This window comes from Cryptomeria japonica, chromosome 5 (genome assembly GCF_030272615.1).
Source record: "Cryptomeria japonica chromosome 5, Sugi_1.0, whole genome shotgun sequence".
NCBI lineage: Eukaryota > Viridiplantae > Streptophyta > Pinopsida > Cupressales > Cupressaceae > Cryptomeria > Cryptomeria japonica.
This window is the reverse complement of record NC_081409.1, coordinates 550,286,696-550,358,784: the sequence shown is the minus strand read 5'-3', so window position 1 is coordinate 550,358,784 and position 72,089 is coordinate 550,286,696. Positions and strand designations below refer to the sequence as shown.

At 35.5% G+C, this 72,089-nt stretch overlaps 2 protein-coding genes across 2 annotated transcripts; both read left to right on the top strand.

Moving 5' to 3' along the window:
• Positions 1 to 37,859: 37,859 nt before the first annotated feature.
• Positions 37,860 to 38,369, top strand: LOC131875967 (SKP1-like protein 11). The gene has a single exon (XM_059220713.1). The coding sequence runs from the start codon at positions 37,860 to 37,862 to the stop codon at positions 38,367 to 38,369; it is 510 nt and encodes a 169-aa protein (XP_059076696.1).
• Positions 38,370 to 64,373: 26,004 nt separating this feature from the next.
• On the top strand, positions 64,374 to 64,877 carry LOC131875966 (SKP1-like protein 11). The gene has a single exon (XM_059220712.1). The coding sequence runs from the start codon at positions 64,374 to 64,376 to the stop codon at positions 64,875 to 64,877; it is 504 nt and encodes a 167-aa protein (XP_059076695.1).
• Positions 64,878 to 72,089: the final 7,212 nt, after the last annotated feature.

The window sequence follows — 72,089 nt, the reverse complement described above, 5'->3', positions numbered from 1 at the left end:
CTAACAGTTCCTAGAGCTATCTTTTGAAAGGATATTCCAAGGCTTGATGGAACAAATTACATAGTATGGAAGATTAGGATGGAGACTCATCTGATATGTCTTGGGAAGGAGATTAGGGAAATCACACAGAATGGTGTCACACCCTATAATCTAGGATCTGGCTATCCTCCTCCGACAAACCTAGACAAGGAGCTTGAGAATGATTGTAGAGCAAGAGAAGCCCTCTTGTGTGCACTTTATGATCAACAAATAATGGGATAAACTGACAAATCATCTAGAAAGGATATATGGGATAAGTTGGAGACTCTTAATGAAGGTGACCTTATAGTGAAGATTGCTAAACTTGATGGTTACCAGGTGAGATATGAAAAGCTGAAGATGGAAGAAGATGAAAGGATTACTACATTCATAGAAAGGGTAAATGAGATTATTATTATGGGAATTCAATGTTGTGGTGGAGTTTTGAGTGAAGCTAAAATTGTTTCTAAAGTCCTGAGAGCCCTACCACCAGCTTACAAAATGAAGGCTACAACTATTAATGAGTTAAGAACAACGGATAATACATCTATCAACATAGATACTTTGGTTGGGAAACTATTTACTTTTGAGCTTGAAGAATTTGGACCTTCTAGAGCTATGAAGTTTGAACCTGTTTTTGATGCATCTACATCTAAAATCGGTAAACAAGACTAGAAATATTTGTATGCAAAGGAATTAGAAGATATGAATAGAGAAGATGATGATTTTGAGCAACTTGAAGCACTATTTTCTAGAAGAGTACCTAAAGGATCGGTAGGAAGTAAGTATGAAGGAAAAGTACCTTTTAAATGTTTTGCATGTAGTAAGATTGGTCATTTTGCATCTAGATGTCCTGAAACAAATTCAAGATTTGAAGAAAGAGTTAGAAGATCATTTAAACCTAACCCTAGATATCAGAACAAGTATAAATACAAGAAAAACAAAGACAAATCATGCTACATAGCGGATGAGGAAGGCATTACTGATTCTAATGATGAACTGACAGAAGAATCTGCTAGTGCATCTGACAATGGGAAGGAATAGGTGTTCCTGACTATCGGGGAAGATGATATGATACTGAAAGAGAATGTACCTTAAGAGAAGGCACTTGCTGCTAAAATTGAAGACAAGGATGAATGGGTAATTGACAATGGTTGTCCACATCACATGACTGGAGGTAAAGGGAAGTTTTTGTCTTTGCAAGAATTTGATGGTGGTCTAGTTAGATTTGGAGATGACAAGGCATGTATGATCAAAGGAAAAATAACTATATCATTGGATGTGTTGGTTCCCAAAACCACACATTGGAAATCTTAGAGCTTTGCCAAATCTCGTACTAATTCTCAATTAGCCTTGGCCAACGAATAGGAATGGTCAAAGACCAAATTCCTCTGCACTTTAGGCTCCACTAGACCTAGGTGGGTATACCTTAATCTCAAAAGCACAAAGAGACTTCTTTATCTAGAACTTAATCTTGTCAAATTAGTTGTTTGCAAGGATGGAAACATGTTTCTTGCAACTATGCTTTATTATGTGCTTTTAACTTGCTTTAATCTAAAAAAACTTGAATGTAATTAATAGTGAATGAATCCTTATAAAAGAATGCTATTGTAACCTTAAGTAATTATTAAAGAACAATACTGATAGAAATAAGAAGTATGTTTCCCTGATGAGGACCTTATGCACACCAAATTTACTTACAGAAAACTAACAATAGACTAGTACCTTATCTAACAATTTATATGTTACTTAGTGGATGAATATTTGTAATCAACTTTGGAGACAGTTTGAAAAACTTACAAATATGCAAGACTATCAATGCAATGGTTTCATTATGTGTTACAAGAATAACAAAAACAATTTTGTTTCCTACACAATAACATGTGATGGCACACTGTAGCAAATCTTAATTAGATTTATCCAAAGAACTTGATTCATCAACACCATGTAGCATAAAATGATTTGAAGATAAAGACAAGAAATCTTACATATTAATTTTGGAATAAAGAGGTATACAAAAGCTAGAGTCTCACAGGTACTTCATGATATTCTTGCTTGCACAAAATGACTTTTCATTTCTACAGACCTGGTTTACATAACACTACTAGTCCCAACAAATAATCTGAAAGATAGGAATTTTTTTAATTATGTCCCCCCTTTTTCTTTGTATACAAAATGACTCCCTATACATATGCAACTCAAAAGACACAAATGAAAGGACACACCCTTTCATGAATACAAACTAAAATTGACAAAACCTAACTAATAACTCCCTAACTGCTAGAACAACTAATAATATTACCAAACATATCACAATCAACATAAATTAACTTTAGCCTTCCAGGACCAAGCCACATTTCTAAATATGCCACAAGTAGGCCTCATCCTTGAAAGTGCTAGAGTTGAAAATGATATCCCACTCTACCATCTCTATAGTCACAAAGCTTTCCAACTGGTCTACTGTCTCTGCCGTGTCCAAGGTGTCAGCTCGTGTAATACCTAGGGAAGCATTAAGTAATGATTGACATTCTGTAATCCACACATTATTGTCCTTAATCTGCCCTGTTTCATCTATCCCTTTTGGAATACCATGCTACACAATCTCCTAACAATCATCATATTCAACCTTCAAGGATGCATCAAACTTCTCATGCTTTTTCATCAGTCTCTAGATTTTTTCAATAATTGCACTATCTATCTGACTAGCCATCTTATCCTATAGGAGCGTATGTAATCTGTCAGAGATTCTTTTATGTGACAAATTGTTATCCATATTATTCTAGTAAATTGTAAATCCATTTAACTTTTCAAATCTCTTTGACAGTAGGACACATGCCATGTCTTCCCTTATGTTTTGCATTTTCTCTTTAAACTTTGTGTTTTCTTTATGCAATTCCTCGCACTTCTTCTTCAATTTTGATTCATCTTTTATCTAAGGTATAGGCTGACCTCTACTTCTCAAGAGAACTTCATATAGTGACTTGTATTTCCCTGTTTCTCTTGCCAACATCTTCATCTGTGCCTTATTTAATTTGGAAATATCAATTCCCATATCCGCTATGACCATGGGATCCACTTCATCATGTGACTGAAGGCCTTGTCCACATCTATAACCTTTGGCCTCTTATTCGGAGGATAAAGGGCCCATAAAAGTATGGCCTCATCATCTGGATCATATCTTGATCCAATAAAAATATCACTCACTCCCTGAATATCGAACTTGAAATCCTTCTTATCTGAATGCAATAGGCTATCAAAAATAAAGGATGCACTAAGATCCCAGCCTGGAAAAATAATGATTCTTGCCTCTACAAGAAGTCGCCTTCCCCTTTGAGGGGTCATGCCTTGTAGCTCTGAATTAATCTCCACCTTTAGCTTTTTAAGCATTTATGCCTCATTCTCTAGTGTCACATTTGGTATTGCTTCTCTTAACCTCTTTCCTTTGAAATGATACAAGAAGGACTTAAACTCCTTTGACCTAATAAATTCATCATCTAACACAAAAGATGTATGCTCTTCTAGCCTAACATCTAAATCAACATTCATCCTTGCAACAATTTGGTCTTGTGCTTCAAGTTCGTCTTCCTTATCAGGCATTTTAAACCTTGAGATAGCCTCATTTTCACCTGATTCACTTTCAACTTCTTCTTGTTCCTCCATCTCTTGTAGTCTCTGCCTTTTTTCTTCCAATTTATGATTTAAAGTCTGAAAAATTTACATGAATTCTTTAGACTCCTTATTTCTAAAGATATCCAAGGCTTCAATATGCTCATGAAAGTAATCACCAAGATTCTTCTTTTTTCTGCTCTAGTGTATATAGCCCTTTGGGTCATAATTTTTCCTGCTTGTGTGCTCATACAGGTTATAATCTTCTATTAACCTTTTGTCAATAACTTCATAAGCCTTTGTGGATACGATGGTGAAATCACCAAAATACAGAGTTCCAGGTAAGAAGACTTTCTTGTGGGCACCCCCAAAATGATAAGCATTAGAGACACTCATCTGTCTCACAATCTCCAGGTAAGAAATTCGGTCTGGCACAGGCTTTGGCATGACATAAGGAGCGCCTTCGAATCCAAAAACCCTAACATATGAGAAGTCTTGGCATACATACCAATCACCCCAATTATGATTCAGCCTTGTTTCTCCATGCTCACGGGGTCTAAGAAATCTTTTAATTTCTTCTGAAAAATGATCCATCATAAGAAACCCCAAAAGCTCTGTATAATGGTTGAACAAAAAAATCTTCAAATTTGACATAATGGGATCTCATGAACTGAGAATCCCACAGTGATACCCACAATTGTACTGGGTGCTCATGCCCATCTTTACCATGAATACTTAATTTCAACTCTCCAGGTCACAACCCTCTGGGTCATCCATAAAACAAGATAATATGCATCAATAACAAATAAAACTTAAAAGACTTATCAGGGTTATTCTGAAGATTTAGGAAACCCGAATGCATTTTTTTGACAACATAGGCAGCATAATCAAATTGCCTTGGTTCATGCATCCTTGTATCTGCAACAAGTACTAAAGGTCCTACTCGAGCCACATCTGGAACCTCAAATCCTCCCACTTGACCACATGCCATGTATGTATATTGCAAATACTATCTGAAAATGATTATGTCAAATGGGGGCCCGTCCTCATCTATCAACTTCCCTTTCTTAGCCTTATGTATGGACAAATTCCACCCATTGTATACAGTATCCATCTTTGTATATTCTTCTTCTAGCTTCTCAAAAGATAGAGGCACATCAAATTCAAAAAAAAGACCCAAAAACTCATGAATGGTAGCTACTGAAAGATGGATGAATGCATCACCATTTGGTAATTGGATACATCTTTTGGTGAAATTATAAGCCCTAGCCTGAGTTTTCAACAATTGAATATTTATAAAGACATTAGGGACCATTAGCTTACCCAATCCAGTTGTCCATGGGTTTGACATTGGGTTCGGCTTACTCCTTCATGATTAATGATAAAAGAGCAATTTGTGTCCTCTAACCCTGGTCCGGACATCACCAATCTCCTTGAAATCATCTTCTAGATGGTCATGGATAGGCAAATTAACCTTAGACTTTCGGGACTTAGCTCCTGGTGAGCTCATTTGGTCAATCATGTTTTCATTTAACTTATGCTTCTGTGCACTTTCTCTACCTTTAGACTTCTTTGAGGAACTCTCAAAAACCTTAGTGACCTTCCTCTTGCCTTTGGAACTAGAACCCTCCATATTTGAATCTTTCAAGCTTTTTGAAATTCAATTTTTTGCAGTTTAATTTTACTTCAATCTCTCTGTTCGCTACAATCTGTTATGTAAATTCCTTATACAAACCTCCATATATAGATTTAATACATAAGGAGAATTTACTCAATTGAAATGGTTCTATGATTTGCCTCATGCAAGCACATAACTATCCGTTGCCTGTATTTAATAATGGCGGGTGGATTCGTTAAAATCAAATTTTGCAATGGCTAGTCAGCATAACTCCTCTTGATGATTCAATCACTCGGCATTGTTGTTCACCAAAAGTGATAAACCCAAGTACACCTGCAATTGATCTATGAAGTAGCCAATTCAATCTATGAAGAACCTCAAGGCTTGGACAACATAACAAGGATATGAATCCTTCTACTCTTCAGGCTCTGCAAAACCTACGTGGGTGTACCTTTGATGCTTAAGATTAAACCCATTACACACCTATGACAACATCAATAAAGAAGATAGATCTCATAAATAGTTCAAAAACAAGGAGGGTACTATAGATAGGCTAAATCTACTTTGACAACTCAACAATGTTTGACTCATGAGATGGAAGGACACTACCATAGAACAGAAAACAAAAGATATTTTTTATTTGATTTTAAATTTCTTGTGCAAATAACTTCTAATTGTGACAGATCAGTGCCTTCATCTGGGCATAGAGTCAACACAAATGGCCCCAAATGGAATCCAAGCTGCAGATCAAATTCACTGAAAATATATCCCTGTATTAATGCCTGGCACTAATACATTATGAACTTCAAATCAAAAGATCATACAAATCCAAACATTAATTCAAAATTCCCAATTTCTGCTCATTGAATTTAAATCCTTTATGTAAAGGATGCCTAAGAAAAGGAAATACACTCTCCCTTGGAGAAGATAAATTCAAAATCCCTTGAAAACTGAATTTATTGAAATTCAAAAAATCCCTGAAGACAATCCAATGGAAATCTATATATGCCTTGCATATATATGGCCTACAACTAAGAATTTGTAGCTAAACGTATCTATTCCATGACAGAAAGAAAGAGAACATCAACAATTACAACTCATAAAATTAATATGCACCAGACTGGAACCCCTCTTGGAAATCTCCCTTAGAGAATTTCTCAAAAATTGGAACCCCTACAATTGAAAATAATTGGGAATAAGAAGGAGAGGGAAAAATATTAGAATCCATCAGAACATGCCATGTGTCCCCTTTCTCCAACTGAAATTCATTATCCTCTTCTTTCCCGTGGAAATTGCTTCCAAAATATCCCACATTTGTTGAAACTAACTCCATAACTGAATTCCTCATCTAGAGAGCTTTCAGGCAATATATAATACTTCTACATTTGGCCAAAAATTAAACCCTGGGTGAATTAATCTTGAACAACAGGCCATCATTTAAATTTTTTGAATTTTCAATATAGTTTCAACTATATAATAATCTGCATTTAACTTTGATTTTTGCTCTGATTGTGCCCTGATGCCTTGCCATGTGGCAACCTTTGATTGGTTCGCAGGGTCTACTAGGCACCACCTCAACTGACACCTCATCACTGCCACATGTTCGCTTTATTGTCTGTCCACCTATATGCCACGTGTGTGCCACATCACCGCCACTAGAACGGGGCCCGCCTAATGGACCTCTGACTGGACCTGCGACTTGAGCGCCACCTGGCTTTCGCCATTTCGTAGACGATATGTTCTATGCATCTTCAAGCTCCGAAATCGCACAGACAGTCGGATCATCTTGGACTTGCACGATCTTTAACCTTCAATTTTCACTCTAGGCTTTCCACCATTTCGCAGCCCTTATTGTTAATGCATCTCACCTTCATGAAGTCATGCCATCTATCAATCCTTTCCAAACTAGCTTGCTGGTTAAGTCAGCCTTTCTCTGCAAAATTTCACTTGTTTGCCTCAGGAAGCGTGCCTATGTGGGGTCCACCTATCACCACATGTCATCCTCCTTGATCGCCTCAAGATGCACGCCGACGCGCATGGGGTCTACTTTAGGTGCCCAATGGGCACCATTCGTCAAAAGCCTTGATGGCTTTGACATATTAGATGTGTGTGAATTTGCATATAAATATCAAAAAGGTCCACTCCACAATCAATGTGGGACTAAAGCTTATGCCTGGGACTGCGATTTTGAAGGTTTCCTGAGACTTGCCAAATGCATTGCTTGGGGGTTTCACATGCTCACTTCACTAACCATGTAGGAGATTGTCTTGGATTGGAGACTTTCATAGCCCACGAAATCTGCCCCATTCTACTTGATGTTGGTGTTCTATGCTATGTTTTTAAAAAAAAAAACTTTCTGCCTTCTATAAACACCAATGCCCAACCACCAGGGAGGAGAAAAGAGGATGCTGGCACTACCATTGTATTTGTTGATTTCCATTTTAATATGCTGCTGCCCCTTTAACCCCCACGTGAGGCTTGATGTTTCATTTTCTACTCTTAAGAGAGGAAAATGGCTGACTGCCAATATATTTGCTTGGAAATTTCTGAGCGTTCAATAACCATTGCACAGGAGGGTTTATGTTGCTTGTAAATGCCATTTGCATTTATTTGAAAGTTATTTGTTGTTGCTGAACATTGCCCTCTCCATACTTCAACGCTTTTCCACCATTTCACATGCCTCCTGACTGCATTTATTTTTTTAAAAAAATATATGACTCTTCAACACGCCCACGTAAGGATGATTTTGACATTTACATCCGAGTTTATTAAAGCTTCTATCCACACACCATGTGCCATGCAAAGGGGAGGATGCTGAAAGTTTTCTATTGTTAAAGTGCCACCACCAGTAGGGAAATGGGGAATTTGGCATTATACTTCATTCACAATTTCATAAACTTCAATGTTGCCCCTCTCCATTTTCCACTCCACCAAGCAGAACATTGGCTTTAAACATTTCTGTTGTTCCAATTTGTATTTACTAAAAGTTTCCTTCAATGTCCCCTCCAACATACCATGTGAAGGGAGGATTCTTGCCAATGTACATTTGCTGGGAGTTCATTTCCTCTTTTAAATGCTGCACCAGTCGCCAAAACACATTTGGCTGAATGTTTCAAAAGGCCTTCTCAAAACACATTCCATTTACTTTGCACTCACATGCCAATTGCATTATAAGATATACTTGGCTTAATAAAACTGAACATTCTTGCCTTCAAATACAAATAGCTTACACATTGGCATGAATTTAAGACCATTTCGCCATAAACTTTAACGCATAGACATTTATCCAGGTCGGGCCCCAAAGTGGCTCCGGCTAAAAAAAAATTCATTTTCATGCAACTGACCTCTGAAATACCTTAGGAACCTTAGACTTACCTCTAGAAATGATCGGCACCATTTTCAGATCACCAGACTGAGTTTTACAACTTTCAGACACTTATGCCACATTTTCGCATTTAATCGCGAAGACATAATTTTCAAAGTGGTCAAAACACCTTTCTGGACCTTGCCATCTGACAGACGTGTACTCTGATATACAAGGATGAACTCTACCAAATGGTTTTTCAAGAAAAGTCTCGAGTGAAGACATATTAATTTTCAAAAATGCCCAACTGGCTTTGTCGACACTGTGGACCTGATGAAGTCAATGTTCTGGCAACACATGATGCCTTTCTCAAAAATACCAAACAACCTCCATAGACCGTCAAATTTGAAACATGGGTACCTTGAAGTACATATTAAATCTTTGAATTCTCAATTCGACCAAAAGTCTGACTAGGTGCAAATGGCGTGCTCATGAAAATGGCTACTTTAACTGATACAGCAAGAAAAGTATGGAAGATTGAAAAAGATGCCCAAAGAACCCTTTTGAAAATCGACTAAACGGATTGGCAGAGGCTTGAAACTTGAAACATAGCTTGATTTTTACATCAACAATAGCCCGAAATAAACATTTTGATATGAAATTCACCAAGGCATTTTTACACGTGTAAACCACACAAACTACAAACAGTTTGAGCTTGGTAAACTGAGCAAATGGATTCATGAAGACTTGAAATTTTGCACGGAGGCACACTTTTATGCATATAATTCAATCCATTTTGAATTTCTTCATGATGATCAACAAGGCAAAATATATAAATGCTCAAAGTAGGCTACTCAATAAAATCTGCATTTGTGCCTAAAATGCACTTTCAGCTCACCCCTCAAAATGGGTACCTCATAAACTTATCCAAACTAAATTCTGAAAGTTGCACATCATTGAATAGCCCAAATGAAAGGTGTAGGACACATTTCCCGAGCCTTACCCTTTGAAAATCAACCGGCTCCATTTTGCCCTCTCTCTAACCAGGCCATTCAAACTAATTGATTGTGAAATGCAAAGCAAAAATTTTAATTGAGCCTCAAAACTTGACTCAATTTTAATTAGTCCCAACAGTGGCTCTGACTGGGGACGGTTCATTACAAGATCAACACAAGAATTCAGAATCTTTGGTTAAGAAACCATCCAAAAACAGATCATTCTTCTCTTCTCAAAAATAGGGCTTCCTTATTCTACCCAAGCAGCAGGGCACTGTAATGAAAACCACACAACTGAAAGCAAAGTGACTGTACAAAATTTATAAATTATAAATGGCCCTGGGCCATCAAAACTGAAATCAATTCTTACCTCTGTCAAACTCTTGATTTTCGTTTCCACTAACCAAAGGTAAGCTGAAATCATCATTCACATCTGCCTGATAAAAAACGCTTCCATTTCTAATCAACTGATCACATAAAAAATAATCAACAGCATGTTCATAATCATGATATCTCTGAAAATCAAACACATGCTGAGAGGGTTGGTCACTAGGTGAGCAAAGAGTGCCATATTTTTTACCATTACTTCTCTGCTGAAATGAGAAGTAATCTGACTCCCTCTGAAAGTTGGGAATATCAGACAGATTCTTATTGCTAGTTTGCTGAAATAATAAACACTCTTTCACAATAATATCCTGCAAACTAGAGAGGAAAACTTCCTCATAACATGATTGCACTTCAACTTGTTGATCACAAAAACTATCAACATTTTGCACACATGAAAATACATGATTTTTACTTGCCAATGGTTCATTTCCTCCTTGCAAATATGAGAAAAACACCTCAGATCTGTCATGTCTTTTAAAAGGTAGATCCACATAATGCATATCAAAGCCAGAGTTCATATCAACATATGAATCTACATCATCATACCTATCAACCATATATGCATTATCATTTTGTCTATCAAACATAGGAAGAGAACCAACATCATATGTATCATTTTTTACACCCTCAAAAACATCATCAGAATCAAAACATATAATGAGTGGGTATGAAAGATTGGGCACATTTTTGAATCCATATCTCTAAAAATCAGCAGCTAAGAGTTCTGAAATTTGCTCACTACTTAGTGAACCTTCCTTTTCATTTTGATTTTCCTTGGCTTCATCCTCTGAGTTGTAAACATTGTCCCAATCTGATAAAGGTATTGGATCTACAGTGCTCATGTCTCTATGCACATTTATTTCATCATCACAACAACTTGCATCTGCATCATATCCTTTATCATGTTGCTCATTATGTGTTGCTACATGTTGCAACATAGTTTCATAACTAGGGTTCCAAACATCTTGTGGATTGAAATCAACAACAAGGTGATATACATCATTAGCATCTGAAACCTCAATGGGCTCATGATTAGTTGAACAATCACTGTTCGCACAAATTTCTTCTCGCTCTGAATACACATCTAAACTGTCATACTAAGAATAATCACATTCAGCATCATAGGAGGTACATCCACTCAGGGGCTCATCTCCTTCATTATTTTTAATCTTGTGCATATTTTCAGATTGAATTCTTTCAATCATATCTATCCATTTTTTAATACATTCGACACATTCTTCTCTGAAGGCAGTAGACCAATTAACTGAGTCAGGCTCATAAAGCTCTAAGAATAACTCAATCAAATTAGACTCATGGGGTCTAGCATTAGCTGAAAGCTCATTTGATGCAGCTAAAAATCTTCCATAGAAAACATATGATGATTTTTCTTTTTTTCTTATCCCTACTTTCCTTTTTAACAACCAGACAAATCTCTCTTGGATCATTTGAAGACATATTATAATTTCTCTATTGATCTCTTTCAGATTTGACAAAGGATTCTTAGATCTAGGAACTACATCTAGATCCATCAGTTTTATAGCATTCACTGAACCATTATCATGCATCTTACTATTTTATAAATTCTTTTAAAACCTTGCAGTCATTAACTTCAGAACTACATACTTCTTTGATCATTTAACTGAAATTTATTTCAAAAACATGAAGTATGCATACTGTAAATTTCTTTTCCTTTTAACGGTGACTTTTTCACCTTATAAGGAACATATAATTTCATAGATACATTGAGGAATACCTGGTAAAAAAATTGCTGCTGTTCACTTTACTTCTGACTAGAAATTTAAAGAACTCGTCCAAATCTCAGGTTCGTTCTTACAGAGTCGCCACCTCCTTGAAGAGGAATAAAATCTAACCACTGATCTTCACTCTGAACACTTTCAGATTTCTGGGTCTCACCACATAGTAGAGTCATACAATATTTTTGAATTTCTTAGCAACAAAAGTTTTTAAGGTATACACTTCCAAATCTGAAAATGACTTTCAAATCTATACACTTGTAAGACTCTTCCCCAAATGACTTTGGCAAGACTCATGGGTTTGACTACAATCAACAAGATGACTACAATTTTTCTCAACATTACTGAATACTACAATTACAAAACACTATTACTTCCCCAACAGAGTCGCCATTTTTGTTGTTCACCAAAAGTGATAAACCCAAGTACACCTGCAATTGATCTATGAAGTAGCCAATTCAATCTATGAAGAACCTCAGGGCTTGGACAACATAACAAGGATATGAATCCTTCTACTCTTCAGGCTCTGCAAAACCTAGGTAGGTGTACCTTTGATTCTTAAGATTAAACCCATTACACACCTATGACAACATCAATAAAGCAGATAGATCTCATAAACGGTTCAAAAACAAGGAGGGTATTGTAGATAGGCTAAATCTACATTGACAACTCAACAATGTTTGAATCATGAGATGGAAGGACACTACCATAGAATAGAAAACAAAAGATATTTTGATCTGATTTTAAATTTCTTGTGCAAATAACTTCTAATTGTAACAGATCAGTGCCTTCATCTAGGCATAGAGTCAACACAAAAGGCCACAAATGGAATCCAAGCAGCAGATCAAATTGACTGAAAATATATCCCTGTATTAATGCCCAACATTAATACATTCTAAACTTCAAATCAAAAGATCATACAAATCCAAACATTAATTCAGAATTTCCATTTTTTTCTCATTGAATTTAAATCCATTATGTAAAGGATGCCTAAGAACAGGAAATATACTCTCCCTTGGAGAAGATAAATTCAAAATCCCTTGAAAACTGAATTTATTGAAATTGAAAAAATGTCTGAAGACAATCCAATGGAAATGTATATATGCCTTGCATATATATGGCCTGCAACTAAGAATTTGCAGCTAAACGTATCTTTTCCATGACAGAAAGAAAGAGAACATCATAAATTACAACTCATAAAATTAAAATGCACCAGAATAGAACCCCTCTTCGAAATATCCCTTTGAGAATTTCTCAAAAATTGGAACCCCAACAATTGAGAAGAATTGGGAATAAGAAGGAGAGGGAAAAATATCAGAATGCATCAAAACATGCCATGTGTCCCCTTTCTCCAACTGAAATTCATTATCTTCTTCTTTCCCATGGAAACTGCTTCCAAAATATCCCACATTTATTGAAACTAACCCCATAACTGAATTCCTCATCTTGAGAGCTTTCCGGAAACATATAATACTTCTTAATTTGGCCAAAAATTAAACCCTGGGTGAATTAATCTTGAACAACAGGCCATCATTTAAATTTTTTGAATTTTCAATATAGTTTCAACTATATAATAATCTGCATTTAACTTTTATTTTTACTCTGATTGTGCCTTGATGCCTTGCCATGTGGCAGCCTCCGATTGGTTCGCAGGGTCTACTAGGTGTATCTTCAAGCTCCGACATTGAGCATATCGTTGGATCATTCTGGACTTGCACGATCTTTAACCTTGCATTTTCGCCCTGGGCTTTTCGCCATTTCGTAGCCCTTATCCTTCGTGCATCTCGCCTTCGTGAAGTCAAACCATCCATCGATCCTTTCCAAACCTGCTCACTGGTTAAGTCGACCTTTCTCTGCAAAATTTCACCTATCTGCCTCGGGAAGCGTGCATGGGGTGGAGTCCACCTGTCGCCACATGTCATCCTCCTCGGTCACCTTGAGATGCACACCCACGCGCGTGGGGTCTACTTTGGGCACCCAACGGGCATCGTCCATGAAAAGCCTTGATGGCTTTGACATATTAGATGTATGTGAATTTGCATATAAATTTCAAAATGGTCCATTGCACAGTCAATGTGGGACTAAAGCTTATGCCTAGGACTGTGATTTTGAAGGTTTCCTGAGACTTGCCAAATGCATTGCTTGGGGGTTTCACATGCTCACTTCACTAACCATGTAGGAGATTACCTTGGATTGGAGACTTTCATAGCCCACAAAATCTGCCCCATTCTACTTGATGTTGGTGTTCTATGCTATGTTTTTTTTTTAAAACTTTCTGCCTTCTATAAACTCCAACGCCCAACCAGTAGCGAGGAGAAAAGAGGATGTTGGCACTACCATTGTATTTGTTGATTTCCATTTTAATATGTTGCTGCCCCTTTAACCCCCACGTGAGGCTTGATGTTTCATTTTCTGCTCTTAAGAGAGGAAAATGGCTTTGACTGCCAATATATTTGCTTGGAAATTTCTGAGTGTTCAATAACCATTGCACAGGAGGGTTTATGTTGCTTGTAAATGCCATTTGCATTTATTTGAAAGTTATTTGCTATTGTTGAACATTGCCCTCTCCATACTTCAACACTTTTCCACCATTTCACATGCCTGCTGACTGCATTTTTTTTTTTTTTTTAAATATATGACTCTTCAACAGGCCTACGTAGGGATGATTCTTACATTTACATATGAGTTTATTAAAGCTTCTATCCACACACCATGTGCCATGCAAAGGGGAGGATGCTACTGGTTTAATTGGAAGTTTTTATTTGCTGAAGGTTTTCTATTGTTAAAGTGCCACCACCAGCAAGGAGATGGGGAATTTGGCATTTTACTTTATTTGCAATTTCATAAACTTCAATGCTGCCCCTCTCCATTTTCCACTCCACCAAGCAGAACATTGGCTTTAAACATTTCTGCTGTTCCAATTTTTATTTACTAAAAGTTTCCTTCAATGTCCCCTCTAACATACCACGTGAAGGGAGGATGCTTGCCAATGCACATTCATTGGGAGTTCATTTCCTCTTTTAAACGTTGCACCAGTCACCAAAACACATTTGGCTGAATGTTTCAAAAGGCCTTCTCAAAACACATTCCATTTACTTTGCACTCACATGCCAATTGCATTATAAGATATACTTGGCTTAATAAAAATGAACATTCTTGCCTCCAACTACAAATAGCTTACACATTAGCATGAATTTAAGACCATTTCGCCATAAAATTTAATGCATAGACATTTATCCAGGTCGGCCCCCAAAGTGGGTTTGGCTAAATTTTTTTTCATTTTCATGCAACTGACCTTTGAAATACCTCAGGAATGTTAGAATTACCTCTGGAAACGATTGGCACCATTTTTGAATCACCAGATTGAGTTTCACAACTTTCAAGCACTTACGCCATATTTTCGCATTTAATCGCGAAAACATAATTTTCAAAGTGGTCAAAACACCTTTCTAGACCTCGCCATCTGACAGGAGTGTACTCTGATATACAAGGATGAACTCTACCAAACGGTTTTTCAAGAAAAGTCCCGAGTGAAGACATATTAATTTTCAAAAATGCATAACTAGCTTTGTCGACACTGCGGACCTAATGAAGTCAATGTTCTGGCAACACATGATGCCTTTCTCAAAAATACCAAACGACCTTCGTAGACCATCAAATTTGAAACACAGGTACCTTGAAGTACATATTAAATCTTTGAATTCTCAATTCGACCAAAATTCTGACTGGGTGCAAATGGCGTGCTCATTAAAATGGCTACTTTAACTGATACAGCAACAAAAGTACGGAAGATTGAAAAAGATTCCCAAAGAACCCTTTTGAAAACCAACTAAACGGATTGGAAAAGGCTTGAAACTTGAAACATAGCTTGATTTTTACATCAACAATAGCCCGAAATAAACATTTTGATATGACATTCACCAGGGCATTTTTACACGTGTAAACCACACAAACTACAAACAATTCGAGCTTGGTAAACTAAGCAAATGGATTCATGAAGACTTGAAATTTTGCACGGAGGCACACTTTTATGCATATAATTCAATCCATTTTTAATTTCTTCATGATGATCAACAAGGATAAATATATAAACGCTCAAAGTAGGCTACTCAATAAAATCTACATTTGTGCCTAAAATGCACTTTCAACTCACCCCTCAAAATGGGTACCTCATAAACTTATCCAAACTAAATTCTAAAAGTTGCACATAATTGAATAGGCCAAATGAAAGGTGTAGGACACATTTCATGAGCCTTACCCTTTGAAAATCAACCGGCTCCATTTTGCCCTCTCTCTAACCAGGCCATTCAAATTGACTGATTTGGAAATGCAAAGCAAAAATTTGAATTGAGCCTCAAAACTTGACTCAATTTTAATGAGTCCCAATAGGCGCCAACCATCTTTTTGATCGGCATAGGTATCTCCGATCATTCCATCGGGCTTCGACGTAGCTCATTTTCCCTCATTCTGATGGTTATAACTTCCCCGATGTTTCCACCTTCTAGCTATGCTTTACTTTCACCTTTATGTCACATCGGCATAGGTCATTCCGATTTACCCTCCTTCTATTCCTCCACGGCATTCTACCCATCGGGTATTGGTATAACTCCAAATATGTTCCTCCGATGGTTAGAAGTTATTCTGATGAGTTCGCCTTTGTAGTCCACATCTCATTTGTTACATCGGGTCACCTTATTAGATATCAGAAAAACTCATTTTATGTTTCTTTGATGAGATCTCCTTGTTCGCTCCCATCTCTTCTTTCTCATCGAGTATCGGTGTAACAAAAAAGTCTCCTCTCAATGTGACGATGATATCCTAATGACTTTGACTTCGATCAGTGTAATTATTCCTGATCAAGTCTCCTTCTCCATGTCTGGCTTGTCTTCCTTACCGGGTATCAGCCTAACCTGAAAACACCTCTCCTCGATGGTTTAAGTTATTCGATTACTTAGTATTCTCCTCCTTTTGGTATCGCCTCATCGGAGTAGGTCAAGCCGATAACACTACCTTCACCACCTAGTCCATCGGGTATCAGGGTAGTGTAACATGACACGTTTTGATGACCTGATGACATCGCCAACAAGTATTCCACTCCATCCAACATTAGCATAAGTTCTGCCGATAACCTCAATGGGTGTCGGGGTAACTTTTCCCTCATGCTTTTGATGATGAACGCTATGCTGATGACTTCACATTTTTATTATGCTATCAGTGTAACTCTTCCCGATGATTACTAACTCGCCAAATTTATTTCTGCTAATCGGACCCTGAGAAAACGCCATCGGACTCATCGGTGTGAGTTTTTTCGATAGACACACACCTTTTTCAATTTAGGCAATGTTATCGGGGTAACTTACACCTATAAACATAATTTTATATTTTATGAAGATAAGGATTTCTTTCATAAATGTGACTATCCACAACCATGCTAATGGACTTCTAAGGCACTGAAAACATCTTTGAATGTACTCATGACCCTGCTTCTATCATGAACCCTAAAATGTGCTCTTGCTATGCAAAGACTGTCAGGATGAAGGTTATCACAATGTCACCATACTTAATGCCATCCCTTAATATGCTCAGGTGATACTTGTTCATGTAGATTCAGGCTATAGTTGGATTTCTCTAACACAACAACATATCTCCTACATATGCAATCCAGTAGTTAATGCTCTTATGATGAAAATATACATATAAAACATGAATAGATAGTACAAAATATTTATAAAAAAATATGTGCTAATAGGATGGTAAGAACAATACTAACAATGTTTATTATGTTGAAGGTTTGAGGCATAATCTTTTGAGTGTAGGACAATTGGTAGATAAGGGATTTCAATTACAGTTCAACGATTCAAAATGCAATATCATTAACAAATCTAATTTGGAGATAGCAATCAGTACATAGAAAAAAGGTAATCTATTTCATTTGAACTCTAGTGAGAAGACATGTTTGATTACACAGATTGATGAGAGTTGGCTATGGCATAAAAGGTTGTGTCATGTGATTTTAGATTGCATTGTGAAGATCAGTTCAACTATGGCAGTTAGGGATATACATAAGATTATGAAGCCCTATAATCCAGTATGTAGAGAATGTCAAATGGGTAAATAGGTCAGAACCTCTTTTAGGAGTATACAAGATAAATCAAATGATGTTCTTGATCTTATTCATACTGATTTGTGTGGCCCTGCTAGAGTTAAAAGTTTCCAAGGTGATAGATATTTCATGCTAATCATTGATGATTATTCTAGAATGATGTGGGTTACTTTTCTAAAAGAAAAATCTGAAGCATTTGATAAGTTTAAGATCTTTAAGGTTAAATTAGAAACTGAGACAGGATTGAAGATTTAATGTTAGAGATCAGATCGTGGTGGAGAATTCGCATCCAGTGAATTTAATAACTTTTGTGACATGTAGGGTATAACAAGACAATTTTCTGCTCCTCGAACACCTCAGTAGAATGGAGTTGTGGAAAGGAAGAACAAAACTATCTTGGATGTTGCTAGAACAATGATGATGGAAGCTAGTCTACCTCATATATACTAGAGAGAAGCAGTAAGCACAATGGTTTATACATTCAATAGAGTACATATCAAAGGAGAAACCGATAAGACACCTTATGAATTATGGTTTGGCAATACACCTACAATTAAGTATTTCAAAAATTTTGGTAGTAAATGTTATATCAGGAGAGATAATATCATTGGAAAATTTGATCCTAGATGTGATGAAGGCATATTTCTTGGTTATTCTAAAGAAATAAAAGCATATAGATGTTATAACGAGAGATTGTAGAAAATTATGGAGAGTGCTAATGTAAAAGTAGATAAGTTGAACAAAAGTCAAATAAGAGTTTATGAGAAGGAACCGATAGTGGAAATGATTATATCTGAACCAGTAGCACCTTTACTTGAACAAATATTTGAACTAGTTACTCCGACAGTATCAAAGAACTCTACAGTAACTGAAGAACGAGGAAGAGGAACGGAAAGTTAGAAGACTCCTAGGTATGTGAGATTGAATCATTCAAAAGATCAGATCATTGGGGATAAGAGTAATGGAGTGATGACAAGAAGAAGACTAACAACTAATGAGGTATGTTTAATTTCACAAGTTGAACCGGTATCAGTAATTGAGGCATGTAAAGCTGAATATTAGTTGAAAGCTATGGAAGAAGAATTAGATCAGATTGAGAAGGTATTTAGGAATAAATTGAATGAGGATGGTAAATTTATAAGGAATAAGGCTAGATTGGTTTGTAAAGGATATTCTCAGAAGGAAGGAATTGATTATGGAGAGACTTTTGCACCTGTAGCTAGGATTGAAGTTGTAAGATTATTTCTTGCCTATGCTTCTTATAAAAACTACAAGGTTTATCAGATGGATGTTAAATGTGCATTTTTGAATGGTGATCTTGATGAGGAAGTTTATATTGAGAAACTTGATGGTTTTTCACTATCAGATGATACATATATGGTTTACAGGTTAAGGAAAGCTTTATATGGATTGAAACAAGCACCGAGAGCTTGGTATCCAAGGTTGGATAAATATCTTTTGAAGATTGGTTTTACTAAGGGCAGTGCTGACAAAAATTTATATTATAAGATCACTGATGATGATATATTTATTATTGAATTATTTGTTGATGAAATTATTTGTGGAGGTGAAGAGAAGTTATGCATAGAATTTTCTAAGAATATGGAAAAATAATTTGAGATGTCTATGATTGGTGAGATGAAATTTTTCTTAGGTTTGTAGATTACTCAGACTGCCAAAGGTATTTTCATCTATCAAACAAAATATGCCAAGGAATTGTTGAAGAAATTTGGTATGGGATATTCTAAACCAATAAGTACTCCTATGGTTACAAGTGAGAAACTGACAAGAAAAGATGTTTTTACACCAATAAATCCTACAAGACAAGATACAAATCTAGATTGGAGGTATGCTTTATTTGACTCAGACTAGGCCTGACATTATGAATTTTGTTTATATTGTTTCAAGATTTCAAAGTGATCCAAGAGAAAATCATGAGATGGCGGTGAAAAGGATTTTTAGATACTTCCAAGGTACATCAGAATATGGTTTGTGGCACCCCAAGGATGATAACTTTACTTTATGTGCATATACAAATGTTGATTGGGATGGAGATATTGATGACCCGAAAAGTACTTCTAGTGGAGCTTTCTTTCTTGGAAACAAGTTAGTTTCATGGATCAGTAAGAAACAGTCATGTACTTCTTTATCTACTGTTGAAGTTGAGTATGTTGTTGCTGCTACTAACTGTACATAAGTTTTATGGATGAAACAAATTTTGAAGGATATAAAAATGGATTGTGATGCACCGATAGTTATTCACTGTGATAACTCTATTGTTATTGATATATCAAAGAATCTGGTATTTCATTCTAAAACAAAGCACATATCTATCAAGTATAAATTTTTTAAGGAAAAGGTGGAAACAAATGAAGTTACATTGGTTTACGTGAACACTAAACAAAAGATTGTAGATATTTTCACTAAACCTTTTCCCAAGGAATCATTTGAGTACCTAAGAGATAGATTGGGAGTTTTTGCCACTCCAATAGAGACTTGATTGATACGGTTTGGCATCAGTTCGACATGCACTATCAAAGCTACTATTAATTTTGACACTAATGTGGGATGCTACTGCTCAGCGGGAGTAGTTAGCTTTGAGATTCAACAGTTTATGTTTTTTTTGCTTTGATATTTTTGTCAGATTTATGGCATTGATGTCAAAGGGGGAGTGATATTGATGTGAAAAAGAAAAAGAAAAAGAAAGAAAGTGAAAAATAAAAGGAAAGGGGGAGTGATATTGTTGTGAAAAAGGAAAAGAAATTCAGAGCTTTACAAAGATATTATACACACGGAGAGATATTGATATTCAGAGTAGTATGTGAGAGATTGTTGGGTGTCTTCCATTGGGTGAGACTTATTTGGCATTTCTTGTTACTTAGATGTTTTTCACATCTAGTGTCAACATCAATGCCAAAGGGGGAGATTGTTGGCCATTTGGTGGAATTCATTATTTGTTGCATTGATGTTTTATCATTGATGCCAACACTAGCTGTTTGGATGCTTTATCGACACCTTTCTAGTCTCGGTAGCTTGAGTGGTTTCTGGCTAACTTGGATCTGACATGATCCGGTAGGCTCCGGTATAGTTTGGTGATGGAATTGGCTTTTTCATGATACTCATGCTCATATTTGAACAAGTGGTTTCAGTCTAGTGATTGGATGCTATCCTGCTTGCCTAGATGCTTGGTTTTTGTTTTTAGCGAGGGTTTCACCGACAGAGCTTTTGGTGGGGATGTTTGATGAATTGCATAAGTGGTGTTGGTGCAGCTTCTAGTGGAGTTTCAGGATGCTGTTGGTAATCATGTTTGAGACTTGGTGGATGGAGATCATTGTTGTAGTGTGTGGACCTATACTAGGTCCTAGTTGATCTAGGTTATGGACTGACTTTAATGTAACATGTGGATAGGACCTATTTATGTATTTCTGAGATCTCTTATGTGTTGGATATTATTTTTTGGTCTAAGGCCGACATGGTTTGTAATAATGTAATTGGTTTATTCTCCGGTGGCTGACCTAATTGTTTATGGTCGAGGGTTTGTATATATAGATGTAAGATCTCATTGTAGATCATCATGGTTATTGTTAGAGGTCATGGTCAAGGAAAGTAATGCGTGGATAATGTAATATCATTCAAGAAGAGGAGTTGGTTGATAATTGGAGATCGAATTGGGTTTATGTAAGAGGATTTATTCCTCTGGTATTGAGTATAAACTAGAACTATACTCAGGAATAGGAGATGCTATCTTTTGCAGTTCAACACTTCTCTAAATTGTAGTATGGATTTCTATGTAGTCAGTGAGGCTCCTTTTGTGATGAGAAGTGCATTCTAGGCTATTGGCCTTTCTACAAGTGCAGACCCCTCAATTGTAATTCACATACTTACTGCAGAAGTGTTATCTGACTATGGGTAGGCTTCCCACCGTGGGTTTTCCCTTTTCTTGGGCTTTCCACGTACAAATCTTGGTGTCATGTGGATGGTATTTATTCTGTGATTATTGTTTATGCTTAATTGGTTTAACTGCTATTCCGGTATTAAAATTTAAATTGCTAATGGTTCCAGTAATCTATGACAACTTATTCACCCCCCCACCTCTTAGTTTTCTTCTAGTTATTTGAACTATCTAACAAACATATCCCTATGTTGATGTCATAAGGAAGCTAGAAACAAGGATACACACCTTTAACACCAAGGAGATATCCTTCGAGGAAAAAAATGTTCATAAATACAAGGTAAAGAAGCATTACTCTTACAAGCAAGGACAAGATAGTTGAAAAAAAGATATATTTCAACAAGTGTAAAGGGAATCCTTGGAGGAGAAGAGATCTTTTCTCAAAAGACATCTATGTCCAAGAGGAGTTTCTTGAACAAACAAAACATCATCAGCCAAAAGATAGGAAGGAGACTAATAATATATATCATAACCTTATTTCTAAGTAAAAGCAACTCTTGATAAAGGATGACACACTTTTGACCCAAGGTGAGGGGTTTTCTCATAATATATATTCATTTCCAAGTGTAAAAGAGATTGTAGGCATGCATACATGCCTCTTGCATAAGAGAGAATCCTTGAGCAAAAAACAACTTTACACAAAGAGTGATATGTATCATAAGAAAACAACACTTAACCAAGGAAAAGTGGATCCTTAGAAAGGGTAGGAAAGATCAATCTCCCCAAGTGTAGGGACAATGAGAAGGATTTACACAACCTCTAAGGAGAGATTTATTCATAAGATACATACCATTCCAAGAAAATAATAGGTCCTACCCAAGGAACATACATGTACTCGCAGAAACGACATCGTGTTATGGAAAATACAACTCTAAAGAAGAGGTAATATTCAAAAAGAAAGAGAGAATTGAATGTGTATGTTATCCTTGCCCCCAGAAGTGAGAGAAAAAGGAAGAAATATGTTGCTTCCCTAATATGTTAGTTATTAAAATAGCAACACAACTCATGACAAATATCCCCCAATGAAGTTAACTACTTGTGTCATAGGGTGAGGAGCAACATGGTAGGCTGAATGGAGTACTAAGGTACTACCTCTTCACCAATAAAATGTGCAAGGTAATTTCTAAGAGCTATGTGAGCTCTATCATATTAGTCTTGAACAAATATGTTAAAGGCTTTAAATTTTTCAAGAGAATGAGAATTATTGTGCAATGAAAAAGAAAATGTCCATCACCTTCCTTATGCTTATAATTATGATTAAGTCTAATGAAAGGAAAGACAACATTCTTATCATACTTCAAAATCCAAAAGATTCTAGTAGCTATTTTCTCTTGGCAATGAATAGGAGTAGGTCTAGTCTCTTGAGATGTAGGACAAGGATCACTAGAAGGAGAAGGATTGTCTTTTGCAATTTTGGTGGTCCCATTATCAATGAGTTATTTTATTCTGTTTTTAAAATTAGGATAGTCATTGGCATGATGGTCATGAGTTTGATGTTAGGAGTAAAAATAATTGTTTGAGGAAGAAACACCTTTAGATGGATGATAATTTCTTTTTCTTGCAAGATACTCCTTAAAGTTTTAAATTTTAAGAAGATCATCCATTAGTGGATATGAGGATGTCCTAAACCTTCAATACTAGCTTGGGAAGGAGGGACTATAGGGACTTTGATTCCTTGGTCATATTTTCCAAGTCCTTGTCAACTATAACCTTGTTTTGATATTATGTTATAACCAAAACTATAAGAGCTTTTTAATTGTACAAGAGAAGGACCGTTTTCATGAACCTCTTTATAATTTATACTATAATGACACATGTAAGGACCAAAGCGAGAATTATATAAAGAAGGAATATCCTTTGTAGGAGGTTTTTCCTTTCCATTATCATTATTCATGTTCTCTTTGATAGATTGGGAGGGAAGATCTTTATCATCTAAGGATTCATCTTTTATTAATGTTATATGAGGAGAGACTTCATGAATAAAATGCATAACATCATCTTACCTACAATTTTTTTATGACTAAGATAAGCTCTAGGAGAATAAGGAGGATCTAAAGGGATTGGTAAACCAACATTTGGATCTTGCCCCCCTTGTACTAGAGTATGCCTATGAAAAGAGTGTTACTACTTATCAAGTTGCCATTAGTTTTTATATTCAAAGTCATACTATATACTCTAGTCGGTTAGCACTACTGAATCATGCAGTCAGTATACACAGAGAAGTCGATATGCACAGTCTAGTCGGTTACAAAATAAAGCAATCACAGAATGCAGTATACACCGAGATGTCTACCGAGTATCTTTTTATGTCTATTGAGCAGCAAAGATGACACACCGAGTTGATATACACTGAGTGAAACGTGTTACTAGATACATTGAACCTAGACATGCATATGAAAACGTGTTACAAGATCGAGGCACATCGAACCATTATTACATTGGAAATTGTACTAGAAGATTGTGTATGATTTTGAGATCAATCTAACCAATGAAATAATTTGTTTAGTTATTCACTCGACGAATCTTGTTTTGTAAGATCGAAGCAATGAATTAGATCACCGTCTTAAGAGATCTATTTATACAGCATGAGTTAAGTGTGTATGTATGTGTGTAAGAAGACCATTACAGAGACATAGAGGTCACCAAGAAAGTTTTTAGAGAACAATCAAAGAACAGAGTAAACAAAAGGGTTTACCGAGTTACTATATGGGTTACCGAGGTATGCTATAAGCAAGGTAATCTATTCTGAGCACATAGAATCTACTATAACATTTCAGATGTAAAGTTGCAGATATTTGTAATGATTTTATTGTATTATTGTGAAGTTGAAAGAGAAACCTTTAACAGGGTAAAAGACTCTAATCAAGTCTATAAATTGTAAAGCCTCTAACCAGATGCAGCATTTAGATTAAATGTTGTAAAATCCTTTAGCAAAGTAGATCTAACAGATCTTATTACTCTTAACAGGGTAAGCTATCAAAAATAGCTAAAATGTAGCTCTAACCGAGCACTCTTTATTATTGTAGTAGTGAAGTTGTGGGTGCCATCCCTACCGAAGTTTTTCTTTCTAACCAAGAGTTTCTGCGTAACCAAAATATATGTGTTATGGAGTGAATCATGTATGATTGTTATCTATTTGTTTTAACTTTATTTTATGTAACTGCACTATTCTGTTTATGCATAACAATAAAGTTATTATTCAAGAAAAGTTTTGGAGTACTGATTCACCCCTCCCCTCTTAGTACATTAGCTTTCTATATTGGGCTTAACAATTGGTATCAGAGCTTGAATCTTGGAAAAGGGTTTAACTACCTAAAGAGAAAGATCTTATCAATGGAGGGTTATAAACAATCTCAGAGGATTGTATATCTACAAGAAGAGCTGGATCATGCTAATCAAATGATTGCAGACATGCAAAGGCAAATGCAAAAATCTCTGAAAGTAAGAAGAAGATTATCTGATGACTTGCAGGATTCTCAAGAGTTAGTGGAACAAATTGAGACATCATCTGAGAACAGTATATCTGAAGAGACTGAAGAAATGATTGGAGTATTGAAAGAAAAGAACAAAGCATTGGCTGATCAAATAAAAGCAATGAAAAGAGAACAAGAACATTTCAGTACACAGATGACTGAAATCTAGATGCATTGAGGACAACTAAGGATAAAGCAAGAGATCTATAGAGAGAGAAACAACAACTTGAAGTCTTAGTATCTGATAAAAATGATGAAATCATAAGGTTGAATGGGATTCAACAAAATATGACAGATCAACTAGGTTATGCACATCATGAAGCAATTCTGAAGAATGATGAAAATCAAGCATTGAAACTCAAAGTATCAAGGTTGACCGATGAACTTGAAATAGAGAAGAAATCCAAAGAAACACTGGAGAAGAGTTATGAAGCATCAAAGATGTTGGATGAGCAATTGAATACAAGAAGACTCAACAAAGATGTTGGACTCAGTTACAAAGGAATTCATACTACCGAGAGAGGAGAATCATCAAAGCAAGCTGGAAACAGGAATAACATCAAAAGAAAGAAGCCTATTTGCTACTACTATGGAAATCAAGGTCATACTGCCAACATGTGCTAAATCAGAAAAGGTAAGCAACCAAATATCACTAAGTCCAATGGTTATTGTTACAATTGCAATAAATATGGTCACACATTTAACCAATGTAGGACAAAATCTGTTATCAACTATCAGAAAGAAAAATTCAAAGGGTTTTGTAGAAACTATAATAGATATGGACATAGTACTAAGGAGTACTAGCTTAAGAAAAATAACTACATGTGGTCTGCACATCGAGCGAACACTAGAGGTTACCAAACTCACACAAATCCTTACTGATAATATGCAGCAGTACCATGGGATTATAACACAAGGATGTGGTGTGAATGTTGTGGAAGATATGGACATATAAGTGCCAACTATTTTATAAGGTTTGGAATGAACAACCGAAGGTCATGGAGAAATCCTGGTATGGCATGTTTTCATTGTCACAAAGTTGGACATTTAGCTGGAGATTGTAGAGATCAACCTAGAGGAGACAGTGAAGAAATAAAAGAGAAATTAAAAATGATTTGGAAAAAGAAGGAAATTGTGTCAAATGAAGAAAGAACCTTACCTACCGCGTTAGGTGTACCTATTCCAAATTAATCAGAAAAGGTATGAAGGGACTGCATTCTCTGAAGTTTAAAATCATAACAGTTCCTATTCTATTATGTACTAAATTCAAAATTTGTATAGTTAAGATGCATTAGTAAGTTTGAAATTCTATCAAAAGTACTTTACAGGAAACCTATCAAGTCAGTGAATATAAGAAGCCTATCAAGTCGGTAAATGAAGGAAATTTGGTTACTTGGTTAAAACAAAAAAAGGAGAGTAAATCGGTTAAAAGGTGAACCGAGTGCATTTAATGTCTTTGACCTAACCCACACGGAGCCCGATAAGGTATTTTGTGTACTTAAAAGCATTTTCGTGGTCATTTACACTTACCAAGTTTTTGAAAGAGCAGAGTAGAGCGATTCCAAGGTGATCAAACCTCATTCTAAGTGAATCCAAGGTATTTACATCAATTCTCATCACACTGTCAAGCTAGTTTACCGATCTTATCAAATTGCTATTATCTGCTGAGTGTGAAGCATCTGTCATTTGTAAACCGTCAAACCCTAAGGATAGTTTGCTAACTTTTTTACCTGAAATCTACAATGGTGCCCAAGATCCAAGATCCCGTAGTTGTCAAGATTATAGAGAAGCCCTCACTGAAATACACTTTGACTCCTAAAGTCGCCTCTGAACCGGATGACAAAACTGCCTTTTCACTCATCCCAGATCGAGTCTTGTTAGTTGAAGATGTGAGATTCTTCACCAAATGTTGTGTTGAAGAACTCAGTCATGTTGAAATTAGAGACACCTATGATGAATTATGTACCGATGGTGTATTAAACAACAAGTATGAACACATCAGAATCGAGGGATTGACTGAAGTCCTAACCTACCCTCGTGTGTTCAAGCCCCAATGGGTTAAGTTTGTTGAGTAGAGTTCATGATGATTTCATGTGGCTAGAAGAGCAACCATTCAAAATCACCAAGGAAATCATTCATGTGATCACCGATTATCCTATCTATGATCATGCACGAGCTCAGAAGATGATATCATAGAAGGAGTTAGTCAGCTTAACCAGAGTAGAATCTGATTACAGAGGACTGAAATTGAACAATGTCACTGATGCAGAATTTAAGTTTGCCATTAGAGTAATCGGTTACTATTTCTTCCAATCAGCAAGGGAAAACAGTGTACCCTGTGCAGCAGTTGACTTAGCCTATAAAATTGTGAAAAAGGGAATGAAAGTTGACTTATGTGAAGTGTTATTGAAGAACTTGTTTGAGAACCTAAACACAATAAGGAAGCCAAAGAAGAACAACTCGGTAAATACACTGAAGTTTGGTTCACTTCTTGTATGCATGTTTTTCTACTTTGAGAAATTCTTTCCATCAGTCAGTAAAATAGTTTGGGAGCTACACCGACCAATCACCCATCAGATTAATGACTTTATCAAGAAGTTGGGAGATAATTTCAATGATATAATGGATGACCACTTCAGCAAATTTCAAGAGAAAATGCACAACAGGTACCGGATTCCACCCCAGCTAGTGGAGAAATATAGGGATGATATATACTTTGAGGTAGATACTGATTATTGTTATGTGAATGTTGTGGAACCAAGAACTCAATCTCTACCACTAATGGGTTATGAGATTGAATTTGATATCACACAACAACAAATTGATGCATATCTTACATTACCAAGGCATGCTACCGAGCTATGATATGGAACTTATGAAGAAGTTAAGGAAAAGGTAAAAATGAGCATTGTAGTACCCAAAGCTACAAGAAAGGCTACAAAGATGATTAAGGAATTATCTGAGAAATTCAGAGAAGACTCCTCCTCTACACCTATCAAAGGCACTCTTGCCATCATCGCAGAGGAATCTAAAGCTCAAGAGGCAGCAATAACATTGAGCACCAAATTGCCTACGGGTAAAGTGTTGAAAAGAAAGAAACTGGACACTTCAAAGGCCCTAACGACTCCTCCAACAAAGAGACCTAATACAAGAGCATCAGCTGCATCACCGAGTAAGAAACAAAAGAGTGTTACTACTCCCAAGGTAACCAAGACCTACAAGAAATCTGCTCGGAGACTCATTCTGGCAAAAGAGTCTAGTGATACAGAATCTGAAGATGCAAACAAATTCTAGATTGTAAAGAGCAAGAAGGTAAATATACATAGTGTTGAAAACTTCTGTGCCAATCTAAAAGAATATGGTGGATTTGCAGGATTTAGATATGTCAAGTATGAAACTAGGAATAATGATGAGAAGAGACAAATTGAAGAAGCTGTCATCTGCACACTTCTAAAGTTTTGGCTAGCTCCATTGGAACTAGTAAAGTCACTTCCAAATGAACTTTACTTGCATATTGATAATAGGTGGAAATATGCAATGGACTCAGAGAAACAAATCAGAGAAAGAAGTCTAGTCCATCTATTTCCTGATATGTCTGTAGCAGAAATAAAGGAACATTTGACAACCTACAATTCAAAATTTCTTGTCAAACAGAGAGCCTTAAAACTGATGAATGGGCTATATATTGATGTAGAAAATGAGACAAAAGCCAAATGGCAGGAAATCTTCAAAATCAAGGATGTCGGTGAACAATCTAAAGTTGAAATTGTTGATGTCACCGAACACAATCTTGATGTCACCGAACAAGGTCCTGATGCTACCAAGCAAGACCCGACTGACACTATTCAAATTGATGAAGATGTCATGGATGCAAAAGCACCGGAGTAGGAAATGATAGAAGGCACTACATATGCAAAACTTGTATCTAGTGAATCTGTTTTAGAACAAGTTCAGCCTTACCCACCAATCAATCAACCTATCTCTACCGAAGCTTCTCAGGATACAACACAAGGTGCCAAAGGTCACCAGTCTGAAGTAGTAGAAGGTACAACTCAAGAACAGACCTATCAAGCACCCTCAAGCACTGAAAATGTAGCAGCTGAGACACCCAATACTGAGACACCAAAAGACACCATAGCGGCTAAAGGAACTGACCAAAGTGTTGCCTTTTTCGAGCAACCTACCAAGGGTCAACAAGCCTCTCAAGCTATTGTCTTGGTCCACCCAACCAAAGGTAAAGAGAAGAAGGTGAAAAAGCATAGTTTCAAAGTTGATTTATCTAAACCAATAGTGTTGCCCAATGTGGATACCTCAAAATTAAAGGGGCAAGCACTTATTGATTTCGGTGAGCTATGCAAAGCAAAGGCCGAACAAGAAAACAAATGGCCATTCAAAAGAAGAATAAAGTACTTCAAAAGGTGAAGACACTGCTGACAAATATGCTACCTTCAGCTACAGTGTCAACCGATGTAGCCATCCACATTCAACTCGATGAACTCCTTAATCAAATAGAAACATCTAGAGTTGATGCATCTGAATACTTGAGCAAGCTAAAAGACAAGGAGCTTACTGGAAAAATGATAGAAGAGGTACAAAAAGCTCTAGCTATTGGGAAATTCAAGCTTGTCAAATTCATTGCTGAGTTGTCCCCTCAACTTAAGCATATTCTTTATTTATTTCAGAAACTTTGTACATTTTCTATATTCATTAAAGATTTCAAGAATAAAACTAATGCAATTGAGAAAGAGATCACCAATCTCTCAAATAAGTTGACCACTAAGCCCAATTCAGTTCAGAATTTTTATACAAAGCTTCAACAGCTCATGGCTCAACAATTGGAACTAAGAAATGAAGAACACAAGATCAGGTTGGATATAATGACACTCCAGACATTATTCCTTCCTCATCTTTCATCAGTTCAAGAACAGATTAACAGAGATACACGCCTATCTACTACACAAGAGGGAAGCACTCTTGATGGCTTAATATCCCTATTGGCTAATATTCAAGCAAAAACTTCTTTAATGGAAAGTGTAAAGGATGCCCTCTCTATTGCTCTCACCGACGCCCAGAAAAAGTAAAAATCTATTTTTGATTAGTTACCACCCCCGGATGGAAATTAAGTTTTTGATGTTTGTCAAAAATGGGGAGTGATACTATATAAGGGGAGTAATATAATATATTGAGGGAGTGATATAGCTTTGGTGATATAGTTTTGATATAGTATTCAGAGTATTGTATATAGGGGGAGTATACCGAGCAGAGTATCACAGGATAGTAAGCAGAGCACACAAGCATAGAACCAAGCATGCAAAATCAGAGTTATGTACAGTATAATGATAAGGGGAGTATATATGTTTATACTATTTCATTTACTATTGTATATATTGTCAAGTATAGTCATTTTGCAATGTATATAGATTTTTGAGTTATGACTTTGAAAGTAGTTTTTGTCAAACATCTCAACTAATGTCAAAAGGGGAGATTGTTACTACTTATCAAGTTGCCATTAGTTTTTATATTCAAAGTCATACTATATACTCTATTCGGTTAGCACTACCGAATCATGCAGTCGGTATACACAGAGAAGTTGGTATGCACAATCTAGTCGGTTACAGAAGAAAGTAGTCATAGAACGCGGTATACACCAAGCTATCTACCGAGTATCTTTTTATGTCTACCAAGAAGAAAAGATGACACACCGAGTGAAATGTGTTACCAGATACATTGAACCTGGACATGCATATGAAAACGTGTTACAAGATCGAGGCACATCGAACCGTTATTACATTGGAAATTGCACTAGAAGATTGTGTATGATTTTGAGATCAATCTAACCAATGAAATAATTTGTTTAGTTATTCATTTGAGGAATCTTGTTTGTAAGATCAAAGAAATGAATTAGATCACTATCTTAAGAGATCTATTTATACAGCATAAGTTAAGTGTGTATGTATGTGTGTAAGAAGACTGTTACAGAGACACAGAGGTCACCGAGAAGGTTTTCAGAGAACAGTCGAACAATAGAGTAAACAGAAGGGTTTACCAAGTTACTATATGGGTTACCGAGGTATGCTATAAGCAAGGTAATCTATTCTGAGCACATAGAATCTGCTATAACATTTTAGATGTAAAGTTGCAGATATTTGTAATAATTTTATTGTAATATTGTGAAGTTGAAAGAGAAACCTTTAACAGGGTAAAAGACTCTAATCAAGTCTATAAATTGTAAAGTCCCTAACCAGGTGCATCATTCAGATTAAATGTTGTAAAATCCTTTAGCAAGGTAGATCTAACAGATCTTGTTACTCCTAACAGGGTAAGCTATCAGAAATAGCTAAAATGTAGCTCTAACCGAGCACTCTTTATTATTGTAGTAGTGAAGTTGCGGGTGCCATCCCCACCGCAGTTTTTCTCTCTAACCAAGAGTTTCTGTATAACCAAAGTATATGTGTTATGGAGTGATTCATGTATGATTGTTATCTATTTGTTTTAACTTTATTTTATGTTACTGCACTATTCTGTTTATGCATAACAGTAAAGTTATTATTGAAGAAAAGTTTTGGAGTACTAATTCACCCCTCCCCTCTAAGTACATTAGCTTTCTATATTGGGCCTAACAAAGAAGATGGTGTCATGTTGCTCTTCAATGTTTCTCTCTATTGGATAGATCATTCATAGGAGTATTGACTTTTTTCTCATTCACACTAGATATCTTAAGAGAGGTACGAGTATTATCTGTGTTGATGTCATCTTGAGGGTTATTAATTTCTACAAAATCGTTTATGTGATTTACACATGTAATGCATGTTCTTAAAAATTTCACCATTAAAGAACATATAACATGGATAAAATCTGTGAGATATGATTTGCAATTAGGAAACGGGTGAACTTACAATAATGGTTCCCACTTTTTTGCCACTTTTGACACTGAGATAAACATTTTTAAAATGATCTTCAACTTCCGACAACTATAACTTTTAAACTTATAAGAATTTGAAGATGATGTAAATTAGTTATTTGTAGAATTTTGTCTGTAGATTCTATATATTTTTTTTAAAAAAAATTCTGAAGATTTTTTTTTAAAATTTTCCATCTCCCTCAAAAATTAGTTGTTTACAACAAACTACATATTTTAAGAGTGATGTGCCTCCCGAAATGCATAAATTTTTTTTCCTATAAATGATAAAAGCTCAATTCTTTCAAATTTTGGTTTGTAATATCAATATCGAGAGTTTTCAGTTGATTTGATAGTGATATGTTGAATATTTTTCATTTTATTAAGTTTTGAATTCTGACTAATTATATTTTAGACATAGGTGTACGTTTGAACACATAACTTGTTCTATATATATCAAAATTCAATTTTATTGTTTTGTTAGAAAGAAGACATAAATACCTAGGGAGTAGATTTTTTTCAGATTTTTTTTGAACTAGTTTACTATTTTTCCCAATGCATTGAACATAGAAGTTCATGTTCGGTGAAAAACCTATATTTGGTAAAATTAAAAAAACAAGTTCATAATAAACTCAATATGTAATAAAATTATAGTCATTGCAAATCTTACTTCGAGGACTACCATACTATATTTTAGGTTGTCAAGATTGATCCATTTGATCCTTCGACCAGAGGTTTGAAGGCCAAAAATTGCAAAAAATTGTAGAAAGTTTCAGAGAAGTGTAGAAAAAGGGGTTCGAATGAAGGGGGCTTCGAGCGAACCCCCCCAATATAATTAAAAATTGACATAAACAAGCATTAAAGGCGGTTCACTCAAAAGAGGGTGTTTGAGTGAAGTGGGGGGTTCGAGCCAACCCCAAATGGTAGTTCATTCGAACACCCCCACTTTGCTTGGAACCCCTCCAAATTTTTTTCCTACCTTTGCATTTTTCCTTCGTGGGTGAAAGTGGGAACCATTATTGTGAACTCACTCAAACATTTTACAAACCCTAAAAATAAAATATGCAAAAGTACTGTGGATGAAAGAAATCATTGTAAAATGAAATAAGCCATTATCCAACACATGATTATGATAAGGTAACTAAAAAGCAATGTAAACATATGTGAAATAGTAAACAAATTAGATTTATTAATTTCCATTATGAGTTCTTAAAACTAGATCTAAAGATATAAGTAAAAAATAATACAACCCACAAGACAAAATTAGCAAAATAGATTAGGGTTTTTATGAGGTTAACCACTAAATTTATGTAATTATGATCTATGAGAGAGGAAATCATTTTTCAAATTCCCAAAAATTAGATCTGAGACCATAAATTTGAAATAAGCATGCAAGGAGTTGGGTTCACCAAAATGTAATGTGGGGAAATTAGGAATTTGGGTTTAAGATAATAAAACCACTAACTAACCTAATTAACCTACATACATTGAAAGAGGATTGAACTCATTAGATCTAGGCTCAATCCTTGTGAGGAAAGAGATTGAGATTCTGATTAGATCCAATTGGGGATGTGGTTGATTAATCCATTTTCTAAGTTGAATCTGATTGATTGTGAAATTAGGGTAAGATGAGGGATTGTTGAAGTAAACTGAGCAAAACACTAAACTACAAATGTCCCATAGTGTCACCAACTTGGATTTGAGAAAAATGAGATGTTTAAAACCTAACCTCTCCAGTTCGATCTGATTTTAAAGGACCAGTTAGCACAAATCCACCCCGATCCTCCAAATTTTCCATCGTCAAAAGATGACTTATTCATCACTGTTGACTATTTCATATTTCTCGAGTACAACTCCACACCTATTTCTTGCACATAGAAAGAAAGGGAAAAATGTTAGGAATAGGGGCTTTCCTTAGGTCAAACCCTAGTTTTGGAATTAACCATAAATTAAATAATGCAAATATTAAAATAAATTGTAGGGAGATATACTTCATATTTGCAATTGTTTATGATGATGCAATGCTCTTTGAATGTAATCACAAATGTTGAATGTAATAGCATGACAAACACATGAACATAAAAAACCCTAATCACACACACATTCTTGCATGAACATTGATGTAAATTTGCTCCACAATGCTTGAATGATGAATATCCAACCTTGAATCTTTGAAGATGCTTGATAATGAATGCTTCATAGATGCACAAATATTTGGGATGGAGTCCTCGATTTCTTCTTAGATCTAAAATGAATTGATATAATATCTTTATATAGGGTTCCCTAGGTAATTTACTAATTAGACCGACCTCCAATGGTCATGTGTAGCCATGGGAATCAAATTCTAGTAAGGAGATATAGTACCTACCCATTTCAAATTGAGCCCCATTTGAGAGGGACTAGGGAGCTTTGAGGTGTCCTGGTACAGGCCAGAGTGTTCCACTCCTTGGTCCTTTTGCAAAGAGGCCCAAAACAAGCACCCAAGGGGGTGGGCATCTCACAGTGCGACTCACAATGCGTGTACATGACATCAATTTTGGATAATTGATCTTGGACGAACCTATAGAGGGGATGAAGGCCAAACACGCTAAAGTGGTAGCACAAACATGAGGTGTAAATTGGACTTGTGATAATTTACGATGGGTGAACTCACAATACTGGTTCCCACTTTTTGACCAACTTTGACACTTATATGAATATTTTGAAAAAAAACCTTCACTTTCCGACACGTATAACTTTTAAACTGTTAAGAATTTGAAGATGATATAAACTAGTGATTTTTTAGATCTTGTTTGAAGATTTTAAATATATTTTTTTCAAATTTGTTTGAATAAAATTTTATTGATTTTTCCATCTCCCTCAAAAAGTAAATTTTTACAGCAAACAATATTTTTTAAGAGTGATGAGTATCTCGAAATGCATAATTGTTTTTCTATAAATGATAAAAACTTAATTCTTCTGAATTTTGGTTTGTAACATCAATACCCATGGCATGCAATTGGTTTGATAGTGATATGTTGAATATTTTTCATTTTATTAAGTTTTGAAGTTCGACTAATTATAATTTAGATATAGGTGTACATCCGAACACATAACTTGTTCTATATATATCAAAATTTAATTTTCCTTTTTTTGTTAGAAAGAAAACATCAATACCTAGTGTATAGATATTTTTCAGAATTTGTTTGAATTAGTTTACTATTTTTCCCAATGCATTGAACAAAGAAGTTCATGTTCGGTGAAAAACCTACATTCATAAGAAATAAAATAAAAATATATTAATGAAATTAAATATATTAAAAGTTATAATATTTGGAAAGCTTATAATAAGAACTAAATACTTTAAAAAAATAAAATTTAAATGAATTAATTTGACCCCCCAAAAGCTAATGTAAAATTGGTTTTTTATCAGCATTTGATAGATGCAAAGGAGACTCCATTGCTAGTATGATTTAGAAGTAGAGAGGTTCTATCCAAGAAATTTTGATCTAAGAGCCTTTGATTTAACACTCTTCAATTAATTACTTAAAATGGGACCTCTTAAAGCTTAAATCATTATATTTTCTAAAAAATGTATGATCTCAGCAAAAATCAGACGTACCAAAACGTGGGAACCAACTTTGTGAGTTCACCCCGACACTACACTACATACTCAAATGATTATCAAGAATGTGTCTTGGCATACTCATTATAGATATCAAATTAAGATTGAAGTAACCACTTTCAAAGATATTTGGAAGGACTTAGTAGATATTAATCCTTTTCTTCAATGGCTACAAAGTAATATCCAAAATGACCTTTCAATATAGTAGGAATTTATTTCAAAGTTCCATATTCTTTCTCTTCAAGGCCACCTACTAAAAAAAGTATCACGAATACATGCTTTAAACTTTATAAAATGAGGCATTATAATTCTTCCAAATCTTATTCCCGAATGCAAGATAAATACCTTTATTTACTATAAATAAAAATAAAATTTTAATTTTTTAACAAAGACTAAAAGACTTTTCAATTTGTTATTGATATTATTCCTCAATAAATGACTCACAAAATTAGGGCTCTCATATATTCTCTAGTAAAAGGATTTAAAATGATATCTTTATACATCATTTCATGATTATATTTCTTCTATGAGATATTTTTGGCTTTCACTTCATCTTCCTATGGTTGGCCAACTAATCCATCATTGACAACATTAGTCTTCTCTTTACTTGGCATTGCATATTTGAGGATATTTGATTGGCTATTCTAAAACCTAAATTGATCCATTTTCTCGATGTATATTTTATCAAGGCCTTCTACTTGGTTTTCATAGTGTACTTCAAGGTTCTTAATTCACATTATGTATTTTTTAGATAAATAAAAATTGTCAAACTTATTTTTTACTTCTGAACCAAATCTTTGGAATATTGAAACTATATTCATGATTTTTAGGCATTTTAGGCTAGCTCCTTTTTCATGGTATATTAATTTTTAGCAAACTATCCTTGTCTTTGTTACAAGTATACCTAGTATTATCATAATTTTTGAGTGGGTAGTTTATTTGGTATTTAAAAAGATAGAGATGTTATTTTTATGATCTAAGTCTGTTTGTTTCCATTTCTTTGTATGCACTAAAGCTATTAGCTTCTCTAATGTGTTTATGGAGATTTAGATGCAAGAGATTCAAGTTGCATTTGAGGTGGCTTGTCTACTAGAGATTTTAAACTATTTGGGAAATACACCTTGTATTGATGTCATAGTCATTTCTCCCACCTCTTCTCTACCTTCACTATGTTGGCAAGATCATAATCAATCTACAAAAAGATACTATATGTTTGATATTGTCGGTTTCAACACTCAAGAAAGGTGGAATAATCAGCTCATCAACATAAAGAAATGTTACCCATGATTGCTCTTAACCTTCATACAATCCGCTTGCCTCTTATTGGGTTTCATTCTCTTTGCCAACTAGGTTCCAACAAGGTTCCATGGCTAATTCTATTCATTTCTCTAATTTCTACTCAACAATCTTCTAAAGACACTCTTGAAGAGAAGATGCACTTGTTGGTTGGGAGCTAGTTGATGTTAAACCTACCTCTAGAAATGTTAGGAAGAAACTTAATGATACAAACTCCTTCCTATAATTACTTTGCATAAGTAGTTTATATATCTTATGTTTGAACATTTCCTTTGACCTATTGCCTATTGTTGAAACTTTATAAAAAAATATTTTTACCATCTACAATTTTTAATAGTATATTATTATGTTTCTATTCACTAAAACAAATTAATAAATATTAATTAAACAAATAAATAAAATAAACTAATAATTATTCAAATAAAAATTATTTAAATAATATAACAAATATAACATTTCGTTATAAAATGAAAAACTATATGTCCACATGCCACATAAAATAAAATAATTGCAAAATAAATTAAAATAACTCTATATACTACTATTAAGTTACAAATCACGCATCAAAAAATCATATAAATCCTAAACAACCAATCTATTGATGTGCAAGTTAAATTTCAAATTAGTTTTAAATAATTCCAGCAACAAAATTAACGGGAAAGTCGCACCCATTGAAATAGAGAAATGGAATGGTATAAATTAGAAACCAGATGTTCCGTATTCAAATCATCATACAGTTTAGAGTTTCTATCCAAATTCTACTCTTTCAACACTCTTTTAACCATTAATTACATCCCCGTTCGGTCGTGCATATTATTGCAAAAGAAGTATTTAATTTTGTGGAGATTAAAATGGCGGCAAATGCAGTGACATTGAGGCTGTTCAGAGATGAGGACGTGTATGAAGATTTCGAAGTGGAGAATATGGTTGCAATGGAATCAGTGGTCCTAAAGAATTTTATAGACACATACACAGACACAGGAATGGAGCCTCTGAGATTTCCTATTCTTTATGGTAATATCAAAAGCAGAAAAGTGCTGGAGATGGTATTAGACCACTGTAAATTCCATGCTCATGCAAAATCCAACACTATATCAGAAGAGGATGTGAAGATATGGGATACACAATTCGTTGAAAGAGCTCTTTCTGCAGATAAAAATCAGGCGACATTCTGCCACATTCTTTTGGCTGCGAATTTTCTTGAAATTAGAGATCTATTTGATTTGTTATGTAAGGCATCTGCAGATTTTCTGGAACACAAAAGTGTTGAAGAAATGCGCCAAATGCTTAAGATAGAGAACGATTTTAGTGAGGAAGAAGAGGAGGCAATCATGCGACAGACAGAACGGGCATACGCATAAATTTATTAGTGAAGAGTGATAGAAGCGACAATTACTGATTTCCATCTCATTTGATCTTGTTCCATAAATTACCCAGTTATTCTGGGGAATTTTTTAGTTCATTGACATTATATGGTGTTTGAAAACATGTCATTTAATATATAAGCATTTATTTATTTAATATACATGCAATTAGTATGTGTTCAATGCCTTTTAATTGCATATATCTCTCCTGCGTATCTTTTGTAATACCATCATTTACATTACCTGTCTTAGCAATAGTTTTGGATGTTACTGTGTGGAGAGCAGCAGGGTAGATTTCAGAACCTAAATCAAAAATATTTTCATCATCGTTACTAAACCCAAGTCTACTCCTTTCCAATTATGCTTCTAAAATAATATATAATTCTGAATCATCCACTCCCGCATCTGAAAGAACAAAATAGGTTAAAGATACGTCGCCCTGTTTTGTTCCTGAAAGCAATAAGATATTTGAAATATATTAATTTCTATTTCCATAAAATAGTTTCTTTGAGTATCAATTTTAGTTACCAGTTTTGATAGAAACTTTTGTGGACCACACTAATAACTATTTCAAGATCTTTATTTCGTGCTCTTCAGAGAGGCCTACATTCCTACCAGAAGGATTGTCCATTATGTACAAGATTTTATCCATTCATCGTATGCTTTTGTTTTACTTCTACCAATCCTTTGGGAATCATATCTTGTTTTAATTAAAATATATTTTACTATACTGTGTATTTTCAAATCTGTATATCTTGCATCTTGTTGGACTGATCAGGTGATTCACAATATTTCTTATATGATTTTTATTGGATTTTCTTAATGGATTTGGTGCTATTGGTGGTTATTGAGTTTTGATTATTTAGCCATTTTTGATGGGCACATTGGCAATATTAATTCATCTTTTGATTGTTTGTTTGATTTAGGTGAGTTTTTCTTAGATTTATTCTTGTCAGGGGTTATTGTTTCATTGTACTTTTCCCAAGGTTTAAAATTTTAGGGGATTTATATATTTGTTGGTGAGAGATTCTTCACTGGATTGATAATTTTTATTTCATAGATTACTACCAATCAAATAAAAATCCAATGCAACAGACAAATGGTTATAATCATCCATGGATATGGTATTAAGGCATTTTATTAGACAGCCCAAGCGACCCGTATATTATTTTAGATTACTGCCAATCAAATAAAACTTAAGTGCAACAACCAAATAGTTATAGTGATCCATGGATATGATATTGAGGCATTTAATTAGACAGTGCAAGAAACCTGTGTATATCGTTTTCTATGAAACACTTTACTTGATTTGTCAAACTAGACAGTTCCAGTCACAACATTTGATGAAACTCCTCTATCTTTTATGCTTTGATGGGATAAATGATAGAGAAAATAGTTGGGTGCTCGAAGGGGTTCTGGAAATTGACTTCTAATAAACCCTCTCTAATAAACAAAATTCATATACTTTTGATTGTGACAAGACAATACTATAAATAAATCCTTTATAGTTCTAAAATAGTTCATATACATTTTACTGTGCTAAGACAATATTTCAAATAAGTTTTTTTATAATTTAATATTGTACTTGTAGCATAAACCCTGTTGAAATCTGCAGAGAGAAAATGCCTTCGAAAGATTAATTCAATTTAGTAAGCTGAAATTATATAATTTTTTGATGGTCGTGTTTTGCTAGATTGATTTTATTTTAGTTTCTAAAATCCTAGAAACACTGTCCCATTCAATGTATGGAGGAAATTTGTGATTTGAAGCTATTTGAAGAGCTTGGCATCCACTTTGTTATTGTGTCATCTGGTCTGAAATTTGAATCGACATGAATGAGAACCCTCATTCATCCTTACGAGCCCTCAATGTTGCTTGATGTTATAGATATTTTTCCATTTTTATCGATGTGATGCGATTTTCTAGGCTTCTTGATTAGGATCTTCAATACAATGATCATCTTGTGCAAGGTTTTATATTTCACTCTTACAGCTGATTTTGGCACATCTGAATTTGCAAACTGCACTTACCGTCTATGCTTTGGCCACTCTGCTATTCCGTAACCTTCCTACAAGCAACTTTGTTCTATCTTCGTGTGGTTAATGTACTCGGATCGTGTACCATACCTCGCTTACTTGGACATTGTATCCCTTCTGGATCTATTCTGATAATCGACCATTTTCCCTGAATGCACCTTTTTGAAGCTATCCATGTCGTTATTGATACAGAGGTCAATATCCAGGTGATGCTCTTCCTGGGTCTTGTCACCAGCAGTCTCAAGATTCACTTCAAGTCCCACCTCCTTAACATCAGAGCTATGAGCTTCTTTCATGGCCGTATCCTCTCCCATCAGGCCCTTATCCTTAGAGTCAGTCGTGAGAGGAGACCGATTCTTGGTTCCCACATGTTAGCACATACTTTTGCAAAATACTCTGTGCTATTTATTTGATGTTTCTATATGTACATTTTCATCATAAGAGCATTTCCCAGCTAGATTGAATATGCAGGAAGTATGTTGCAATATCAAAAGGATCCTACTGTGACCTGTTTTCAAAATTGAACAAGTATCGTTGGGGCATGCTAAGTGTTGGCATTAAATAGGGACTACATGAGGAAGTTTCATCATGACAATATTGGATCCTTATAAAGACATTGCTTGGGCCTGTGTGATAGACTCTGCCATCTATTAGTACGTATGAAGTTTCCACGGAGGGTTGCTTATTCAACACAATTAATAATATATGAAGAGGAGCTTATTCAACACAATTAAAATTTGAGCTATCGGCATAAGTCACCCCGACAAGACCGACTAGCCGAAACAATGAAAGAACCTATCGACGTAACATAGACCGAAGATTCTGAAGGAGAACCAAAAGAAGGTGAAAAAGGAGGGTTTCATCGGCGCAAATTTCACTATCGGGGGTATGAGAAAATGTTGTGCCAATAGCCGATGAGGTTATCGGTATAACTTACACCGATGAAAGAAAATGCGAAGTAGAGGTTGATAATGTCATCGGGTCATCAAAAAATGTCATTTCATGCTACCCCAATACCCGATGGGCTAGGTGGCAAAGGTGATGTCATCAACATGACTTACTCCGGTGAGGCAATACCAAAAGGTGGAAAATACTAAGTCATCGAGATAACTTAAACCATCGATGAAAAGTGCTTTAGGTTTCGTCGATACCCGATGAGAAGAACAAGCCGGGCACGGAGAAGGAGACTTGATCAGGATGATTTATGTCGATCTAAGACCAAGTCATCGGAATATCATTGCCTCATCGGAAGGGGACATTTTTTGCTATGTTGATACTTGATGAAAACACCAAGATAGGTGTGAACAAGGAGATCTCATCGGGGAAGTATATGCCAATAGACTGGAGGAATAAAAGGACACATAAGTGCGAAGCCGATGGCGTCGAGTCATTGGAGAAACATAAAGTCAGTTGTCCTGATGCTCGATAAGGTGACTTGATGTAGCAAACTAGATGTGGACCACTAAGGAGGACTCATCAGGATATCTTAAACCATCAGAAATGCATCTTTGGAGTTATGTCGATACTCGATGGGAAGAATGCCACAAAGGAATTATCGGGAGGAATTATGACGACTAGCCGTTTCAAAATCTGATTTAATGAATCCACCCACCATTATTAAATGCAAGCAACAAATAGGTCTGTGCTTACACGATGTGAATTACAGCATAATTTCAATTGAGTAAATGCCCCTGAAGCATTAAATCTATATATAGAAGATGGTATAAGGAATTGGCATAAAAAACTGAAGCAGACAGAGAGATTGGAGTGAAATTAAGCTACAAAATTTTGAACTTTAGTTAAGCTTGAGGTATTCTGACATGGAGGGCTCTAGTTCAAAAGGAAAAAGAAAGGTCACCGAGGTTTCAGAGAGAGCCTCGAAGAAGTCTAAAGGTGGAGAGGGTGCATAGAAGCGGAAATTAAATCAAGACATGATTGATCAAATGAGCTCACTAGGAGCCAAATTTCGGATATTTTAGGCTAACCTGCCCATCTGTGACCAATTAGAAGATGATTTCAAGGAGATTGGTGATGTCTAGACCAGGATTCGAGGTCATGAGTTGTTCTTGTACCATTAGTCAAGGAGGAGTAAACCGACCCCAATCTCAAACCCATGGATAACTGGATTGGGTAAACTTGTGGTTCCTAACGTCTTTGTAAAATGGGAGTTGATATTTCAAAACTAAACAAAGCACAAATGAAGATGTTGGTGAAAGAAGTAGAAAAGTATAAAGCATTGTATGAGGAACTTTTGAGAAGTAGGGGCCAACCTCTACCCCAGATAGTGGATGAATCCAAACTAAAAAAGAAGTGCAAAGAATTGCACAAGGAAAACAAAAAATTGAAGGAAAGAATGCAAAGCATAAGGATAGACACATCCTGTATCTTATTGTCGAAATGATTTGAAAATCTGCAGAAGATACTAGATGAATTCTAGACTGTCTACCAGAGAAACATGGATAGCACAGTGTCACACCAGAGGATCCTTGATAGGTTAGACATGCTACTAGAGGATCAGACACTGAGTGACAAAAGGATCAATAAGGTCAAAAAACTAATTGACACTCATCGAGGATTCACAGTAGATTTGAATATTGAATATGAGGAATGTAAAGGGATTGCTAATCATCGATTTCTCGGTGTGGTAGATGATACAGGGTTATGAAGGATAAACAACAGTGGATTACCGAATGCAGATCTCTACTCAGTTCAACCCTTAGCATTGCTCGTGCGGAAGCATTGGATATGAATGAAACAGGGGAACATGTTGAAAGTTTTGTTATAGCACAGATAGCGGTTAGAGACATTATCTTCAATGCCTGCACATACAAAGATGAAGGATATCTTTGGAATATCCAGAAATATGGTTAGCAACTAGATTGAAAGATGTTGTAATGTGTTTTAGTTATAGCAGTTAAGAGGGAGAGTTAGGATTTTGTTAGTTTTAGTTTGTATTAATGAAAGGGTGTGTCCTTTAATTCATATCTTTTGAGTCATATATATAGAGAGAGTCATTTGGTATTCTAAGGAGACGAAACAACAAGAAAGAATACTATTTTCCAAATTGTCTCGTTGAACTAGCAGTGTTATGTAAAACCAGTTTGTAGAAATGAAAATCCATTTTGTGCAAGCAAGTGTATCATGAAGTACCTGTGAGTCTGTAGTTTTTGTATAACCATTGTTCAAAAAATTAATATACAATATTTGTTGTCTTTATCTTCAGATTGTTTCATGTTATATGATGTTGATGAGTTAAAATCCTTTGGATAAATCTGAATAAGGTTTGTTGCAGTGTTTTATCACTTGTTGTTATATAGATAACATAATTGTTTTTGTTGTTCTTATAACATACATTGAAGTCATTGCAGTGATAGTCTTGCATACTTGTGAGTTCTCTCAAACTATCTCCAGGGATCACAAATATTTGTCCATTAAGAAACATGTAAATTGTAAGATAAAGCACTGGTCTGTTATTAGTTTTCTGTGAGTAAATTTGGTGTGCACAAATTCCTCACCAGAGAAAAATATTACTAGTTTCTACTAGCATTGTTCTTTCATAATTAATCAAGGTTCCAACAACACTCATTTATAATCTTGTATTCATTATCAATTATATTCATGTTTTTCGAACTAAAATAAGTTAAAACCATATCATAAAGCATAGTTGTAGGAAACAACTTGTCATTCCTATAAACAATTAGATTCAATAATTTAAATTCACTAAAAAGAAATCTCTTTATTCTTTGGAGATTGGGGTATGGGTCTAGTGGAACCTAAAGTGTAGAGGAATTCGGTCTTTGACCATTCTTGTTCATTGGCCAAGGCTGATTGGATCAGATAGGGATTTGGAAAGTCTCTTTGATTTCCAATCTGTGGTTTTGTGCACCAACACTACATCCTTAGTTTTAGGATTTTCCTTTTCTTCTTCTGGCTCACGAGGATTTGGACCTCTTCACTTTCAATATCCATGTTGTTATCAGCCTCATTATCCTCATCATACTAGCTATCCTCATCCTCCCCTCTCTGCTTCTTTTTGGCCGACCCTTTATTCTGTTTCCAATGCTCTGTTTTTCTTTTTTTCTTGCTTGACCCAGCAATTTGGGGGTCGTCCTCTATCTCAGCTTCTATGTCATAGCATTTGCCTTCCTCATCATCGAAGTTGTCAAGATCCTCTTCCCACTTGGAAACCTCAGCTATATTCATATGGACGGTAGTGTTCTTGATGTGATTATACAAAATCACCATCAAACCTTCATGCATTGTAGGGTTGATATTGGGGTTGGATATTCCATACTTGATCCCAATATTAGGGGCGCAGAAAAGATAATATGGAATAGAAATTTTATCTTTATACCTAAAGTGATTTAGTAAGACGAAATGGAGGCTGAAAAACCCTAGTATATCTACCATCGAGAGTGATAAATTCCATTATAGCAAGCAAAAATCTTCACCAAATCAACTTAATTACCTTTGGCGAGAAGTAGTTATGGTTTCCCTTCACTAGTCTGGATTTTTCCTCCTCATCCTTCGGAAATTTCTTCATGGCTGCATCTCAAATCTTTCTACCCCTGTAGAACTTGATGTTGTCCATCAGAAGACCTGTTGCCTCAGCGATCATAGCTTCAGTAACCTTGACCTTCCTTTTGCCTATGGTTAATGTGCCTTTATTCCACCCCTTCTTGAAGATTCTCATAGTTTTGGGTCATTTCTCTTGCATGTCCTCCATGAAATCAGTCATCTTGGCAGCTTGAAGTATCACCTAGACCTACGAATGCTTCCTCCATTTATCAATCATGGTAGCCTCTGTTCTCTTGTGTTTTCCACCCATAATGTTATTGATATCTATCATCTGTAATTTCAAGCAAATACCTTTCTTCACAATAAAGTTTTTGTGAGAAACCACTAAAATTTTGTGGGAGTTTCTAATACTTCTACTCGAGAGGGAGAAAAACACCCATAAAGCATGCGAAGTGATTCTACAATAATTACTATACCTCCTTCTCGGCTGCATACAAAACCAACTCATGCTGCCATGACATCTCCTAACACCTCGAGAAATGATTTCAAATCTAGCCTTGCTTTCCATTGAATCTTTCATAAGTTAAGATATCACATGTCACACAAGGGAGCTCCCCTTCGCAATCCCAGGTCATAATTTTCTTGCTTCGTACTGCCTCATTGGTAGCCTAGTCAGCACACTTGTTGGCCTCTCTATAAACATGGGAAATGTGGAATTTTTTAAACCCCTGAAACAACACCTTGGAGGAATCAATGATGTTTTTAATCATCCACGAGGGTTGGTGTTTACCTAGGAGGCAATTAATGATGTTTTTAGAGTCACCTTCCAACCATAACATATTTTTGATAAAGATAAATGGGTTTTACATAGAGCCAAAACCAAAAGTTTTACAAAAGTCGACCATTAGCCAAACAAACATGAACCATCAGCAAAATAGGAGAGCACCCCATAACAGTCACGAAAGAAAAAGAGACATGGACAAACAAGAAAAAACAAAAGAAAAACACTCAATTAAAAGAGTGAACCAGATCCTTGTTCTTCTGGATGGAAATCTTGTTGATTTCCTCCAGTTCCTCCATAATAAATCTGGAGGTACCCTTGTTGCTGCTCCTGCTTCTAGTTCTGGAACAAGGACCAGTGGTTTTGTTATCTCAAGCAACCATATCATCACCTGCAAGGTCTTTCACCAGTTCACTGTGATATGATCTGTAATCAACCATGACATTGATCTTTTCAAGCCCCTCTATACTGTTATTCATGGCTTCTTTTCTTATGTCAATCAGGTTCTTGAGGTTTTTCTTTATCTCCGCCATAGACTATTCTACCTTTTGAATTCTTTGATCGTGATTGAATTTCATCACCTCGACATCCTGGGAGAGCTTCTTGGTCATAATCATGAGTTTCTTAGATTTGTTGGGCCCAGGAGAGGTAGTGAAGATATCAATAATCTCTTTAACCCCTACTTTGAAGGTATCAATTTCTCGCTCCACCCACTTCTAGCAGCTCTCCTCGCTTTGGGTAGCTTCCATTACCAGGTTCATCAAATTACTAGTCCTGTGAATCCCATTGTTCTCTTCTTTGGCCATGCTCCCATGTTTTTCTTTCAAAACGTTGATTGGAATGTCCAGTTTAATTTCCTGATCCAAAATCTTCAGACCATAGTCCTTAGCTACAAGCTTCTTCTTTCTAGAAAGGGGCTTGGCCTTAGAAATCAGTTTGCTGGTGGATTTATATTTGCTGGCCACCCATCTGGGATGATTCTTACTGCTAAACATCCTAGGGGTGACCATAATCTCCCTTTCTTCCACAAGCTTATAATCAGGATCGTCAAAAGGAATGGCACCCCCACTATCCTCCATTTCCATTTTCAAGTCAGAGACATCCTAGATATTAGTCTGTTGGCCTTTCTTAGTTAGAGGGCACAACTACAAGGTACTTAGTGTACTCCATGATGAGAACAATAAGCCCTTCATGGAGAACAAAATTTCTTGGATTCTCCAAATGTTTTTCAAGGCTATTTTCTAAAGAGGAAGCCAGATAGAAAGGAACAAAAATGATTTTACCATGTCTAAAATGATTCAAAATGTTAATATTTTGTTACTCATATAGTCCAACCTTATATTTGTAGGTCCAACGCTCAGGTTTGGGCATTCCAAGCCTTACCCAACCCAAGTCTCGAGGCACATGGTGGGGTTGGTTTTCAAATTTTAAATAACGGGGCCCCATTCTATAACATGTCATAGTTATTTAAATGTGATAGGTACCTGTTATATAAAGTGTGAAAATGAGTTTGTAGGATTTCTTTTTAAATACTTTTACAAAACGAGGCTTTGTTTTTTACATAATGAGGCCCCATTATTTAAAAAATATATATTTTCAAAAATCGGGCCCCATTTTATGAATTTTTTACTCAAGAGCCCGAAGCATAATGGGTGCTCATTTCCTAATAAATGGGTCCCTAATTTTGGCGGCATTCTTCCCAATGCATGCACTTCCCCCTAATTGGGACCCAACTTCTTGCACCCACCCTTAACCTTTTGAAAAAGGATAGTTTAGAAGGATTAAGATAAAGAAAACCATCAAGGGCCTCCTCAAGTTCCTCTGTACTATATACTTCTTCAAAAGGATATTTTGAAAAGAAATTCTAACTATTGCAATGAAATGAACTAAAGCATACAAACATCCAAAATGCATAAAACAAGATTTTTTTGTATTTTTTATTTTTTTTAATAATTCTTTTTTTTGTGTTTTCTTTTTAATTTTGAAAAATATGAGATGAAATCTGAAATTTGAAGTTTAAAGTTTAAAAGTTGAAATTTGAAAATTGAATTTAATGCAAAATTTTAGAAAAGTGATTATTCAATTAAATAAGAAAATTAATTGAAAGAATAATGAGCAATAATTTAACCTCCTAGGAAATTTAAATTTAGGATTATGCAAAAAATAATCTCTTAATTTAAATTTAAGATTACCCACTAGGAGATAAACAATCAAATTTAAAATTAGGAATTTAAAAATAGCCTCTTAATTTTAAAATTGAAAATTGAAATGTTGGAATTTGAGAATTGAAAGAATCAATTTAAATTTAAAAATTAGGGCTCTTTAAATTAACCACTTAATTTTAAAATTTAAATTGGAAATTGTCTGCAAGAAATTTAAATTTAAAATTAGGGCCTTGTAAAAAGAACCTCTTAATTTTAAATTTTAAATTAGATCTAGGATTGAAATTTGGAAATTGAGATAGTTAATGTAATTTTGGGAAACGCACATGGTTAATTTAAATTTAAAAATTAGGGTCTTTTTAAATAACCACTTAATTTTAAAATTTAAATTTGAAATTGAAATTTGATCCAAGATTGCAATTTTGAATTTGAATTGAAATTAATAACCAAATTTAAAGGGGGGAATTCAAAATTTAAACAACCCACAAGCCCAATTTTTCAAAATTTTAAAAATTAAGGTTTTTGAGATTAACCACTTAATTTTGAAATTGCAATTTGATGCAAAATTGTAAATTTGAATTTAAATTTAAATAGTAAACCAAATTTTATGGGGGAAATTCAAAATTTAAATAAGCACTATGGCAATTAACCATTTAATTTTTAAATTTAATTGTGAAATTTGACTTGTAGATGAAATTTTGAATTTTGAAATTGAAAAAGTACTTAGATCTGAAATAATTTGTCCAAATTAAACAGTAGGGTTTAGTGAAATTAACCTCTAAATTTTTTAAATTTGCAAGGAAATCAAACTTATAAATGAAAATTTAAATTTTAAATTGCATACACTAAAATGTGAAAATAAAAATCAAAATTAATGGTGTAAGGAGTCGGGTTCACCAAAATTTAAAGTGGAAAATTTGAGCTTAGCAATTTGTGACATGAAAGGGATGAATCACTAAGTCAATTTTCACTTGGAGGACTTTACATTCAAAAGAGGGGATAAATAAACTAGATCCAATCCTAAATGAGACAAGGATTGAATATTGAGTGAATTGGATTGATTTGGGTTTTCCTCTTTTATAAATTGAATTGTAAAATTAGTGTAAACTGCTAAGATTTGAAGGAAAATATGCAAAAATAGTTAGCTATAGATTCAAGATTTTTTCATGCACCTGGATCTAAGAAGTTTGAGATGATTCAAAGTTACTCTATGAAATCTACCAAAACTTCCAGGGACCGTGTTCCTGGACCAAGTCACCCTCCTATCGGTCCTTCGAACATTCCACATGTCAAAAAGGGTTTTTGCGTCTCTGCAAAAAAAGCTTAATTCCAAAAGTACAACTACTCATCAACTTCCTACACATAGAAGGAAGAAGAAAGGGGTTGGGAATAGGGGTTTTCCTTTGGTCAAACTCCGGTTTAGAATCAACCTTCAATGAAATATTGCAAATACTGAAGTAAATAATGGAAAGGTATACCTTAGATCTGCAATGAATGATAAGGATGCTTTGCTTCTTGAATTTAATCACATATGTTGTATTAAATGGCATGAATATGACAAAACCCTAATCACACGCACATGCTTCCAAATGAATGATTTAATGGTGCTCCAATGGATAGATGAAGAATATGCAACCTTGGAGAATGCTTGAATGCTTGAATGCTTGAATTTAGTCTCCTTTCCTTATGATCATCTCCACCTTATGCCAAAATGAGAGGGGAAGACCTCATTATATACTTGCCTGTCATCAAACATATTAGTTTTGTGACATAGGCCAATATGGGGAAAAGTTTCCTGCTCAAATTTGAGATAGGTCTAAGGGTTTAAATTAGGGCCCAATTGAGGAGGACTATGGCATGGCACCATGGTCCTGGTGAGGATCAGGGTGCCATTCCCTAGTCCTACCCTAATTTAGGGAAAGGACAAGGGGTCTCAACAAGGTAAAGTGTGAAAATATGATGTTTATTTCATGGGGGAGGCATAAACAGGTCCCAATCAAGTAAGACGATGAAAACACTAAGGTGAGGGCCCCTAATGCAATCAAAATTGCAAGGTATAAAATTTTAGGATGCTACAATTACCCATTTGTAGAATGGCTTCAACCATGAATACCTTCCTTGGGTGTGGAAATACATCCCCCAGGTCATCATGAATCATCTTACCTTGGATGGGAGTTTGAGAATATTTCACTCTTAACTTTCCTATATGCTTGACTACTTCAGGCATGATATGAATATTAATTTTTCCTTTTGGATTCATTATTCTATAGGTTAATCTAAACCCAAGGCTATCCCTCTTCATTGCGGTTTTATCGTAAGGCAGTATTATAATTTAAGGCTCACCCCATCTTAGACCTCTCTTCCCCACACTACTAATCCCTACTTGGTTTTATATTTGAAGTATCCCCCTATGACTAATATCTTGGCTGCCTCTTCCACCATGATTTTTAAAACACGTGTGACTCTAAAAGGATGACTTCTAGCACTAGCCTGCAATGCATGACAAAAATGAAGAATATGGAAATTATTTCCTTTGCTTCTCATTAATTGAAAAAACTTTCTTTTATACAACCCTAGGAATAAATTTCTGTTGGTTTTAGCTATACTTCATCCCATCCTTTTCATTTGTCCCTTGAAGATTCTCCACCTTCTAATACTCTCCAAGAAAGAAGATCATAAATTTAGGTTGCTCAACCCAGTTCCCTATTTAACACCATCCTATAAGCTATAAGTCAATCTTAGATAGAAACTAAACAAGTTATGTACTACATATTATCTTGAAAATTAGATTTCTAAATGGAAGCTAGCTAAAATCCACATAGTGAAGGTGAAGATTATAAAATTAGAGGTTCTAGCTTAGGCTAAGGCAATGGATTAGCCTTTGAAGGCTTTTGATAGGATGGTTATAGATTCTATGAAGAGAATAGAAGAAAAAGTTGACAAGTAGGATATTCTAGAGAAAGAGGTGGATTCCATTAAGTTTACTAAAGTTTTTAAGGAGGACAATATTTTTTTGGAGAATATGGTTGTCGATCTTTAGGAAAAATATGACGAAATAGTGAAAAATATAGAGGAATTCATGGTGTTGAGTGGGGAGATGGTTAAAATTATGATAGTCTCTATGCAAGTTTTATAATAGGAATAAGAGAGTAAGAATTCAAAGCATAAAAGGGTTGAGATGGTTGTTGCTTCTACTATTTTGTTAGTCTAGTCTCTAAAAAGGGAAAGGGAATGTTACTCCAAATGCTACTCCCTCGCAATAGGTAAATGCAAACAAGGAGATGTCTATTATAGACAAGGTCAATCTACTCAACAAGGAGTTTCAAGTCATGAAGGGTCTCAAAGTTTTGAAAAATCAGTAGTTGGTTTAGTTGAGTTTTCTTGTTTTCTCTCAATCTCTTTTACTTTTGTGATTGTCTATTAGTCCTCTTATAGTATATCGCCTTTGGTTTTTTGGTAGTGTCACTACTATTTAGATCCCTTTTCTTTTCCTTGTTGGCTACTATATATAACGGTTCAATCCCTATCTCAATTTACCTAATTATAACCAATGGTGATTTTTAAACTATAATTTAATAATAAATTTAGGACCTCTACTAAGGTTTTCTTAAATTTTTCAATATAAATATCCTACTAATTTTAAATTATTATCCATTAGTGTAATTTGTTTTTCTTTATTGTGGAACTGTTGAAGATGCTATGCCTCTAGGAAACATTTTCTTATGGATTTATCTTTTCACAACTCCATGTATATTGCTACTATATTTTAAAGATTTATTATGTCTATGAATGGCTCCCATGCTCAAGCAACCTCAAAATTTAATCCTTAAGGTGTCTGCTATGATATTCTCTCTAAAACTTTCCAAATAGTTTTCTTCCCATTCTTAAATTTAATAAGGCATGTCACTAGTTATATAATTTCATATTGATATGGTAGTATATGGAAATGTTCTCCTTGGAAATTATGCTCAAGGATTAGGTCCATAGTGCTTGTTTCCTATATGGTCTCATCATGATGTCATATAGAGTCATAGTAAATATTTCTTTCCTCTCTTTTATAAAATCATACCATCTTAATGCTATCCTAAAAAAATGTTACCCTCACATTTTCTAATATTCTTTATTATTTTAAAAATCTTAGACTTGGGATTTTTATCATCTTTAATGAAAAATATTTCAGCCCCTATTTGGGTTAAGTTCCCTTGGTTACCCTTCTCAGATTATAGTGTTTTATCCAAGTATTTCTTTATCATGCATAATGATTTGTGTTGACCTAAATAATTATTTTCATCTTTTTCTTAGTGGTAATTCTATGTTGAATTGGACCTATCTAATAATTGGAAGAAGACAATGGATACATAGATTGGAAAAATAAAATAGTCTCAAATTTGTCTATACTCAAAACTTTTAAATGGTTCCTATTAATTTACTCATCTAAGTATAAAACAAAGGACTAAAATTTGGTTCTCCATGACCCTAAGCCTTTAAAAACTGGTACCTCTAGTCCTAACCTTTTACAAGAAAAGGATAAGGGATGGAATAATATTGTTAATTATAAATCTAAAATTTCTTCTAGGGATGCTAGTCCCCTTAGACTTGTTCAATATTTTAGGGTTTGGATTCAAAAATTACTATAAAGATTCCAAAATATAAAATTTATTACTTGAACTCTTTGGAAGAGTTATAGTAAATAAAATATATGAGATTCTTCCTAGTGGTACCATCATAGTGTCAACCATGACATATCACTTCTTGAAAAGATTGTGACTTTGTAGTAAAGGTGTGATAGCCTATTGGATAATAAAGACAGAGTGATAATATGTGCTAAAGAAATGGAGGATTTTGTAGTTTAACTTCTACATAGGAACTTTTGATTCAAGTGAATCTCTTTTGTAGAATATTTTTTCTTCTCTTTATGAGTTGGGTCACAAAATTAAACTTGATACTTCTTTATAATTTACTTTTTGTAAAATGTTAGCGGTTTAATATACATCCACAAAAGTATTCTCTTTTATATGTTAAAATTTTAATATTTAAGTTTCAACATTGTTTGTTTTCAAGGAATTAATATGTATAATATTTATATTTTTATATCTTATAATGTCCTTTAGGCAGATAGTTATTTTTTAGGCAACAAAACTGTATTAGGTCATAATACTTCTATCACCTTTATCCCTCTTATATGATATGAATGCCTAGTTGACTAGGGACGTGTCTCCATAGATCAAGTGTTATTACCTTTTTTCAACACTTATAATAAATTAAATTTCTAGTGGTCCAACAAATACCAATATTAATTTTTGAAGACTTATGGATGTTGGAGTTGAGAAACACAACACCACAGGAGCCTAAAGATCTTCTGCAAGCTAAAACAATCTATTACAAGGAGAAGTAATGAAGCAAAGCAATTTGAAGAACAAAACATAGGAAAAATATGTTCAAAAGAGGAGAGCTCATTATTCACCAAAAATGTGTAGTGTCATAATGGTACAAAGAAAAGAAAAATAACCTCTAATAGGTCAAGAAACCCTAAAAGGGAAAACCTAGGCTTGGACATAACAATTAATAAAAGAATTAATTATTATGCACCTAATGTTAGCTTAAGTGTAAAAAGATAATAGGGAACTTAAATAATTAAACAAATATTGTTTAATTAATCAAGTAAATACCAAATTACTCTAACACCACCCCTTAAGCTAGACTTAGGGAGAAGCTAAAACCTAGAACAACTACTAAAAGCAGGAAAGATGGGTCCTGACAACAAGGCCTGATCAGGTACCCAAATACAATGAAATCTCTATGAAATAGAGTCAAAGGAGAAAACCTAGTGGGAAAAAAATCCTCTCCAAAAAGATATAAAAGAACATGCTGAAAGAAGAAGAAGGAAGGAAGACCTCATAAAGACCCCCCAAAGACAACTTCCTTCACCCCAAGCATAGAGCGCAATTGAAGATAGCGCGGTGATGCAAAAGGTTTCATGAAGATGTCTGCAACCTGCTCGGCAGTGGGAATGCACTCCAGAATGAGAACACCATCCTGAATCAACTCGCAGATGAAATGCATGTGAAGCTCAATGTGCTTCGTCCACTGATGCTCTACTGGGTTGCAGGAAATATGAATAGCACTCTGATTGTCACACCAAAGAACAGTGGGACTATGAGGAGGAAAACTAAATTCAGTCATCAATTGTCAAAGCCATAAGATCTCCTGACCGGCGAGCACAATAGCGTGGTACTCAGCCTTTGTAGATGATAATGCATGAGCAGTCTACTTCTTGGAAGACCATGTGTTAGGACCAGAGCCAAGACAAAAAACAAAGCCAGAAGTAGACTTCCGATCAGTGACATCACTAGCCCAATCTGAGTTAGTGTAGCCAACAATGTGAGGGTCCCCTGATGTATAGTGAATGCCATGAGAACTAGAGCCTTGAATGTACTGAAAAATATGTTTGGCTTCTTTTCAATGACTCTCATGAGGATCATGGGAGAATCGAGAGACAAGGCCAACCGCAAAGGAAATATCAAGACATGTGTGAGTCAGGTACAACAAACTGCCAACCAACTGCCTATAAAGTGTAGAATCTACTGAAGGAGTGGGGAAAGTGGTGATCAAAACAACCCTTGACTAAAGTGGAGTGGGAGCAGGCTTGCAATCAAGCATGCTGAAGAGTCGAAGCATATCAAGAGCATACTCCTACTGGTAAATGTAGATCCCATCAGAAGACTGAATCACCTGAAGACCAAGGAAATAGTGCAGAAGACCAAGATCTATCATCTCAAATTGATCCATCAAGGCTTGCTGAGTACACTGAATCAGAGAGGATGAGATACCGGTGATGAGGAGATCATCAACATATAGCACAAGAATCAGGATCTCACCCTCAAGAAGTTGAATGTACACTATGTGATCAGAATGACTGTGGGTGAACCTAGTGGAGAGCAAGAGAGAATCCATCTTCTTATACCAAGCCCGAGGGGCCTGTTTGAGACCATACAATGAACGTCAAAGTCTGCAAGCCAAAGAACTATCCTACACAAATCTCTAAGGCTGCTCCATGTAGATTTTCTCTTGTAGATCCCCATGCAAGAAGGCAGTCTTCACATCCATCTGAAAAATAGGCCAACCCCGAGAAGCTGCAAGAGATAGTACAAAGAGAATGGAGTTCATCTTGGTGACAGGGGAAAAGGTCTCAGAGTAATCAATACCCTCAACCTGTGAAAAACCCTTCGCAACAAGACATGCTTTGTACTTATCAATGGAACCATCAACAGCATACTTGGTGCGATACAACCAATGACACCTAACCATCTTTCTGCCCTTAGGAAGAGGACAAAGATCCCAAGTATGATTCCTCATCAAAGAAGAATACTCCTCCTCCATAGCACAATCCCACTCAGGACAACCAGTAGCCTCTTAAAACTTCTGAGGATCATCTGAAATAGTATGACTCAAAATACTAGAACCCATAGTATGAGAACGGGTCCGACGAGTATCTAAAGGATCACCAGCCAGAGGACCTGCCACCTTAACAGTAAAGTGAGCCCACTTGGGCATCTGCGGTGGAGCAGGTGGAGGTGGGGATGGTGGATCATTAGCACCAACATCAGAATCATCCTCAAAAAGATCTTGAAGAGATGCAGTGGAAGGAGTAGGTAGAGGAGTAGACACTGGAGTCGGGGTATCCACTGTGGGAAGGCGCTCATCAAACTAAACATCTCGTCAAAATAGGACCTCTCTGGAATCAGGATCAAACAACCAGTACACCTTAACATCCTCATAGTAGCCAACAAAAATGAATGGTCGGCTCTTCTACTCCATAGCTTTCCTTTAAGCATCAGGAATAAAATCCCATGCCTCACTGCCAAACACTCGAAAAAAAGAAACATCAAGCTTGTTATGAGACCAAGCCTCCTCAGGAGTCATATGTCGAATAGCCTTGTGAGGCATCCGATTCTGAATATAGTTGGCACAATTGACTGCCTCAACCCAAAAAGATGAATCCATGGACCTAGACTGAATCATACAATTCGCCATCTCTCGTAAAGTTCTGTTCTCATGCTCAACAACACCATTCTACTGAGGGGTGTAGGGAATAGTAAAATGATGTTGCAAACCATGCTCAGTGCAAAAATCTCTGAAATCCTGATTCACATACTCCCCCCATTATCTATACGTATCTGCTGAATAGAACAACCTGACTGCTTCTCAACAAATGTCTTGAAGATTCAAAATGAATCAAAAACATCAGACTTGTACTTAAGAAAGTACACCCATGTGCGTCTAGAGAAGTCATCAATAAAAGTGAGCACATGCTTGGCCCCAGAAAAAGGAGTGGGAAATGACATGAGATCATTGTGAGTCAACTCCAAGGGTGCCAAAGCACAAGGGGCTCTTCCCTTCAGAAAGGGATCTCTGTGATGCTTGCCAAGCACACAACCATGACAAACACCATCAGTGCAGAAATCTATGGGAGCCCAAGAACAAGTGCCTATGTACTCATCTACTGAAGATATCTGTAATTGACATGGCCCAAGCACTCATGCCAAAGCTTACTCACTGAATCTACATGTGCTATAAGAGACGAACCAACACCCACAGAGCGCTCAAATCCATCAAATCTATACAGGTGAGAAGCAGTATCAACACTCCCAGTAGCAACAACTAAATCAGAATCATGGAGGTCCTGCATAACCACATCATGTGGTGAGAACTCAACTATCTTACCAATGCCAGAGTGACAAATCTGATAAATTGGTAGGAGATTCATCGCGATGTCAGGAACAACCAAAACATCCTGCAAAGTACCCCCATCCAATGAGATAGAACCTGAACCCACGACTGAAAGCTGAACTAAGTCACCCACTGCAATCTGTGAAGTACCACATGAGGTAAGAGAAGTAACCAACTATTGAGTGTGAGTCATATGGTGAGAAGCACTAGAATCAAGTATCCATGTGGACCCATAGGTTGAAGCTCGAGCAGTGAGAAAATGAACTTTCCTTGTGGAAGGAGAAAATGCCTGAGGTGAGGAGATGTGATGCTACTGCATGGCTTCCTCTAAAGCCTCTAAATGTTTCCAACACCTGGAAATGGGATGCCCTTCCTTGCCACAAAAACTGCAAGTATCTCTTGATTTCTTCTTAGTCTTGGAGGAAGGCTCACCAGACTGTGAAGATTTCTCATGCTTGGGAGGAAATGATGGTTTAGATTCAGACTTAGGAGCAGGAGTGAAGGGATTCTCACTACCTATAGAAGGCTTCTTTGGCTTTAGTTTTTTCTTTGGTTTCTCCTTAGAGGACTGAGCAACTAATGCTTTGTTTTTGGATCCTAAAAGTAGATCCAACTGAGAAAGATGAGACTACTCACGAGACAAATGCTCACAAAATACATCAAAGGTAGGCATGGTGAAACGAGCACCCAAGCCAGCCGTGGTGTAGTAGAAAGCAAAGGCAAAAAATTGAAAATGACCCCGAAGCTTTCAAAGAATCAAATAAATGAACTCTGTGTCTATCTTGATCTTGCCACATCCCTGAAGAACAGATCAGGTAGTCTTGAACTTGTTCAAAAAATCCTCAAAGAAATCAACTCTACCTCAATCTGTAATGCCTGAATCTCATTAACCCTCCCTAAGAGAGAATCAAACTTCAACCACATATCCCGAGGAGTGAGAAACTCATCAAGGTGAAACAGAAGACTGTCAAAGACATGCAAGGAGAGCAAACCCATGGCCTCATCCATCTTGTTCCTATGCTAAAGAAGTTCATAAGGGCACTGCAATATAGGTTGAACCTCATCCAAACAAGACCACAACCCTCGTTCCCTGAGAAGCCTCGTGATGCGGGGCTTCCAGGTGTGATATTTTTGTGAAGTCAACAACTCAACTGAAGGATCTGCCATGAAAACAAAACTTTGTACCTGCACCGACACCTGCTTGTTGATTTATTTATTATGCAATCTTTTAGAATAGACAAAAGATGCAGAAGGGTTTGTTTGTTTTGAGAGTTTTGGTGCTCTGGATTTCTGATATAAATGATAGAAAGCAAGAAAAAACACCACCCCACAATAGATAAACCCAAACCCTAATACATATTGATGAGAAGGAAGTAGTGCATAAGAAAAATAAATTCAAACTGATATCTCATGTACCTAATGAAAATTATTAATAAAAATATCACAAATTTGAATAGAGCATGCTGAGAGATTTCCAACGCCTATTCGTTTTCAAAAAATGGAGTCTATTTGCCCATTCTATGGCCCCGGAAGTGCAGAAAAGAAGCTTGACTTTGACTTGAAAAAAGTACAGTCAAACAGAAGAGTTGGAAAAAGAATCCAAAATCATGACGTCCAGCTCGGAATCCTCTCTTGACGCCTATTCGTTTTCCAAAAAATGACTCCAGATGCGAAAGATAGGACCAAAAAGCCAACCCCCCCTCAAAAGGCTATAGGGGGTGGTCCGATGGACGAGCTAGGAGGAGGTGGCCGAATGGCGGCAGCGGTGGTGGTTGAGTCAGGCAGTGATGAAGATAATCTGGGTGGCGAGGTGGCAGACTATTCTGGCAGCGGTGACCGAAGGGCCAGCGGGGGCCAGCAGGGCGGGGCTGGCGGGGGTGCGGTGGAAGCCGAAGGGTGGGTCATCGGTTACTGGGGCCGGCAGGGGCTGGGCCAGTGGGAGCCTGCAGATGGGGCCAATAGGGGGTGCCGGACTGATAGGTCTGGTCGCTGTATGGCGGCTAGACTGTCAGGTCATCGATAGCTACGGGAAACCCCAATTTCCAATTTTTTTTTTTTTATAACCTTTTTTTTTGTTTTGCCTTCGGGATTTTCGATTTTTTTTATTGATTTTTTGTGATTTAAAAAAAAAAAAAAAATCCAGCCTGCATTCCGTAAAAAGGTAATTTTTTTTTTAATTTTTCTCGATTTGCGTGCTAGAGTCGTACGACTTGCTTTTGGAGAAAAAAATCACCCAGATGCTCAGGACTCAATAATAGACAAATTTTAAATGACTATAGGGGTTTTTGGGCCTTCTGAGCACAATGCTGAGGTCCGTTTAGGCCCAAAGTGCATAGGAAAAGGCCTATCCCTAAGCATAAAAAAAAATGCCTGAAACCCCAGATCTGCTTCCAATGCAAAAATTCTCAAAAATAGGAATATATAGCTGTAGATTTGAGCTCCGATACCATGTTGGAGTTGAGAAACACAACACCACAGGAGCCTAAAGATCTTCTGCAAGCTAAAACAATCTGTTACAAGGAGAAGCAATGAAGCAAAGCAATCTGAAGAACAAAACACAGGAAAAATATGCTCAAAAGAGGAGAGCTCAATATTCACCAAAAATGTGTAGTGTCATAATGATACAAAGAAAATAAAAATAACCTCTAATAGGTCAAGAAACCCTAAAAGGGAAAACCTAGGCTTGCACGTAATAATTAATAAAAGAATTAATTATTATGCACCTAATGTTAGCTTAAGTGTAAAAAGATAATAGGGAACTTAAAGAATTAAACAAATATTGTTTAATTAATCAAGTAAATACCCAATTACTCTAACAATGGATGTATTTAGTGAAGTTTAATTCTTTCCATACTCCAAGAGCTTCAACTTGGTCCTCATTTATTTAATATGTGTAAATTATTTTTGTTATTGCACCATCCTATGTTATCATTAGTGGTCAACAATCCAAGGAATTTGAAGTACTTTTTTCCATCCATCAAGGATTCCCCCTTTTGCTAGCTTTTTATGTCCTTGAAACATAAGGATTTACTTATTTATTTTCCCATGTAATTTATCAAGCCCCAATTAGGGTGAATACTCTATATAATTCTCACAACCATTAGTCAATGGTCATTTTTATTATTATTCTTTCTTCACCCTTATGGAGGATGAATATATTTTTTATGCAGGACATTCAATATCTTGATACATTTTTTTGAACCTTTAGCTTGAGTATCCAAGGGACAAAAATGGACCATCATGTGGAACTCCTTTTTTTATACATTCCAATTTATTTTTAAGATTTTATTTTTTCCATCTATCAAGCTATTGTTTCCTAGATACAATAATATTAGTTACTATATTTCTAAACCTCTTTTTGTGAGTACAAAAATATAGATTTATATAATAATGTTAGATACCACTCATGTGTTATTATTCATGTTGTTAGGTTTCCTTAGAATCCTTTTGCTTAAAGGTTAAAAATTTGTTGAGGAACTTTCTATATGCTTCCAATGTTACACACCAAGGATTTTATTGTGTAAGTTGGGAGTATTGGTACCTAATCCACAATATTGGTGGTTTACATCCACTTATATTATGTTTAAAACATATTTTCCTAATTAATAAATAAATTATCATGGATATTGATATAAATGAAACTTGAAAAATTCTTATCATGAACTATGTCAATTCATATGTGTGTATTCAATGGATATCATAGAAAGGGCTAGATCTTAGTACAATCTTTACGATTAGAGATCTAATTTAGATTTGAAAGTTACCTTTTTGAGAGATATTTCAAAGGATCTAGTGGATACTATTATTTGTCTTCTATGGCTATAAAATAATATCCACAATAAGCTTTCATTATACTATAACTTTTTCTTAAGGTCGGGCCCTATTCTTTTCCTTCAAGACCACCTATTGACAAAAGTTTCATGGATGCATGCTTTAAATATTTTTAAATGAGGCATTCTAATTATTCCAAATTTCATTAACAGACACACAATAAATATCTTTATTTACTATAGATGAAAATTTTAATTTTTAAACAAAGATTGAGACTTTTCAAGTTTTTATTGATATTATTCCCCTATAAAAGGCTTGAGAAAATAGGGTTAACTCATATAATCTCTAGTAAAAGGTTTTAAAATGATACCTTAATAAACTATTTCAAGATTATATGTTTGCCAAGGGATATTTGTGGCTTTCTCCTCATCTTCCCATGGTTGGTCAACAAAGCCATCATTCACAACATTAGTCTTCTCTTTGATTAACATTGCATATTATACAGAATTTGGTTAGCAACTATAAATTCTAAATTGATCTAGATTCTTTTTTATTTATATTTTATCAAGGTCTTCTACTTGGTTTCTATAGTGCATTTTAGGGTTCTTAATTCACATTTCGTATTTGTTGGATAATTATAGACTCTTAAATATCTTTTCAAGTTTTGCACCAAATCTTAGGAATCTTAGAACTAGATTCATAACTTTTGGGAATTTTAGGCTAGCTCCTTTCTTAGGGTATAGAATTTTGTTAGGGGACTAACCTTGTCTCCTTTACAAGTAGTCCTCGTAACAACATAGTTCTAGGGTGAGTATTCTATTATTTTTGAAAAATATGGGAATGTTATTTTTTATGATCGAAGTATGTTATATTTTCATTTATTTGTAAGCACTAAAGCTATTAACTTCTCTAATGTGTTTAGAGAGATTCAAATGCAAGAGATTAAAGTTGCATTTTAGGTGGCTTGTCTAATAAATATTTTTGAGTAGTAAAAAAATACACCTTGTATTGATACAATTTCCTTTCCTCCCGCTTCTTCTCTTCCTTGATTATTTTGGCAAGGTCATAATCAATCTACAAGAAGAGACTATAACTATGATACCCTAGCTTTCAACCCTCAAGAAAGGTGGAATAATTAGCTCATCAACATAATGAAATATCACCCATTGTTTCTCTTGACCTTCACATGAACCTTTTTCCTCTTAATGTGTTCCACCACTCTTTGTCAACTAGAAACCAACAAGGTTTCATGGCTAATGACTAGATCATGCTCATCAATCTTCTAAAGATACTCTTGAAGAAGTGAATGAACTTATTGGTTGGGAGCTAGTTCTTTTTAATCATACCTCTAGAAATGTTAGGGAGAAACTTAATGATACAAAATCCTCTCCCATAATTACTTTATGCAATTAGTTTATCAATGTTACATTTGAACTTTTTCTTCAAACTATTGTGTATCGTTTAGACTTTATAGAGTTGCCTTCTCACCATTCACGTTTTTTATATTATTATTTTAAATTAACTTAAAAAGATAAATTTATTTATTAAATAATTAAAAACTAAAATAATAATTATTCAAATAGAAATATTATAATTAATATAACAAATTTAACATTTCCTTAGAAAACTAGCAATTGCACTTTGGTGTGAAATGGGTACGCCAAAGAAGTGTGGAAGGTCAATTAGGGAAAATTTTTGGTGTATTTTACATACAACTATTTAGTGTGTAAGATTAATTGGCAGGTCATTTTAAAAATGATGTTGTGTGTGTGCATCTAAGGTCTCAATCTAGAAGTGATAGCTTAAAATACATTATGCATCTTGTTAGAGGGATCCAAACATGACAAACAAAACTTTGAATCATCAAGATAACTAGGTTCCATTATAAAAGGAGAGGGAGAGAGAAGAAAGGAGAAAAATAGAGAGGAAGAGAACTAGAGAGATAACATGAGGGGGTGATAGCAGAACAGGGAGATATGCGGATAGAAAGGAGAGATAGAGAAATAAATATAATTAGAGAGAGAGAGAGAGAGAGAGAGAGAGAGAGAGAGAGAGAGAGAGAGAGAGAGAGAGAGAGAGAAATAGAGATAGAAAGAGGGAGACAATGAGATGAGGAGACAGGTGGAGGGAGAAGAAAAGTGAGAAATAAAGAGGAGAGAGAAGTAGAGAGATGTAAAAGGAGGGAGTTATAACAAGAGAGGGAGAATGGGAGATATAGATATAAAGAGAGTGAGAGATGGGGATAGAAAGGACAAATAGAGAAATAATTATAACTTAGAAAAGATTGAGGGGTGAGAGAGAGAGATGGGGGGAAGATAAATATATAGAAAGGCAGAGGTGGAAGGAATGAGGATGAGGGAGAGAGAAAAATAGAGATAAAAAGAGGGATAAAATAAGAGGGTGGAGATGGAGACATAGAAAGATGCTAGAAGTGATATATAGAGAGAGGTAGAAGGATATAAAGAGTAGGAGAGATGGAGTTAATAAAAGAGATAGCTATAATGAGAAATAGACAGAGAGGGAGAGGAAAAGATGGGAAGATATAGTTAGAAGGAGAAAGAGAGAGGTAAAAGAGGTAGTAGAGAGAATAAGAGAGTGGGGAGAGATAGAGATGGAGATAGGGAGGGAGAAAGGAGTGTATGTGAAAATGTGAGGTATGCATCTAGATAGAGGTGGGGAGGAGTAAAAATGAGTGTCAGTGAGAAATGGAGAGATAGATAGATCATAGGGAAATAAAGAGATATAGAAAGAGGGAGTAACATAGATAGATGGAAAGAGAGGGAGAGATAAAGATAGAAAGAGGGAGTGATAGAGAGATAGATGTGGAGATGGCTAGGAAGTGGGAGATGGATAGAAGTGGGAGATGGATCTAGAATGGGAAGGTAGAGAGATACAGAGAGATGGATCTTCCCCTAACATTATTATATAAATTAAAATTAAAAATTGAAAGCATAATTATTCTACAATAAATTAAAAATTAAAAATAAGATAAATAATTATAAATTAATTTTATTAAAATTTATTACTTGTAATTTCATAAAAGACATAAATAACTAAATAATGAAATATCAAATAGTTTTTTATTGCTTTTCCATTTAACAACTATAAATATTTCAGACATCTTGCACACCTCTAAAATGATATAACTGTCAATATAAAAATGGCCTTCCATATAATAAGGAAAGTAAATCAAAATAACTCTATATACCGCTATTAAGGTACACATGTATCAAAAGATCACATAAATACTATATGTCAAATCTATTGATGTGGAAGTTAAATTTCAAATTAGTATTGATCATTTCCAGCAACAAAATTAATGTGGAAGTCGCACCCATTGAAATAGAGACATGGAATGGTATAAATTAGAAACTAGATGTTCGATATTCAAATCACTATACAGTTTAGACTTTTTGTCCAAATTCTACTCTTTCAACACTCTTTTTGTTGATAAGTGATGCTGCTCTAACATGCAGCTCCATGCAACTCCAGTTTGGACATGAAACTATCCATTCATCACCATGCATAAGCTATTTTTAGTTAATAGTTTTTTTTGTTTATTCATGCAAATAAAGCATGTACTCCAGCATGCATGAATCTTTAGGACTATTTTTAGTTTTGCTTTTTGGATGAGTTTGTTTTTAGTAAATAAAGCATGTTGTGCATGCACTTATTGTATTCTTAATTTAGGGAGTAGTTTGCTTTTTTTAGTTTGAGAGCCTTAGTAGCTTTCCATGCAAAGCTAGGAATATATTTAGAACTGCAGTTATTATTTATTCTTCTAGACTGCAAATTCTTTATATATACAACCTCTATGTAATTTTTTAATTAAGCTTCAATAAAGATATTGGTGTTTTCTTCTTTTTGCTGTTATTGTTTGCTAATCAGTTGGTTCAGAGAGGATAGGTCAGGTTCAAAATTCTACACTTTTAACCATTAATTACATCCCCGTTCGGTCGTGCATATTATTGCAAAAGAAGTATTTAATTTTGTGGAGAATAAAATGGCGGCAAATACAGTGACATTCAGGGTGTTCAGAGATGAAGAAGTGTATGAAGATTTCGAACTGGAGAAAATGGCTGCAATGGAATCAGTGGTCGTAAAGAATTTTATAGAGAGAAAAACAGGAATGGAACCTCTAACGTTTCCTATTCCTTGTGATAACATCAATAGTAGCAAAGTGCTGGAGATGGTATTTGACTACTGTAAATTCCATGCTCATGCAAAATCCAACACTATATCAGAAGAGGATGTGAAGATATGGGATACACAATTCGTTGAAAAAGCTCTTTCGGCAGATAAAAATCAGGCGACCTCCTTGCAAATTCTTTTGACAGCGAATTTTCTTGAAATAATAGATCTATTTGATTTGTTATGCAAGGCTGCTGCAGATTTTCTGAAACAGAAAAATGTGGAAGAAATGGGCGAGTTGTTTGAGAGAGAGAATAATTTGAGTGAGGAGCAACAGGAGGCAATCATGAGAGAGACGGACTGGGCACACGCATAATTTTATTAGTGAAGAGTGTTAGAACCGACATTTATTCATTCCCATCTCACTTGATCGTGTTCCAAATTTATATAATCTTCTACCCACTAATTCTGGGGAATCTTTTGTAATACTATTTTAAACCATAATTTTTTCTTAAAACATGTTTAATCTCCATCAGACGATATCCTTATTGAGGAAGATTTATGAAACCTGCAAGCTAGGAGAAATGTCAGAGGGAAGAAAAATGGCAAAGAGAGGGAGCGTTTGAGAGCCATATCTTGGTCCATCCGCTCAATGTGTTTTTATATTACCTGGTAATGAAAATTTATGGTCTATATATATCTTAAATCATCTTTTATTGGAAACTTTATATATGTGTTTATATATATAGTAATCATATATATACATATTACATACATGCATACAATGGCTTTTACATCTTATATGCCTAGTCGACACTTGGTGAAGCCTATGTTCTTAAACAAGGAGGCTAAGACTTGGGTTTGCCATAAGGGTTTTGTTGAAAAGAGGGGAATCAAGTAAGAAGGTACCATAGCCATCGAGCAAAAGGATCAAGTCTCCTTAATCAAAATTTTATTTATTCAATGGTTTAAACAATAATTTCTGTGTTGTTAATCTAGTGTTAACAATATTGATTTATTTACTTATTTAATATTATATAAATTTGATTATTCATACATATTCATATGTCTTCTAATTTTCATAGTATTATAAGAGTACTTAACATTAACCAATGAATAGTTTGCAAAATAAATCATAAAATATTTATTAAAAATACTCAAGAAAATAAGGTCCATGATTTAGCTAAAGTAACTGATTTCTTTTTAAATCATGTTACCAAAAGGTTACATGCATCAATAGAAAAACATTTGTTAACGTAATTATATAGAATGTAGTTAAATGTAAGTTTATTTAATTTCAAAAATAGTAGCAGTAAATAAGAAAATTATTTGGTGAGAACAAAATACTAATTCTGTCAGTCATAGATAAAAAAACTTTGGCTTAGCTTGTGAACGATGGCGCTGCCGTATCCTTCGACTGCTAGGGATCTTCGCCCTGCGTCTAGATGCAAGGCAGGAAGCACTACCACTCCCAGTGGTGCTAGGTGGAAGGGGCATACCTCTTGGTCTAAGCTTTCTAGGGAGGACACGACGTCTAGTGGATGCACCGGCAGAGGATATGATTTCTACAACGCAAACAGGAAGGGAGGTTGCTAGAATGCATCTCAACGTGTGGGGGGAAGGGAGAAGGTGGTTCTGGTTGCTGGAAGACATAGACGAGTGGGCTTGGCGGGTGGCAAATGTAATGAGAACACCATGGACAACTTTCAGGGTTCTCGGTTGCAGAAAGGCCAACAGTGCATCTTGGGAGTGAGATAGCTAATGAAGTCAAGGAAAATGAGGAGTATTTTTCAGAGCTAGGATTGATCGGGAGATTCAAGGGTTTTTGGTTGAGTTTGAGCCAATTTCGCAAATTGATTACAACATTTGGGAAGACCATTCTGAGGGAGATGTCCACGCTTTTCCAAGAGCGAGAGTTTATTTCATGGTTGTTTTCGACTATGAACCAGATCGGAAGAAGGTCCTCTATGAATACCAATGAAGTTGGGAGGACAAGTATTTGCTGCTTCTAAAACCGTGGTCTCCTACTTTCAATCCCACCACAGAATCCGTCGATAATATTCCAATGTGGGGAAGACTTCCATACCTTCCTCTCCAATTCTGGTTTGAGTCTTGTTTCGAGGCTAGGGTTTTAGCACACAACCTTTGGCCGTATCCTGGTTGAAATGGATGAAAAAAAAAGGTTTTCTTGCTGACTCTTTTTTGAATTCTTGAGGGGGAAACTGGCTAAAACCAGTGGATTACGAGGGCATCCCTTTGGATATCGTCATTGCTTCATATGGGCCATATTGTTGCAAACTGTGAACAGAGGGAATTAAAAAAGTAGGGTACATGGTGCCAAGATGTTTCTGACTACGTGGTGAAAAATGGCAGCCAAATTGATCCCCCTCAAGCCTCAAAGGAGATGGATGTTGCGCATACCGCATCTTAGTGTGATGGCATCTCTTCATGTGTACCTGAAGGAAACTTTGGGGCTATGGCTAAGGCAAATTTTGATATTGGTATTATAGATCTGAAAATTCTGGAAAGGGTAGTAATGAAGGATTGAGGAAAAATTTCATCTCAAAGGCAGGCTGCATTGATGGGTCGTAGCACAAGATTGTCCAAGTAGCCTGGAGGTTAGGCGGGCGCGTATTGATGCATCTAAGACAGAATTGCAGGTAGACAGGGATCAAGAGGAAGGATGGACAAAGGTGAAGAGGAAAAGAGATAAGACGTTCAAAGAGGAAGTTCCTTTCAATATGCTTCTCCATTCGCATGAGAAGGGCAGAGCCAAAACTGATATGTAACCTCACTTGGTTTGGGCAAGGTTTAAACCCTGACATTTAATATATTTAAGAAACAGTGATAAAAAAAAACATTTAATATATTTAAGAAACATTTAATACATTTCTATTTCCATAAAATAGTTTCTTTGAGTATCAATTTTAGTTACCAGTTTTGATAGAAACTTTTGTGGACCACACTAATAACTATTTCAAGATCTTTATTTCGTGCTCTTCAGAGAGGCCTACATTCCTACCAGAAGGATTGTCCATTATGTACAAGATTTTATCCATTTATCGTATGCTTTTGTTTTACTTCTACCAATCCTTTGGGAATCATATCTTGTTTTAATTAAAATATATTTTACTATACTGTGTATTTTCAAATCTGTATATCTTGCATCTTGTTGGACTGATCAGGTGATTCACAATATTTCTTATATGATTTTTATTGGATTTTCTTAATTGATTTGGTGCTATTGGTGGTTATTGAGTTTTGATTATTTAGCCATTTTTGATGGGCACATTGGCAATATTAATTCATCTTTTGATTGTTTGTTTGATTTGGGTGAGTTTTTCTTAGATTTATTCTTGTCAGGGGTTATTGTTTCATTGTACTTTTCCCAAGGTTTAAAATTTTAGGGGATTTATATATTTGTTGGTGAGAGATTCTTCACTGGATTGATAATTTTTATTTCATAGATTACTACCAATCAAATAAAAATCCAATGCAACAGACAAATGGTTATAATCATCCATGGATATGGTATTAAGGCATTTTATTAGACAGCCCAAGCGACCTGTATATTATTTTAGATTACTGCCAATCAAATAAAACTTAAGTGCAACAACCAAATAGTTATAGAGATCCATGGATATAATATTGAGGCATTTAATTGACAGTGCAAGAAACCTGTGTATATCTTTTATGCTTTGATGGGATAAATGATAGAGAAAATAGTTGGGTGCTCGAAGGGGTTCTGGAAATTGACTTCTAATAAACCCTTTCTAATAAACAAAACTCATATACTTTTGATTGTGACAAGACAATACTATAAATAAATCCTTTATAGTTCTAAAATAGTTCATATACATTTTACTGTGCTAAGACAATATTTCAAATAAGTTTTTTTATAATTTAATATTGTACTTGTGGCATAAACCCTGTTGAAATCTGCAGAGAGAAAATGCCTTCGAAAGGTTCATTCAATTTAGTAAGCTGAAATTATATAATTTTTTGATTGTCGTGTTTTGCTAGATTAATTTTATTTTAGTTTCTAAAATCCTAGAAACACTGTCCCATTCAATGCATGGAGGAAATTTGTGATTTGAAGCTATTTGAAGAGCTTGGCATCCACTTTGTTGTTGTGTCATCTGGTGTGAAATTTGAATCGACATGAATGAGAACCCTCATTCATCCTTATGAGCCCTCAATGTTGCTTGATGTTATAGATATTTTTCCATTTTTATCGATGTGATGTGATTTTCTAGGTTTCTTGATTAGGATCTTCAATACAATGATCATCTTGTGCAAGGTTTTATATTTCACTCTTACAGCTGATTTTGGCACATCTGAATTTGCGTTTTATATTTCACTCTTACAGCTCATTTTGGCACATCTGAATTTGCAAACTGCACTTACCGTCTATGCTTTGGCCACTCTGCTATTCCGTAACCTTCCTACAAGCAACTTTGTTCTATCTTCGTGTCGTTAATGTACTCGGATCGTGTACCATACCTCGCTTACTTGGACATTGTATCCCTTCTGGATCTATTCTGATAATCCACCATTTTTCCTGAATGCACCTTTTTGAAGCTATCCATGTCATTATTGATACAGAGGTCAATATCCAGGTGATGCTGTTCCTGGGTCTTGTCACCAGCAGTCTCAAGATTCACTTCAAGTCCCACCTCCCTAACATCAGAGCTCTGAGCTTCTTTCATGGCCATATCCTGTCTCATCAGGCCCTTATCCTTAGAGTCAGTCATGAGAGGCGACCGATTCTTGGTTCCCACATGTTAGCACATACTTTTGCCAAATATTCTGTGCTATTTATTTAATGTTTCTATATGTACATTTTCATCATAAGAGCATTTCCCAGCTGGATTGAATATACAAGAAATATGTTGCAATATCAAAAGGATCCTACTGTGACCTGTTTTCAAAATTGAACAAGTATCGTTGGGGAATGCTAAGGGTTGGCATTAAATAGGGACTACATGAGGAAGTTTCATCATGACAATATTGGATCCTTATAAAGACATTGCTTGTGCCTGTGTGATAGACTCTGCCATCTATTAGTACGTATGAAGTTTCTATGGAGGGTTGCAAGTGTAAATAATATATGAAGAGGAGTTTATTCAGCACAATTATTGAATTTGAGCTATCGGCGTAAGTCACCCTGACAAGACCGACTAGCCGAAACAATGAACGAACCTATTGACGTAACTGACTATTCCGTAGGAGAACCAAAAGAAGGTGCAAAAGGAGGGTTTCATCACCATAAATTTCACTATCGGGGGTATGAGAAAATGTTATGCCAATAGCTGATGAGGTTATCGGTATAACTTACACTGATGAAAGAAAATGTGAAGTAGAGGTTGGCAATGTCATTGGGTCATCGAAAAATGTCATTTCATGCTACCCCAATACTCGATGGGCTAGGTGGCAAAGGTGGTGTCATCGATATGACATACTCCGATGAGGCAATACCAAAAGGTGGAAAATACTAAGTAATTGAGATAACTTAAACCATCGGTGAAAAGTGCTTTAGGTTATACCAATACCCGATGAGAAGAACAAGTCGGGCACGAAGAAGGAGACTTGATCGGGATGAGTTACTCCGATCTAAGATCAAATCATTGGGATATCATTGCCTCATCGGAAGGGGACATTTTTTGCTATGCCGATACTCGATGAAATAACCAAGATAGGTGTGAATGAGGAGATCTCATCGGGGAAGTATATGCCGATAGATCAGAGGAATAAAAGGACACATAAGTGCGAAGGCGATGGCGTTGGGTCATCGGAGAAACATAAAGTCAGTTGTCCTGATGCCCGATAAGGTGACTCGATGTAGAAAACTAGATGCGAACCATGAAGGAGGACTCATCAGGATATCTTAAACAATCGAAAATGTGTCTTTGGAGTTATGCCAATACCCAATGGGCAGAATGCGATCTAGAGGAATAGAAGGAGGGTACACCGGGATGACCTATGTCGATGAGATATAAAGGTAAAGACAAATCTTAGATAGAAGGCGGAGCCATCGAGGAATTTATAACCATCGAAATTATAATAAATGAGCTACGCCGATACTCGATGGAGTGATCGGTAAGACCTATGCTAATGAAAAGGATGGGTGGTGCCAAGTGATTGAATTATCGGGAGGAGTTTAGCCATTTCAAAATTTGATCTTAACGAATCCACCCACCATTATTAAATACAAGCAACGGATAGGTTTGTGCTTACATGAGGTGAATTACAACATCATTTCAATTAAGTAAATGCTCCTGAAGCATTAAATCTATATATAGAAGCTAGTATAAGGAATTGGCATATCAAACTGAAGCAGATAAAGAGATTGGAGCGAAATTAAAGCTACAAAATTTTGAATTTCAGTTAAGCTTGAGGTATTCTGACATGGAGGGGGCTCTAGTTCAAAAAGAAAAAGAAAGGTCACCGAGGTTTCAGAGAGAGCCTTGAAGAAGTCTAAAGGTGGAGAGGGTGCACAGAGGCAGAAATTAAATCAAGACATGATTGATCAAATGAGCTCACCAGGAGCCAAATCTCGGATATCTAAGGCTAACCTTCTCATCCGTGACCAATTAGAAGATGATTTCAAGGAGATTGGAGATGTCTACACTAGGATTAGAGGTCGCGAGTTGTTCTTGTACCATTATTCAAGGAGGAGTAAACCGACCCCAATCTCAAATCCATGGATAATTGGATTAGGTAAACTTGTGGTTCCTAACGTCTTTGTAAAATGGGAGTTGATATTTCAAAACTAAACAAAGCACAAATGAAGATGTTGGTGAAAGAAGTAGAAAAGTATAAAGCATTGTATGAGGAACTTTTGAGAAGTAGGGGCCAACCTGTACCCCAGATAGCGGATGAATCCAAACTAAAAAAGAAGTGCAAAGAATTGCATAAGGAAAACAAAAAATTGAAGGAAAGAATGCAGAGCATAAGGACAGACACATCATGTGTCTTATTGTCGAAACGATTTGAAAATCTGTAGAAGATACTAGACGAATTCTGGACTGTCTACTAGATAAACATGGATAACACAATGTCACACCAGATGATCCTTGATAGGTTAAACATGCTACTAGAGGATCAGACACTGAGTGACAAAAGGATCAATAAGGTCAAAAAACTAATTGACACTCATCAAGGATTCACAATAGATTTGAATATTGAATATGAGGAATGTAAAGGGATTGCTAATCATCGATTTCCTGACGTGGTAGATGATATAGGGTTATGAAGGATAAACACCAATTGATTACCGAATGCAGATCTCTACTCAGTTCAACCTTTAGAATTGCTCGTGCAGATGCATTGGATATGAATGAAACAGGGGAACATGTTGAAAGTTTTGTTACAACAAAGTTAGTGGTCAGAGACATTATCTTCAACGCCTGCACATATAAAGATGAAGGATATCTTTGGAATATCCAGAAATGTGGTCAGCAGCTGGATTGAAAGATGTTGTAATGTGTTTTATTTATAGCAGTTAAGAGGGATAGTTAGGATTTTGTTAGTTTTAGCTTGTATTAATGAAAGGGTGTGTCCTTTCATTCATATATTTTGAGTCATA

Excerpts from the sequence above, each read along its gene's own strand:
- LOC131875967 (XM_059220713.1), top strand. The coding sequence starts at position 37,860 with ATGGCGGCAAATGCAGTGACATTGAGGCTGTTCAGAGATGAGGACGTG.
- LOC131875966 (XM_059220712.1), top strand. The coding sequence starts at position 64,374 with ATGGCGGCAAATACAGTGACATTCAGGGTGTTCAGAGATGAAGAAGTG.